Source organism: Brachyhypopomus gauderio, unplaced genomic scaffold, assembly GCF_052324685.1.
Source record: "Brachyhypopomus gauderio isolate BG-103 unplaced genomic scaffold, BGAUD_0.2 sc135, whole genome shotgun sequence".
Lineage (NCBI taxonomy): Eukaryota > Metazoa > Chordata > Actinopteri > Gymnotiformes > Hypopomidae > Brachyhypopomus > Brachyhypopomus gauderio.
This window is the reverse complement of record NW_027506956.1, coordinates 429,698-496,388: the sequence shown is the minus strand read 5'-3', so window position 1 is coordinate 496,388 and position 66,691 is coordinate 429,698. Positions and strand designations below refer to the sequence as shown.

At 43.6% G+C, this 66,691-nt stretch overlaps 9 protein-coding genes across 22 annotated transcripts in view; 5 read left to right on the top strand and 4 right to left on the bottom strand.

The window, feature by feature from the left end:
- The window catches only part of LOC143499443 (putative C-mannosyltransferase DPY19L4), a 9,820-nt gene extending 4,632 nt beyond the window's left edge, over nt 1–5,188 (bottom strand). Inside the window, exons 1-13 of one of the 2 annotated variants that reach the window (XM_076994100.1) lie at nt 4,832–5,188; nt 4,451–4,531; nt 4,117–4,299; nt 3,639–3,763; nt 3,364–3,454; nt 2,881–3,002; nt 2,316–2,461; nt 1,868–1,991; nt 1,501–1,635; nt 1,245–1,376; nt 1,053–1,154; nt 891–964; nt 576–734 (exon numbers count right to left, since the gene is read on the bottom strand). In XM_076994100.1, the coding sequence (XP_076850215.1) occupies nt 576–734; nt 891–964; nt 1,053–1,154; nt 1,245–1,376; nt 1,501–1,635; nt 1,868–1,991; nt 2,316–2,461; nt 2,881–3,002; nt 3,364–3,454; nt 3,639–3,763; nt 4,117–4,299; nt 4,451–4,529 (1,472 nt within the window). In that variant the 5' untranslated portion in view covers nt 4,530–4,531; nt 4,832–5,188. The remainder of the gene's footprint in view (nt 1–575; nt 735–890; nt 965–1,052; nt 1,155–1,244; nt 1,377–1,500; nt 1,636–1,867; nt 1,992–2,315; nt 2,462–2,880; nt 3,003–3,363; nt 3,455–3,638; nt 3,764–4,116; nt 4,300–4,450; nt 4,532–4,831) is intronic. The other variant, XM_076994098.1, reaches the window with a different exon arrangement.
- A 4,944-nt stretch (nt 5,189–10,132) lies between these two features.
- On the bottom strand, nt 10,133–14,521 carry LOC143499442 (uncharacterized). Of its 4 annotated transcripts, none has more exons than XM_076994094.1 (12): nt 14,352–14,521; nt 14,137–14,229; nt 13,842–13,961; nt 13,471–13,578; nt 12,900–12,992; nt 12,687–12,782; nt 12,457–12,558; nt 12,094–12,270; nt 11,717–11,812; nt 11,275–11,379; nt 10,764–10,904; nt 10,133–10,673 (listed from the first exon to the last, which is right to left on the bottom strand). In XM_076994094.1, the coding sequence occupies exons 1-11, from the start codon at nt 14,374–14,376 to the stop codon at nt 10,795–10,797; spliced, it is 1,125 nt and encodes a 374-aa protein (XP_076850209.1). In that variant the 5' UTR covers nt 14,377–14,521; the 3' UTR covers nt 10,133–10,673; nt 10,764–10,794. The 4 variants fall into 4 exon arrangements, with proteins under 4 accessions (XP_076850209.1, XP_076850211.1, XP_076850210.1 ...); XM_076994096.1 differs by having other exon boundaries at nt 13,555–13,578; XM_076994095.1 differs by having other exon boundaries at nt 14,355–14,521.
- Nucleotides 14,522–15,085: 564 nt separating this feature from the next.
- On the bottom strand, nt 15,086–26,146 carry kdm1b (lysine demethylase 1B). The gene is made up of 21 exons (XM_076994093.1): nt 25,978–26,146; nt 25,513–25,676; nt 25,289–25,410; nt 25,119–25,208; nt 24,846–24,957; nt 24,432–24,545; nt 24,214–24,252; nt 23,699–23,879; nt 23,172–23,356; nt 22,031–22,201; nt 21,754–21,828; nt 21,197–21,331; nt 20,802–20,973; nt 20,069–20,196; nt 19,676–19,807; nt 19,452–19,526; nt 19,248–19,364; nt 18,009–18,134; nt 17,437–17,559; nt 17,004–17,156; nt 15,086–16,510 (listed from the first exon to the last, which is right to left on the bottom strand). Exons 1-21 carry the CDS (start codon nt 25,991–25,993, stop codon nt 16,427–16,429), a joined length of 2,514 nt encoding a protein of 837 aa, XP_076850208.1. The 5' UTR covers nt 25,994–26,146; the 3' UTR covers nt 15,086–16,426.
- Nucleotides 26,147–26,605: 459 nt separating this feature from the next.
- cfap69 (cilia and flagella associated protein 69) lies at nt 26,606–36,688 on the top strand. Its single transcript, XM_076994110.1, has 23 exons — nt 26,606–26,919; nt 26,996–27,052; nt 27,228–27,293; nt 27,698–27,807; nt 28,069–28,145; nt 28,384–28,482; nt 28,657–28,809; nt 28,945–29,122; nt 29,316–29,439; nt 29,548–29,596; nt 29,675–29,796; nt 29,943–30,177; nt 30,647–30,811; nt 30,983–31,098; nt 31,350–31,468; nt 31,913–31,994; nt 32,472–32,664; nt 33,241–33,378; nt 33,466–33,542; nt 33,812–34,009; nt 34,228–34,314; nt 34,515–34,619; nt 35,824–36,688. Exons 1-23 carry the CDS (start codon nt 26,827–26,829, stop codon nt 35,995–35,997), a joined length of 2,817 nt encoding a protein of 938 aa, XP_076850225.1. The 5' UTR covers nt 26,606–26,826; the 3' UTR covers nt 35,998–36,688.
- A 228-nt stretch (nt 36,689–36,916) lies between these two features.
- Nucleotides 36,917–45,535, top strand: sfxn1 (sideroflexin 1). Of its 3 annotated transcripts, none has more exons than XM_076994111.1 (11): nt 36,917–37,029; nt 38,882–39,050; nt 39,266–39,436; nt 39,889–39,987; nt 40,061–40,136; nt 40,507–40,592; nt 40,773–40,900; nt 41,541–41,590; nt 41,711–41,760; nt 41,881–41,928; nt 42,292–45,535. In XM_076994111.1, the coding sequence occupies exons 2-11, from the start codon at nt 38,887–38,889 to the stop codon at nt 42,386–42,388; spliced, it is 969 nt and encodes a 322-aa protein (XP_076850226.1). In that variant the 5' UTR covers nt 36,917–37,029; nt 38,882–38,886; the 3' UTR covers nt 42,389–45,535. The 3 variants fall into 3 exon arrangements, with proteins under 3 accessions (XP_076850226.1, XP_076850228.1, XP_076850227.1); XM_076994113.1 differs by having other exon boundaries at nt 36,940–37,029; nt 38,865–39,050; XM_076994112.1 differs by having other exon boundaries at nt 36,959–37,029; nt 38,772–39,050.
- Nucleotides 45,536–46,785: 1,250 nt separating this feature from the next.
- On the top strand, nt 46,786–54,709 carry LOC143499459 (septin-8-A-like). Of its 3 annotated transcripts, XM_076994129.1 has the most exons (12): nt 46,852–46,942; nt 47,218–47,317; nt 47,728–47,950; nt 48,754–48,868; nt 48,967–49,162; nt 49,502–49,688; nt 49,823–49,984; nt 50,211–50,307; nt 50,655–50,823; nt 51,023–51,155; nt 51,478–51,668; nt 53,928–54,703. In XM_076994129.1, the coding sequence occupies exons 5-12, from the start codon at nt 48,996–48,998 to the stop codon at nt 53,980–53,982; spliced, it is 1,161 nt and encodes a 386-aa protein (XP_076850244.1). In that variant the 5' UTR covers nt 46,852–46,942; nt 47,218–47,317; nt 47,728–47,950; nt 48,754–48,868; nt 48,967–48,995; the 3' UTR covers nt 53,983–54,703. The 3 variants fall into 3 exon arrangements, with proteins under 3 accessions (XP_076850242.1, XP_076850243.1, XP_076850244.1); XM_076994127.1 differs by lacking the exons at nt 47,218–47,317; nt 47,728–47,950 and having other exon boundaries at nt 46,786–46,942; XM_076994128.1 differs by lacking the exons at nt 47,218–47,317; nt 47,728–47,950; nt 49,823–49,984 and having other exon boundaries at nt 46,786–46,942; nt 53,928–54,709.
- An 802-nt stretch (nt 54,710–55,511) lies between these two features.
- On the top strand, nt 55,512–59,297 carry ccng1 (cyclin G1). Its single transcript, XM_076994132.1, has 6 exons — nt 55,512–55,700; nt 56,409–56,672; nt 57,107–57,360; nt 57,502–57,580; nt 57,713–57,823; nt 58,333–59,297. Exons 2-6 carry the CDS (start codon nt 56,409–56,411, stop codon nt 58,522–58,524), a joined length of 900 nt encoding a protein of 299 aa, XP_076850247.1. The 5' UTR covers nt 55,512–55,700; the 3' UTR covers nt 58,525–59,297.
- nudcd2 (NudC domain containing 2) lies at nt 58,676–61,127 on the bottom strand. Its single transcript, XM_076994133.1, has 4 exons — nt 60,690–61,127; nt 60,188–60,236; nt 59,918–60,069; nt 58,676–59,681 (listed from the first exon to the last, which is right to left on the bottom strand). Exons 1-4 carry the CDS (start codon nt 60,876–60,878, stop codon nt 59,601–59,603), a joined length of 471 nt encoding a protein of 156 aa, XP_076850248.1. The 5' UTR covers nt 60,879–61,127; the 3' UTR covers nt 58,676–59,600.
- The window catches only part of gabra6a (gamma-aminobutyric acid type A receptor subunit alpha6a), a 6,952-nt gene continuing 1,336 nt past the window's right edge, over nt 61,076–66,691 (top strand). Inside the window, exons 1-10 of one of the 6 annotated variants that reach the window (XM_076994126.1) lie at nt 61,076–61,157; nt 61,728–61,834; nt 61,969–62,036; nt 62,347–62,567; nt 62,763–62,845; nt 62,931–63,074; nt 63,823–63,975; nt 64,706–64,956; nt 66,251–66,396; nt 66,600–66,691. The exon at nt 66,600–66,691 is cut by the window's right edge and continues 1,336 nt beyond it. In XM_076994126.1, the coding sequence (XP_076850241.1) occupies nt 61,105–61,157; nt 61,728–61,834; nt 61,969–62,036; nt 62,347–62,567; nt 62,763–62,845; nt 62,931–63,074; nt 63,823–63,975; nt 64,706–64,956; nt 66,251–66,396; nt 66,600–66,657 (1,284 nt within the window). In that variant the 5' untranslated portion in view covers nt 61,076–61,104 and the 3' untranslated portion in view covers nt 66,658–66,691. Of the gene's footprint in view, nt 61,158–61,302; nt 61,520–61,727; nt 61,835–61,968; nt 62,037–62,346; nt 62,568–62,762; nt 62,846–62,930; nt 63,075–63,822; nt 63,976–64,705; nt 64,957–66,154; nt 66,397–66,595 lie in introns of those variants that run through there. The other 5 variants (XM_076994125.1, XM_076994121.1, XM_076994124.1 and 2 more) reach the window with 5 other exon arrangements.

The following is a 66,691-nucleotide window of genomic DNA, read 5'->3' as shown; positions in this document are numbered from 1 at the left end:
CGTGCGCTACGGTCACTCGCGAAAGTATAATCCATTGAAGTGGGTTCGGTTCCCCTGTTCGGTTCCCCAGCCCAGCTAGGGCTGCCCACCGCTCTGGGCACGTGTGATCCACAGCCCCCTAGTAATCACTAGTGTGTGTGTGTGTGTGTGTTCTGACTGCACAGATGGGTTAAAAGCGGAGGACGAATTTCGATTGGGGAGTAAAAAATCACAATTGACAAAAATATGGCACATTTAACATTACGTCTGACGCTGCAAAACCAAACCAACTCCAGATCACGGAGCTAGTTGCTCTTTTCTTGGGCACAAGCTCCGCCGTCATGTTTATGTGTGTGTGTGTGTGTGTGTGTGTGTGTGTGTTGAGGGTGGATGGGTGGGAGGGGCTAAACTCACTGAACTACGGGAGCCCACAGTGCAGCGTCGGTGGTGAAAATTAAAACTCAGAAAATCGATTTTCATAAAAACACATCGTCCTTAACTGTAAATTCGAATTAATAGATAATATCGATTAGTCGCCCAGCTCTAACTGAACTATACATGCAGAAAGGATTATGTGCCCCCACCCACACACACACCTGAGTCTCCTGTAGATGGTCTGCATGGTGGAGAGAACACACACAAGCATCACCAGTACATAGAAAGGTAGGACAGAGGCCTGGGTGAGACGGAAGAAGAGGTCCTGCCCCGGGGACTGGAAGCCCTCTTCACACAGCAGCAGGTTGGGGATGAACTCCCTGACACACGCACACGCACACACACACACACACACACACACACACGTCCACCATGTGCTACTGATTACTGTTAAGAACCATCTTTACAAATAAAATTAAATTAAAATACTGTGTGTACATGCACGTGTCTGTGTGTTTCCAGCACCTAAAACTTACGTCGTTGAATTTAATCCAAACTTGACTTCCAGAAATTTCAATATGAAATCACTCTGATCCACTGGAAGAATCCTCTACAAAAAGACAAACACACTCAGGAGGGAGAAGTCCAGCACTGTTCTGTGGGCGGAGGCACGCACAGAGCAGCTACCACGGTCTCACCTTCACCAGGTAGTTGAAGGTGATGCCTGTGGTGAAGACCAGATACAGGTGCAGCACGATCTTCATCAATCTCGCCACCAGGGGGCCTATCTTCATGTTTTGCTAGAAAGGTGATTACATGAGATTACAACAAGCATCCGGTCTATTTAGCAGTGGGTGCGTGGGGTTACCTGGAGCGACGAGAAGTGTTACCTGGAGGTACCTGGCCAGCAGGGTGGCTATGAGCAGACTGAGAAGCGGGGAGGACAGCAGACCAGGCCTCTGGTACTGCAGAACATAGGCCAGCAGCAAAGAGCTCAGATACACCTTATGGATGTCTGCCATCTGTCAATCACCCAAATCCAGAGAAAGAGGAGGAGAAACAGATCAGCTGATAAGACGGCACATTTTTTGTGTTTGTTCAGTATCCATACAGAGTGTGTGTGTGTGTGTGTGTGTGTGTGTGTACCTTCCGGGGTGGTATCAGGTCAAAACAGTCCAGCAATAAGAGCACCACGCCCTGTACGAAGAGCACACAGTGGCTGTGCTCCCACATCACGATGAAGCTGAACGTAGTCACACTCATCAGAAGGTAACAAAACATCTAAAACAAACAGGAACAGGCATCCTTACACATGCATAATTAGCAGACAAAACAGAACATAAAAAAATAAAAACCCTCTCCAGTAACCCTACTGAACACCGCAACCTTGAGATTCAAACCCTGAGTGTTTGGAGAGTAATGTCTGTAGTGAGCACACTGCGTGTACCCCTCCGGCACGTTTAAGCCTCGCGGTGGTGCGTGGTGCTCGTGAGAGCTGCTGTAGTGAGCGCACCTCCACGCCGGAGCTGACGTTGTTGCTGAGGAAGCCGGTTAGTGCGGCTACTTGGCAGGAGAAGTATGGCAGGGCCCAGTTGTCCCGCAGGGGGATGGCGTAGTCCACTTTTGTCGTGTCCGGCCTGCACAGACAAATGCAGAGAGAACACAGCTGTCTGTGATGAGCTATGCACTCAGATATGTGTTAGCCATACCAACAAACCAGCACAAAACATGGCCACAGTTAGGAAAACCTGAAGTGCATCTGAAGTTATTACTGCATCCAACCTTCTTCTACAGTACAGTTTGGAAAACATTAATTGAACCTAAAATATCACTGATGGTTTGCACTGGACCCAGTATTGACAGACGAGACAGTTGTGAATTAAAAGTACGAATGAAGCCAGCTCTTCTGGTGAGCCGCTGCAGGTGTGAAGACCTGCATAAGACGTCTGCAACAATCTCACCTGTTGATGACGAACCAGGCTACAGCCAGCATGCCCGCTACCCAGGTGCCACTCATCAACCAGCTGCACACAAACAGCGCTGTGACGTAGACAGCCTGCAGACCAAACACCACCCCTATGTAGAAATACACTGGCTCAATGGCATCCTACAGCATGGAGAGAGAGAGAGAGAGGGAGAGAGAGAGAGAGTGGGAAAGGGGGAGAAGGAGAGTGAGGGAGGAGTGTGAGAGGGAGGGAGGGAGGGATGGAGGGAGAGAGAGGGGGGATAAAGAAAGAGGGATGATAATAGGTGAACAAACACCCCTTTTGTTTAGTGTTATGAATTAAGTGTACTTTGAATGAAAATTTAGACATTATGGGAAAAACTTTTGGAAGGGTTCAGTTTTCCTTTAAAGTTTAAAGAGGTATATTACTTTACACACACACACACACGGTTTTCTGTGTAGAAAGGTGGTCCGGTCTCATGTGTGAACAGCATTAATAGCATGGGAACAGTACTAAGGGAAATGGCCACAATATAACTCTGTGGGACAAGGCTGATAACCATGGTCTGGCAATGGCAGACCTGACTGCCACTGAGTTTGTAGAGCAGACTGCTGAGGAGCTCTGGATAGAGCGAGAGCTGCTCTACTGCATTTATGGTCTGGCCAGACACCGTCCTGTTATCCCGCGTAAGCTCGTACACACCTGCACAGGGGGATAGCACAGTCAGAGATCCATCAGATTCAATTTGATACGAGAACTGCATACCTCCATTCTGACATCAATTTTTTAAAGAACTTTTAAAGGTCCATTAAGCATTATTAACCATGAGAGATGAATATAACAGCAGACAGTGATCTGAACAGAGGACCATTCTTTCCTAGAATTGCACTGGAGTTTACTTGCCAAACACTAAAACACAAAACACCATATAAATATAAAAGCTACACTGGCCAGTGAGCATATAAGAAATTGCCAACAATATTTTACAATGATGTCTACACAATATACTGGGCCATCTGTGTAACTAAATATTCCAGACACATCAAAGCTAAGGTTTCATTACCCTTCTCGAAGGAGGAGGCGAACAGCATGTGTTTATAATAGTAGTAATAGAGACCACTGCCCCCTTGGAAGGTTATCTCCCTCTCCAGTTCCTAAACACACGAGAAAAGCATCAGCATCAGAGCTTCAAAATCATACAGTCTGCGTTTTTACAGCTGCCTTCGGCTACGTACACGAAGAGGATACCGGATGAATGCGAACATGCCCAAACTGTGCGAGCGTAGGAGTAATAAGGTGCTCTCAGTGCCAACACCCAACGTGGTGGTGTAACCTCACCTGTCTGCTGGAGAACCAGAACTTCCTCTCGTGGTAGGTAGACAGATACACCGCATATACCATTCCACAGGTGACTGCTGCTAGGCAACCAATGAACAACTTAACTACACGCTGCAAAAGAACAGCTAGAGAGAGAGAGAGAGAGAGAGTCAATACTGCACTGAGGTACACAATGAGTGAGTTATTTGCAGTTGTTAATTTACATTCAATAACAACTGCAATGCCCTCAAGTGTTGCCACATTAACCCTGATTTTACATTCGAGATTCTGAAAGCAAAGCACAAACATGCTATTGTAATGCGATACCGATTTCTGACACACAATTTTCCACAGTTAAAAATCTGCTTTGCTTGAAATCTAATACCCAAGCACATCTCTATGTGAACAAACAAAAACCTATCAGAGAAAGCTCAGCTAACCCTTAATGGAAAAACGTAGTGTTTTACTACTAAAACGTTGTTGGGGTGGAAATGCTCACATTTACTGCATGTCTGAGCTGCTTTTGCTGAGGCAGTGCTGTTGGCTGAGGTGTGATCTACTTTCTCTTCATCTGTAGGGGGTAAGATGCCATCTGTGCCACCCGCACGACTGTCTCCACCTGCGTTACCCGCCGCTCCAGTATCTGCACCTGCGGTTCTGTTGTCCTCGTCTCTCGTCTCAACTATTGAAAAGTTTCACAAACGTTTACCAAAAGCACCTACGAATGTACTTACACTACCACAAATTAACATAGAAAATGCAATGTGTGTGTGCATGTGTGTGTATAAATGATAAAATGCACACACCAGTAAGTAGAGAAATAACTGCCCTACCTTGGTGGAGCTGGTCCAACAGTCCTTCAGGTGCAGGCTCGTCCTTCTCTCCCGTTTTCCTGCATCGCAGTTCTGCCATTTCTAGATGAGGTTGGGCTAAATGTGATCTACAAAGTCTTCAGGTCACCACCAAATGATATTCACCATCACGAGGCCGCGAATTATGATCTAACGTTACACTTAAGAGTATTCACCGCTTTAAAGCAAGTCGGAATACGATTATTTAATGGCAAAACAGACAGATGAACCGTTAACGTAAGGTTTGAAATGCTGTCTGGGTGGGTTACAGCGGTCAGATGAGTGCGGCCAGCTAACCTGAATGGCCTGAACAGATTTTGGCTAACGAGTCTCGTCAGGTTTGACAGGAGCTTCGTGATTTACCGGACGACGGGGACGGTTGGCTCGTCTACACCGGCTCACATCACACGGCGTTGGGGCCGAGCAGGTCGGTCGTGAGGTTCGGTGTGCGTTTGATGCTGGAGGAGTGAATGTAGCCCGTGTAACCCAGCTAGCTAGTTAGCCAACTAGCTCCGAGCGGGTACAAGCAGGTTTAAGCATTTTGGTGATTTTCATCGTCCTAACAGACATAACGGGTCGTACCTCTGAGGAAAAGCGCTACGTTTAAAACCGCATAGTGAGACACTTTGAATGTAAACTAGCTAGCTAGGGAGCACTTCCTCAAATTTCTGCATAACTAAACTTTCCGGCGCCGCTAGCTACGGATCCCACCATAGGACAAAATTCAGCATCAATGCGAGAATTGCATTTTTCCTGTGGAGATTGCATGCAGCAACTAATATGGATCTTTTTCAGTGTCACCAGAACCTGAACCTGAAACCATTATTACTTGGAAAAAAAGTAATAAGAATTTCATTCAAGTATGCAAAATTCAAGTTAAAATTCAGGTTCGGGTAGATATTCAGGGCAGTCATGGCCTGGTGGTAGGGAACTGGTCTTGTGACCGGAGGGTCGTGGGTTCGATTCCCAGACCTGAGGCCATGACTGAGGTGCCCTTGAGCAAGGCCCTTAACCCTCAATTGCTCACTTGTATAAAAAATGAGATAAAAATGTAAGTCGCTCTGGATAAGGGCGTCTGCCAAATGCCGTAAATGTAAATATTCAGGTTTGGGCAGATATTTGGGTTCGGGTCCAAATTTGGGTTCGGGTCGAAGTTGAAATCCGGGTGTACAATGTACAGTGCTGTTAACGGTCTACCACTGTAATGTAGATTCACGTACCCTCCTATAACCTGAATTCAACATTACTGCCAAACAGTATTCTGAACTAGTAATTTAGAGCTGCCTAGATGGATGTCGGCTAGTATCTTTCACTCAACATGAATGGCGATTCAGGGCTCGTCGGGATGATTTAAGTGAGTGGCCAATACCCAGAGTCTCCAAAAAGTGTCTTTAGATGCCTGTCAGCAGAGACAGGTGGTGTTTCTGGACAGCGGAGGCCACACTAAGTGCCACAATTATGTGGCAGCTGCCACAAGGTGCCATTTCTGGGTGATACAGGTCACTTTCGTACTGCTTACATGCTACTTACACGCCAAACAAGGACAGCACCCTTATTCACGCTATTTTCCATGACAACGCTGGGCAGGGCCATCTTGGTTGACTTTGTGTTAGAACTTCCGGTGCTACGGATACGCTGATACCGATTACAAGCAAAACGACAAAAACACAAAATGACTAGCATAATATGTTCAGTTAGAGCAGAGGTGGCCAACCCGTCAGAGACCAAGAGGGGTGGCGAGTGTAAATTATTAGCGGGGGGGATATAAAATGGACACAAATTAAGTAAAAAAACGAACACAAACTTCGATATAAACATAAGGCGTGATGTGCTTCAGGACTTTGTCACGTTTGGAGCACACTACGAGCTCCGTTATGTATGCAACTGTTGTTTTCTAGGTAAAAAGTGGATAAACTCTTATCAACACTCGTTACAACGCCACTGACCTGCGCTCATCTTTAGGAAGAAGAGAACAGACAGCGTCAGTAGTTTTGAAGCTCCCTCAGTCGTGTGCGGTGCCTTTCCTGCACCTCGTATGTGGTTTATTCCAAAACGTGTGACAGAAGAACCGCGTCTCACCAACGAGACTCAAAGCACAATCACAATATCACAGACACTTCATGCCGCTAGTCTCCCGTTTTCCACTACGCAGGTTTTAAAAGTATTAGCGGGTCGCTAGGCTTGTAAACAAACCGCGCACCACGAAGGTGTAGCGGTGTGTCGCCCTCAGAGCTGATGAGGTAACCGGGCCACGGCACAGACCGTTAGTGCAGGTGAGAGCGGACCGGCTGGGGAGACGCATGAAACCAGGCAAAGAGCCGCAGGTTGGCCACTCCTGAGTTAGAGGGTGTCACAATAATTGGAAGAAGAGGAAAACTTGGCTTGACCAACAGTGTTACGAACACAGCTCGAAAAGATCTGAGTGTTGCGGGGCACCTTATAACTTATATCCACCGCCTTCCAAAGACGAGGACCTGCGTCTAAGGCTGAAGGCGCTAAATTTAAAATATCCACCCAAACGTCCATTAGTCTGCTCTTATCATTTTGTGGAGGGGAAACCAACACCAGATCATCCTTATCCCGAGAAATGGCTCGGTTATGAAGCTCCGATTAAGCAAACGCGTCGGGTGCTTGGGAGGCTATCAGATAAGTAACTATATTATAATCAGTGGCCACATCTTTTCCTTGCATTCATTTTGTAATTTTAAGTAATTAAGTAAAGAAGTAAATAGACAAGAATGCCTATTTTATGAAAAAAATCATTAAAATGTAGTAGTGTACACTAATGCGAATATAGCTGACCGGAAGTTCTAACACAAAGGCGGAAGAAACACACACTTGAAAGTGGGCGTGGCAAAATACGGTGAATAGGAAATTTAGCAGAAAGACGCACCTCCCAATGACCTCGGAGATGTTTTGTGATTGGCCAGATGCAGTTCGATTAGCTCTGAGTTTGTTTGTTCATCCTAAGTATCCCGGATGTTTTCCCGACCTGAATTTCAACTTGAACCTGAGATTCGACCTGAACCTGAATTTTGACTTGAATTTTTGCATACCTGAATGAATTTCAGACATTTTTTTCAAGTAATAATGGGTTCAGGTTCTGGTGACACTGAAAAAGATCCATAAATTAACAATAAATTCACCATAAATTAATCCATAAATTCTTTCTGACCTATGAGGATTTTAATTTCTATAAGCATATAAGGCTTGTAATGTTTACACAATTGTGTATACATTCATCTGCCACTTTATTAGGTGGCTACACCTTGCTAGTACAGGGTTGGACCCCCTTTCACCTTCAGAACTCTCTTAATCCTTCGTGGCATAGATTCAACAAGGTACTGGAAACATTCCTCAGAGTCTGGTCCTTATTAACATGATAGCATCACACAGTTGCTGCAGATTTGTCGGCTGCACATCCATGATGAGAATCTCCCTTTCCACCACATTCCAAAGGTGCTCTATAGGATTGAGATCTGGTGACTGTTGTACTATTGTACAATTTTTGTGAGCCTGCGCAAATTGTAGCCTCAGTTTCCTGTTCTTAGCTGACAGGAGTGGCACCCAGTGTGGTCTTCTGCTGCTGTAGCCCATCCGCTTCAAGGTTCAACATTCAGAGACTGGTTATTTGAGTTACTTGACTTGCCGTTCTATCAGCTCGAACCAGTGTGGCCATTCTCCTCTGACCTTTGGCATCAACAAGGCGTTTGCACCCACAGAAACTGCCGCTCACTGGATAGTTTCTCTTTTTCGGACCATTCTCTATAAACCCTACAGATGGTTGTGTGTGCAAATCCCAGTAGATCAGCAGTTTCTAAAATACTCAGACCAGCCTGTCTGGCACCAACAACTATGCCACATTCAAAGTCATTTAAATCACATTTCTTCCCCATTCTGATGCTGTTTGAACTGCAGCAGATCGTCTTGGCCATGTCTACATGCCTAAATGCATTGAGTTGCTGCCATGTGATGATTCCACAGGTGAACCTAATAAAGTGGCTGGTGAGTGTATATCTATGCATGTGAGCACTCTGTGTATAAAGAAGCAGGCATTCATAATTATAGCACATCACAGGCTGCCTCTGTATACAAAATAATAAAACCACCTGCTCAACCAAGGAGCAGAAGTCTTGACCTGATGACCCAGCGGAGGGAGAGATAGCACCCACCTCATCGGGCAAGGATGGGACCAATGAGGCCTGACAGCCATAATTCTGTCCATAAACAATTCTATAACCAGCAGTAGAGCGTATAAAGGACTATGACTATGAAGAGGGGCAGGTCTCTCTCGCAGACGCTTTGAGTGTATGTAACAGACATCTCAGGATCCATTTTCGTTAAATACTTTTATTAAACGTCTTTTTACTTTGATACCTTACCCAGGCCTCTGAATGTTCTTGCTCACCACTGAGGTTAATTTTTTAACGACAGAATCTAAAGTCTGCTGTTAAGTGTAGTTTGCCTTTGGTTTACATTTATATAAGGTACATTTGATTTCTGGACAGAAAGGTCTGTTATACCAGGACTTCTGTTGGATGGTATCAATTTGGTGGACAAAAAATGCAAAAACTAATTTGCAAGAAACTTAGTATACAGTTGTTTCTTCTCAAGGACTTTTGGAATGTGTTTATTGATGTGACCTGAGAAAAGGCCCGCTAGTTACTTCCTTATAAACACTGTAGTTCTTGCAAGATAAAATAACTTATTTTCAACCTTTTGGGATAAGGTGGACCCTTGAAACTAATTTGTATTTTATTTTATGAATATATCTGAATTGCACTTACTCTGTGAATTAGAGAAGGAAACTATTCAATACTGCAAATATTTCTTCTCTTCAAAATGTAGATTCATGCTCTAAGCGATATATTTATCAGTATTGACCATATGCTGGAACTTCTTCAATCTAATCAATTTTCACTCAATAAAACAAACTAAACAAATTGAGCAAAATTGCTACTAATTTAACCATTTTTGCTGGTTTACATTAACTTTATCCTTAGATCTCAAACTCATTAATAATTCTAAACTCAAGTTCCTAAAATTTTATATTCTGCCATATGTAACCCTGATTTTGTTTATTTTTAATTGTCTATTCATAATAGTTTGTATGCAATTCTGTCTTCAAACTGGAAATAAACGAAGGGCAGCTATAAACATAAATGTTTATAGCATTAAATTATGTCCTATGACCACCTTTTACATTGTCCCAGTTATTTGATTATCACGTTAGGTTTAAAATTAAGTATAAACTAGATTTCAATTAATTACAATTTTGATCCTGACATTAAACAAAACGTTTATGTTTATATATATATATATATATATATAATATATATATATATATATATATATATATATATATATATATATATAAAAACAATATTCAGTCATCCAGATTTAGCTGAAAATGTGGATCATTAACTATTTATGCCCAGACACGTATTATTTGTGATGACCCAATGGTGATGCAGGTAGTGCCACTACTCAGATTCACCATGTCTACAGCTTTTGTTAAAAGTTTGGAGTATGGTATAAAGTGGAGGAAGCGGTGGTCACGGCTTCACATTCTTCGTTATAAATCACAGCCTTCGTTTAAGCTTTTTAGCGTTTTGAATGTTGGAATGTTTGGAATATGCACACCAACAGACCTGTACGACAAGATAACGGCTCAATACTGACATGTATTTCCAATTCCTACAATCGGTTTTCACACTGCTCCATCTTATTAAAAATCACATTAAAAACAAGAAGCACACCATCAAAATAAAGGCAGATTTTAAAAGCATGAAACTAATATCAAAACAACAAATCTGAACTATAACTCTTTCATACGGTCTTGTTTAACTCAGTTTTCACATACTTATCCACAATTATCAAAATCCTTTCGATCTCTATATAACTCTGAATAAAAATGAAGCCCTGGTAGTTGAATTACACCTAGTTTGTTTTCTACAAACACCCCCAAAGCAAAACAATGGCACACACAACATAAGAGGCCAAAAACAGATGAACACCTTAAAAAATATAAAACCATTAAAAAAAAAACTATTTCATGCATTCATGCGCAACATGAGTTATGAGAAACAAATCATTTTGACAGTTTAATACTGTCATTGCTATAAATAAATAAAGCAATGAAAGAGAACTTCTGATCACAGAATGACGCATCTATCTGCTGCCTCGTCCTGCCGTCAGGCTCGGTCTGTAAAAACAACAGATGCTGGTGACTTACAGATAACACGTAAACAAATACCAGAAACAGGCTGGAGTGTGATGGATGGTGAAAACTCACTCGTGTTCATTTGTGCGCACACGTGTGCTGTTCAGCTGTTGCTGGACTCTCGCACAGGAGACGGGGGCACGTTGTCAGAGGTCTTCTCATCAAGACACTGGTCATCCAAGTCTTCTTTTAACTCCTCGCCCATTTTTGACTCTGAACGAGGAGGAGACAATGTGGACACCTTTGCAAGTGAGGTCTTCATCAGAGCCTTCTGCCTGACTGCTGAGTTACTACTGCATATTATTAACCGTACAGCTTAGGATCACATCATTATGTCACATCAGACAGATACTCTGCTGTCAGTGACTTCATTCGTTTTTCAGTATGGAAATTCTGACTACTCAATGCACTTCCTACTTCTGGCCACTCAGGGTAAGACAAACATTTGACTTCTCTCAACAAGTCATTCTCTGCAAAACCTTCACAGACCTTCACAGTCTGGGCTCTCATTCTTAAGTCATCATTAAGCCATGTCAACATACAGGCCGCACATCGCAGTGTCCAACACGCTCTCCTAACTCACCCTGCTCACACGTGTCCTCTTCCCCATTGGTCCTCTCTCTGCACTTATTTTTGCCCTGTGCCGTCTTCACCTGCTTGACCAGGGGCTCGTCGTCTGAGCTGTTATCTGTTTCATAGTGTTAATATCAGTCAGCTCTTTCACCAAGGTTTCCCCACAGCCAGCAAAACACAGAATCAAGGTCCGGTTGGCAGTTTACCAGTTAGTATTTAGGTCTAGCCTTAAACTACACTAAACACTGAATGAGACCCATCTCATGAATTAATGTCTCCTCTGTACTAGTTCTGCCTAACTTTCAACATAGATATTGTCTTAACTGAGAAATAAACTTTGCTCAAACAGATTTATCTAACCAGGAAAGCAAAAAGTAGTTATATCTACAGCATATCTATGACACCAAGAGGCATAAATGGACGATGATGGCCTGCCAGAGGGCACCTCTTACCTGCCCCGGGGCTGCCCCTTGCAGGTTTGCCCTGATGCTTCAGCCTCTTAACATTGTGACTCAGAGGCTCCTCGTCTGAGCTCTCCACAGCGCCCCCTACAGGTCATTGTACATTAACAATATGCTCCGCAAAATTTCAGACCACAGTCAACAGAATTCTGAATTTCTCAGAATTCCACAAGTGTTTTTTCCTGGCATTCGGCGATTTTTTTTAAACAATTCACAAAACGATTATCCAATTCATGGAGTTAATACCCGTTTTATAGAACTGTCAATTAAACGTGCAGATACATTTTCACCTTAATGCTCAAGGGAAGCTCTAGTGTACCAAAAACACTGTCTACTTGCTAGCAGTGCTGGACGTTTGCGGTTCTTACCTGCGCTAGCCGTGCCAGTCTGCTCTCGAATGCGCGCACGTCCCTGTGCAATCACGTCCATAACATCACTTTTAGACATCCTCTTCAGCAACACTACTGCCTTTTTTATTTCTGGCTGACTCTTCTTCCTAACCAGCAAGCTCAAGGGCTCATCATCGGAGGTGTCACTAGAGGGCGCTGTAGGGAGATCGTTTAGAAGTGGAAACGTAAAACATTTTTGAAGTGATGTTTATATTTGTCAAATATATGTCAAATATTAGGATAATGAGTGCATAGATATTTGTATTTTTTATTTGTTAAAATTGCTGTAAAATAAGCCATAACAACTTTAGCCCATGCTGCCTGACAGGTGATCCATCTCACCTTTTGCCTGTGTCTCCGCTTTCTTAGGTCTCCCTCTCCTTTTAAGCTTCTGGTTCTCAGCTGTGGAAGGTGCTGGAGCCATTCTCTTAGCCTCCGCCTTGCCTATGATGGTTTTATCAGGACAAAAACAGGATAAAACCACCACAAAACCACATGCTGGGTGTCTGTGCTACAGATGTACCAGGCAACTAAAGTGCACATCTGCAAAGACTGGGGTTTCCAAAAGTCACCTTTTCGTCCTCTTTTCTGGGTGGTCTTCACTTGAGATGACTGTCTCAGCTTGGAGGCTCTCGCTGTCATTTTACGCCTTTTGGGGGTTTTGGCATCTACAATTGAAAGAAAAAGTAAAATCCTTGTGCCTTTGCCACCTGTTCAAAGTGTCCTCAAAATATCTGGTGTAAAAGTTCTCACTTCAGCCAGATAACATGGTGCTTCAACTTTACCCAGTGCTGCTGACTCTTCTTGTTCTGTCTTCTTCTTCTTGATCAGGGTCATCAGTGGCTGGTCATCCTCCGAGCCCGAGGACTCCTTTACCACTAGCAATGTAGAGGAAACAAATCACCCCCATTCTCTGTTCAGGGCCACAGTCACCAACCTTGCAATAAATACACCCCTAACCTGTCCTAACTACCTACAACACAGCAACCTACAGACATCCCTTATCCTCAAACTCTCTGCAGACTGGAAACTGAAGCCATTTTTCTGTGGTTCACTTTTACACATGTGCACCGCATCGGCGAATACACATTCACCACCTGACAAACATTTTATTACCTAAAATACTAAATGAGCTAGAGTGAGAGTTTTTCAGAGGACTGTCCACTGTAGTGTTAAGGGGTATTGGTTAAGGGGCGCACAGGATGGATGCAATTTCTAAATATCTGCCAGATAAGTTAGCAATTAATAAGAGATGGTGTTTGTTTTAGACAGTATGTCTGTCTTAAATTACAATATCACAAAGGATTCTCCATCGCGAATTCAAAACCATTAACAGAGTTGATAGACAGATCCCACCATGAGTCTCACAAGTCTTCTGTTTTCCCTGTGCAATCCCAGGAACAAGCCCCTTAGATTTAAGCAATGTGCTTAGAGGCTCACTGTCTGAGCTGTGTCCAGGTGACTCTAAAAATCAAAGCACATGATGTAAAACCTACAATATATTTTAAAAATGCAAGGTGAGAAAGGCACCATTCCATTATTTCCCTGGTTCAACTATAAGAGCCAAGAATCACATTTGAGACACTGGTCTACTGATGTTTGGAGACAAAAGTGATACTCCAACGTCCATGTCTCGTTTTGTTCTGTCCACATTTTGCTGGGGCGTCGTTTTTTACAAAACTAAAAGTGAGCACAATGACCTTTTTTAATCAAATACACGAGGTCACCTGCAGCTGACGCACACTCTTTAGGAAGCTCCTTCACTGAAGCGTCTTCAGCAAAGTCAGAGTCTGGCGACGTAGACGAAAGCTTCTTAGTCCCGCCACCCGTGCCGTCCACAGCCGGTGCTGGCGGAGGAGACATTCGTTCAAATTACATAAAGCGATAGATACCCGACTCTTTAGAAATATGTCGTGCCCACCAATACTTTAGCAAGGGGTGCGTATGATATGAAAACGGATTTTTTTAAGGAAAACGAGGTCGTCGTCAGGTCTTGGGTCTGTAACCTGGGCTTTTCCTTACTTGTATCTTCTGAATAGTGCGTCCTCTCCGGCGTCGGTGTGCGTTTAATAAATTTACTCAAGGGTTCATCATCCGAGCCATCTCCCACGGAGTCTAGAAATTGTTAACACAACAGGTTAGCTAGACATAATGTCCAACAAATAAATAAATAAGCAATCTGCTCCGTCAAAAGACACAGCTAGGTGCAAGACCATCAAGAGCTCTGAGGCCATTACCACCTCTGGTCTGGATGCCAGTCATGGTAGCTGCTGCCCTGGGACCCAAACCCAACTGAGAGAATATGGCCAATTAGTTGATTGATGTTAGCTAGCTAGTCAAGTGTTCAGAGACCACCGTGTTATCTTGGTAAAAAAATAATAAAAAAAAAACTGGCAAGAAACAAGGATGAAATCCAGCTAGCCAGATATTTTAATATTACTCAGCTAGCATGCGCAACGATGCGCAGGCCATTCGTGGGGCATCTTTGCATGGCGCAGAAGCGCCTTGTTAAGCAATAGGAGAGGCGGCTAATTCACAGTAAAACACTTCAGAGCTAGTAACGACTGTGAGTAATGTGCTAGCCCAGTTACTCACAATTACTTTAAAAATAAAAATGAAATGATGCCGAATAGTTAGCTAGCTAGCGTCATATTTTTCAATACACTTTCCCCCCAGCTAGGCCTAATACAAGTAAGCAGCTAGCCAGCCAGTTCGTTTGTCAGTTAGCTTCGTACAGTCGATGGATTTTCCACTTAGCTAGCATCCGTATTTTTTAAAAACATCTGCAATTCATAACTAGCTTACTAGCTACACAATCACATTATCTGCCTTCCGAGTCAGAGCGGCAAGGTGATGTATATCCAAACAGTGGCGCCACACATTCAAAGGACGCGTTCGTGTGTTTGAAAAGGCGCACAATTTACGCAGTTTTATTTTTGGTTTTGGGGAGTGGAGGAAAGACAAATTGTTACAAAAAGTTAAAGATATAGTACAGGTCAGATTACAGAATGTATTATAGAATGTATATATTGACGTTTTATGAGGCTGTTTCAGTCGATCATAATAAATACAGTAAATATTTTAAATTAATATGAACTTTTCCTGCCACTCTATGTACAGAACGTTTGTGTCAGAGGCAATTATTTCATTATGCGAAAAGTATTACCTTACTTTGTAGAAATACAAATGTTGAAAACTAAGTTTCATAATGTCACATCCATCGTTTCACTGGATCCTTTAAAGCAAAAAATTGACAGGGTACACATATAAGCTTAATAAAAGCACTTCAAAAGCACTTTGAATTGCCAGTGTGCATCAAAGGTGCTATATAAATAAAATTGACTTGCCTAATATTTCTGGTTGTGTATATTTTTATGGACAAACACTACCCCGGATTACCCTGGGCCACTGAGTAATTCATCCACCACTGTGTGGTAATAAAGTGCATGGTACTGTACCGACGAACTAGATATTGAAGACTACGAAGACCAAACCTTCATGCACTGCAAGTCCAAAATAGTGTGACTACGTCCAATTTTATGTCAAGGAAACGTTAAAATACATGTTTATGCTGAAATAAATATACAAGCAGTTCTGTCTCTTGCTGTATTTGTTTGTGGTTATAATGCTCAAATATAGATGATCAAATCTATGCTTTTAGAAGGAATATTAAAATGTCATTGCTGTGCAATTTTTTCAGTGGTGCTTGTCATAATTATGTTACCATTGTTTTAAACAGGTCTAGTAATTGCATATGTCTGATGAAATGGAACATGTAGAACCAGTCTGTCATTAAGCCATCCATCCCAAATGGTTCAGTGGCAGTGAGCATGGTTTGCAAGAGTTCCGTGCTGAACTGTTTAGGGGGAAATGTGATCTGAAGAGTTCATTAGCTGTACTCAATCATCCAGCCCTAAAGTGGAAAAGGAGACTAGAGAGAGGTTTTCAAGCATGATCTTCTGAGAAGCACCATCACATTAAACAACCATGGTAAAAAATCTTCGAAACAAGCTGGATGCCACTGCATCAAACACCTTAAAGTTCAACCAAGAATGGACATCAGATCATCCTGGCCAGATTCAGAAATGATAAACACCATGGGAAATGCACACATTGTATCTCTCAGGTTCCTAACTCCACCCATCCTCTAACTCCACCCTTGTCGTATTCCAGGATGGAACTGGTAGAGGTAGCAGAAATGGTGCCGGTGTTGGTTGGGTTATTCCTGCTGACTGGAGCTTTCAGCAGCTGCACCTCATAAGCCGAGCTCTGGGGAGATCTCTCCACTCTGGGCGGCTGCTGCCTGGAAGCATCACAGCGCCGCCATTTTGCTGGCCTCTCGCACTCCACTCAGATAAGAACCCGTTACTGTTTGAGGAAAGTGCCGGTTTGTAGCCTGCAAAAAGGGGTAAAGAAGGCATAACTAGTGTTAGTTTACAGTCACCAGGTCGCCCAAGACGTGAAGAATCAGAGACACAGATGTGGATATATATTGCATCCATGCAAGAACAATGCATGTGAATTGTCATTTTCTTGTTTGACCATTATATTTAACAGAATCAAGGTTATGTTTACTTGCTAATTACATTTCTAATTGTTTTTGAATACATTTACTATTTTCACAAAAAAGGGGAACACCTGAAGCTATCCACTTCATCTTTTCTAACAAAGCAGGTTTAAGACCTGCTGGCCAGGTGTGTCTAACTCTGCTCCTCCTATCTAGCAGTTTGGTTACTCACCTGTTTGAACACGCCTGATTTAACTCATTAATCACTTGTTTTAGAGCATTTGTTAAAGCAGGCACCTCACAACACCTGGCGGGTCTTCTAGCCATTCCTGAGTGTGCTGCCAATTTCATGTTTAATGCTATTCAGAAGAGACCATCTCACCTCGCCGGCAAAGAAGACCTTCCCCTGCACATCCTCAGCGATGATGTCGTAGGCCTCCCCGCTGCCCCCTGTCTTCACAAAGCTGTATGACATCTGAGACCACATGTCCTTATTCCAATGTGTAACAAAGTACTTTATTGGATCCGGAACCTCCTGCAGCACAGAACCGAAAATGCTCATTGACTTAGGTTCTGATTCACATTACTGCTCTGTCTGAAACCAGCGCCACAGCGATCCATTCATTTTTGGGGTTTTTTCCCCCTTGCTCATATTCAGTTCTGTATGATCAAAGATTATATACCCTACAGCCAACCATGTTTGCATTCATTTTCATCATCACAGATATCTTTGTGTCCAGAATTATTCTTGCGATTTACACATTCAAGCAATTAATAAACAAACACTAATAATACATTTTGAATGATAAGCTTACCTGTTCCTTGAAGAGTTCCCTCAGCACCCTCATGCAGAGGTCCACCACTTGTCTGTCCTGCAGATCCCGGACCATCTCCAGAGCTTCTCCTGTGATCACCGACATCAACACACACTGGTCTCCCTGCAGGCATGGGTGACAGGCAGGTATTAAGGGCCCAAGCATACCAAGACCTTCACAGGATAATTCACAGGATATTCTTCAACCAATGGGCAGCCCACACTTTTTTTTGGTCATGACACCACAAAATAAATAAATATATAAACCCAACTTCTCATTTTTAGAATAAACATTTTAAAATTCCATGACCTGTGGCAACACTGGTTCATAATGTGATCAGGCAAATATAAATGAAGTTCCATTTCCTTGTTATAAAATGCTACCAATTTGGAGGTGCAAGGTTTTCTTGCAGCAGTTATCAAGATTAGTGGAAGGCCAATACTACCCGCTGAGAAGTATAATTGTTGTGTGGAATTTAGTCTCTCCATAACATTATGGAATCAGCCACAAACGGACAAAAGAAAAATATTTTGTGCAATTAATAAATGAGTCCTAGTGAGATATTGTCTAACCTGAGGAGTCATGTCATAAAACACACTGAACAATCCCCTCTTCTCTGGACTGGGCGGAACATGGCCAAAGTAATCAGCTCCTTGGATCTTACGGTCCCAGAACCTGTGGGGGAACTGCAGAGCTATCTGAAACACAAGGAAACAGCATCTCCAATCACAATCCTTGGACCCTGAATCCACACACACACACCTGGCAACATGCCTACTGGAAGTACAACAACAGAAATACTTCAGTGTTGCGGCATCAGTAGAAATCTGTAGATAAATACCGCCCAGGGTAAGTGACTTACATAATGCATATGACTTACATAAAGAAAATGTTTCTTGTTCCATGAGTTTTTGTTCTAACCCGTTTCTTTCTGTGATTAGAATCTGCTATACTGCTCTGAAATGCATTGAAAACTCATTTTTGATGTGGAGGTAGTTTTAGAGGTTCACTGAACTCCAGCCTTTAGGCCAGTTCTTAAGAAACAGCAGGCAGTGTCAGTGTCCACAAAAATAGCTTCTGTCAGTTCTTAGATTATGCTTCATTTTATAATCGTTGGTTTATTTGTAAGGTCAAACAGCAATGACCCACTGTAAAAATGCAGTGTTCTAAATACCAGAATTTAAATAATCTAAAATGTTGGCATATATAGAAAATAAGGTAAAGATGAGCACTTTAATTTTAAAAAATGCTTGGCTCGACTTGAAACTCCATGCTTAAAGTCTCATGGAAGACAAAGCTCCAGACTATTCTCCATCCTGGCTCCAAGATGGTGGAACGATCTTCCATTAGCTGCTAGGACTGCAGAGTCTATTGCTATCTTCAAGTGTAGACTGAAGACCCACCTGTTTGTTGAGTTCTTACCAGAGCACTAACTCAGCTGATACCACTTGCCGTTGTTCTTAAATTGTATGTCTGTCTATGGTTATTTGTGCTTCTTGGCAAACATCTAACTTGCAAAACACTTGGTAATGACATTGACTCCTGTAGTGTAGTAGTAGTCTGACTCAATGGTTTTTTGAATTCTGGCCTATCCGTACTATTACCTAGGATGTATTCTGTGATCAGAAGCAAAGCCCTTTGTAAGTCGCTCTGGATAAGAGCGTCTGCTAAATGCCGCAAATGTAAAATGTAAATTTAAATGTCACTTTCCAGTTTTCCAAAAGAGATATGCAACTTCCCCATCAAAATGTGTTTGGCTATTGCAACTAAATAGTCCCTGTAAGCAAAAATCCAAGAGCGTTAGTCTTCACCTTTTCTATGACACCTGCTCCAAGGCTGTGGATGGCTTTGACCTTGCGGTCAGGCAGAGGAGGACTGAAGAGCAGGGTGTTCTTCTGCAGGAGAGCTAACGGAACGGTCACCAACACCTGCAACATGAGGCTGGGTTACATCTTCCCACTTCAGATAACATGACACACAGTGCTATGGCTAGTACATTATACAAATCACAGTACCTTATGAGCAGTGTACTGCACTCCATTTGAGGTGGTAACCTTCACAATATCACCGGAGTAATCGATGGACTGTACCTATACAGAGTTACTGCATTTAGTGGTCTAACAGGTTAATTCTTTAATTCTTTTATTCTGTCATATAGCAGAAGTAAGTCTGCTAACTGAATGCAGTTCAATCGCTCAGGAAGGGGCGTGGGGTTTGGTGGTTATCAATTGAAGCATACCGGCCTGTTGAGGTGGATGTCGAGGCCTTGGGCCAGCTGGTGCAGCAAGGTGGAGTAACCCCTCCTCAACAGTGTGTGATCCCCAGTGAACTGCGCAAAAAACTCATTATGGTCCCACGATCTAGCGGACACCTGCAAAACAGACAGAAGGAGCTTCACAATTAACAATTAGTTGGTAGTATCACATCTGCAGTGTATTTTTGGACTGGAATCTGGTAGATCTATGGAATGGACATCTACAGAGAAACAAGAACACTGAGCTGCTAATTGAGCAGCTTTGTTGAGAAAACATTGAAATAATCACAGTAAAACAATAATATAGTGCGTTATGAAAACCTCCTACGCACACATATCCACACCCTCCACCACCCAACCCCACCCAACCCCACCCACCTGGTCCAGGGGGCTGGCGCAGGCGTACTCTAGGTTGCTGAGGTGGAACTGAAGCACTTTTTCTTCCAGATCACTGAACCGAATGCCCGACTCCTGCAGAAATGTCTTGCACACCTCCTGGATCTTCCCTGTTCAACCAGCGACAACCGGTGAAGAGGAGGAAAACATGAGCAATAAATAAGTAAACAAACAAATACTGGTTATGACAGAATGACATTACATGCTGGATCTTGCCAAATTATCAATCTATTTAAATTTGAAAAACATTTTATGTGCAATAAAGACAAGATATCCATTTGAACATCATCCCCATCAAAACTATATGAGTAAAAACACGAGTTCTAAAAATGTTTTTTGAATGAAGCCATATCAGCTGTGATTTGATATGATTCTAACATCTCAGGACTGTCCCATAGGAATCACCCTGACTCTGTCCCGTAGGAATCACCCTGACTCTGTCCCGTAGGAATCACCCTGACTCTGTCCCGTAGGAATCACCCTGACTCTGCCTAAAGAACCCTGAGACATGATGCACGTTTGTTTCTTTCCCATTCGTGTGCAGTCCTGTTCTCAGCCTTGTTTTATAGTTCTGAGTACCTTTAAGCTGAAGACAGGTGCTATATAAATTGAAATGCACTTCTTCATGCCCCCCCCCCCCCCCACCCCCTGCCCCAGTGGGGCTGGCATGTAGCGCTCGCCTAGGTACGTCTCTTCCCTTTGGAACTCCCAGTACCCCCCAGCGGGACGTCCTGGTGCTGCGATTTGTCCTTCCTCCACTCTGAGACAACGTCCAGTATGGCGTTGAAGTGGAAGTCCATGCGCTTGTCTATGGCTGGGTCCGTGGTCTGGCCGCCCTCCTGTATCAGCTCACACCGCTCACTTAGTTTGTGCATCTTCACACTCAGCTGAAGACAACATCAAGGAAGAGATCAGCTAGCGTCATCAGCTAGCGTCATCAGCTATTGTGACGGCGTTAGCTGCAACATCCACCATAGCCACACACACAGAGACTGTAGTTTACAGACATTACAGACTACACATTCAAATACAGACTGTTAGTGAATGAGTGGGGTTTGGTGGCATGGTGATTAAACTGCTAATGCATTATGGGTAGCTGTTCTCTCCCACCTGTTCACACATCAGGGCAATGGGATTGTTGACACAGCCGTTGACGATCTGGGCCCCTCGTCCCACGGCGACGCCCAGCGACGTGTCGTCCCAAACTCTTCCTCCTATTCGCTCCCTCGCCTCTACCACCACCACCTAACAACCAATCACAATGCACAAGAGGTGATTTCAATTTTTTTGGACTGCAGTCTCACAGAACCTCAAAGGCCAGTTTGCACAGACCCAGATGAAATCAAAGCCTAGTCTAAAAAGAGTTTCCAGCTGGCACTGCAATTTAGTCCAAGACTTTTTTTTTATTTTGGTCCCAAGAATGCAATATTGTTCCAATCTTTGAATAACAGGTCGAAAAGTTATGCTACCAGGGGAACCACAGAATAATGCTAACAAAGACAATATCTCACTCTAGTCAGTGATTCACAGTGCACATCTCACACAACCAAATGTCCATGAGGCTCACCGATAAAAAAAAAATATGAATCTATTTCAAGACTGGATCCATGTGCACCAAATGACACAAGCACATAGCGTGTGGGCGTGTCTGGTGAGACCCGTCCCACCTGCAGCCCGAAGTTCTGAAGCTGTCTGGCCGCAGCAAGGCCTGAAGCTCCTGCTCCAATCACGAGGACCTTCTTCTGCACGAGACAAGAGAAGCACCACGCTAGCAAAGGCAAAGCTTCATGAACCATCACTGTTACCGTCATCAACCCTGCTCAGTGTGCTGAGCAAAGACCAGCGCTTCTGCGAGTACGCAGGCGTTTGTGGGAGCGTGAGGTGGTGGAGGTGGAGGTGATGGTGGTGGAGGTGGTGGTGGAGGTGGTGGCTGCTCACACTCACGCTGTGGTAGGGCTCGGGTAGCAGAGGCTGTTTGACCAGCAGTGCTCCGGTGTTGACCAAACCCTTGCGGGTCATGAAGTGCAGAACCTTGTCCAGCTCCTGCACGCAACGCACGCGGACCAAGCCCCGCACCACCACGTGGGGCGCACACTTCTGTGCCGTCAGAGGCTCCTGGACAGGACACGGAAGAACATTTGATCTTTGTCATGAAGGCACCACTGCCTTTACAAACATTCAGAAAAAATGTAATAAATCTAGGAATATTTCATCATTTGCAAAGTAAACATACAACGAGCCAATGTTTGGGAGTTTAAAGTCATTTACCAATTTCATTACTTTACAACAACTGACTTTCAGTCTAAAATTAATAATACGCTACCACTACCAAGCCACCCAACTTTAGAGTAACGCCGACATTACTCTATACCAATAGGCAGATAATGAACACGTATGTTGCTTATAATCTGAATCAGCAGCTACAGAACGTGCTGGGGCAGCAGACTGGTTTAAAGAGACGGACGAGGAGTCTCAGGAGCTTGTGTCCTCTGCTCCACCGATACGAGCCCAGTCCTGTGCCAGGCTCTGGGGGGACGGGACGTCGCAGGACGGCTTCGGCAACACCTGCGTGCGTGCCGCTGTCTGGGGAGCACTGGGCAGACGCCTTCGGAAACATCGGCGTCTGCACTTTCCGTTCAGGGCTCAGGGGACGACGGTTGGAGAAAAGCACAGCCGCTTCCGTCAGAGGCCTGCGTAGGAACCCCTCCCACAGCGAGCCTGAAGAGCAGCGGTGGAAAGGGTGTCGCTCCAGTGGACGCAAACACAACGCTCTTGGCAGTGTAAGATCCAGTAAGCACACACCAACGTCACTCCAACTCTGATCGACGGTCGAAGTATCAACCTTGCAACGTTAGTGCACCACAAATAGTGCGACATGGCCAGAGCTGCAGGGAGTGTTTGCAGCTTTTGGTAGAAGCAGTGAGCAGACTGAGTGGACCTGCTGATTGCATGCATGACGTCCTGCAACTGCTGCACACCATGGAAGAAGACAACTACGCTCACATCTCAAGGCCCCTCCCCCCATGTCCCCCAGCCTCACCAGGCGTCTGGACAACCCGGTCACTGAGTGCAGGGTCGGCGGTACCTTGCAGTTCCTGTGCCAGACAGCCAGGATGAGGTTACGAAGGGCCAGGTACATGGTGGGGTCCCGGGAGAACTCGGGGAACTCATACAGTTCATCCAGCTCCATCATATCCGGCCGCACACACAGAGCCTTGCCACACTCGTTGGGCTGGTAGAAGGGTTGAAAGTATGGGTTCAGACCCGGGACTGAACATAGACACACACACACACACACACAGACAAAAAGTCATTCTGTACTAATGATAAAGTCTTTACATTGCTGATTTCATAATCTAGTGGTCCCTTGGACAAGTAATGTAATGGCATAGAGGTAACGGGAGATGATGTGAGTGACAAGGACCAGTGCACGCAGAGTGTAGGAGTACCCGCCCCCACCCGTGTCCTACCTGGCCCCACCGACCCGGCCCCTACCGGCCCCCATCCGCCCACGCCCATCCCCTAGCTGCCCCCACCCGTCCCCTACTTGCCCCCGCCCGTCTCCCAGCCGCCCCTAACGGCCCCGCCCAGCTGCTCCTGTCGTGCACTCACCCTGCGGCTTGATGGTGCGCCGCTGCTCTGGGCGCAGGTCGCTAGGGGCGGAGCCAGACGGGCTCATGCCCACACAGTCAGGGTAGTAGGCGCTGAGGAAAGGGCTGGCTGGGCTCTCCTTCAACAGCGGAGGAAGGATTAGCATAGAGTACCACCAACTGTCCAACACCCCGGCCACTCTCTGAGAGAGAGAGAGAGAGAGAGAGAGAGAGAGAGAGAGAGAGAGAGAGAGAGAGAGAGAGAGAGAGAGAGATAGAGAGACTGTCTGTCTTCACTATTCTGCTGTTGGTGTCCTTCAAAGAAACCTTTTAGCGTTGTTCTTATAGCATTTGCCTGAAGCTTTTATGCAGAGCAACTTATTTATCAGTATGACTGCTTTGTTGGGAATCAAACCCATAACCATTGTATTGCTAGCCTATGTTCTACCAACTGAGATCCAATAATTAAATAATAAATCTTCTTAATCATAAAATCTGTCCATCGCTGAAATAAAGAAGGTTTATCTAGACACTCACCATATCTTCAGGCTGAGAACACTGATCCTGTCCTTCACTCTTCAAAGAGACAAACACCACAAATCACTTACATCACACATACAGTGCCAACCGGTACGTGTAACAATGAAAATTACAACACACAAACACAGAAAAAACGATTCAGCTGACACTGTGGAAGATGGAGTGAAAGTGACTAACGGGTGAAGGTTCGGCCAAACTGTGTCTCTGTTTCTTACATTAACACTGTTGAGCTTCATACCGCAGCAGTAGGCTGCAGCCAGGGATGGGCTCAACTGGACCTCTCTGGTGAGCTGTCTCCATTTCCCACAGTCTGGTTTCGTACACTGAGCCTAAAGAAAGAGACGAATTATGTGAGGTGGAGAAATGCCAAAAGCACAAACGAAAAGACAAGCAAGACGGGGAGAGAAAGAGGTCAATCAAAGCTTTCAAAATAATTTCTAGGACCCTTAGTGAAGGTTTAATCTTTCTGCCAGCTTTTAACTAAGGATACATTTTTATGATCTCTTTTAGGTTAAGTAGGTTCACAGTGGAATGTTTCAGTGTGAGCAGAGCACTTTGGATCACCACGACAATCAGGTGAGGGGCTGAACTGAATGTGAGGACAGAGGTCAGGAGGTCAGGAAACTCACCCAATAAGGAAGCAGCTGGTCGGCCATGAAGGCCTTCAGACTGGGTTCACTCTTCCCATTTGCTGTCCACAGCCTCTTCCATGAGGAATACTTCTCATAACCATCCTTATGGCTTACATATCACACACACAAGATTATTTTTTGTATCTCTTAATTTCTGCACCTTATAGACTGCGTTGGTGGGGATGGGGTGTTTGTGCTTGGAGGAGGGCAGAGAGGAACCAGCCCCGTTCACAGTATTGGCTGAGGGTATCCACAATTTCCCAAACTCACCTTCTGTAATAATGGTCGAAGCATTCGTTACAAAAGTGTTCTCCACAGGATAAGTGGTACCATCGGGATGTATAACCATTTTTAGCACACCTTTGGAGAATGAGAATAGGCGAGGTCACCCAGAGGCATCAGCCCAACGTCAAACTAAAGCCGTGAGCTGACGGGCCCACCTTTCTGACGCACTGGCGAAACACACGGGGTATGTGGCCAGACAGCCAGCCTTCTCACACTTTCTGAACTTCTTCTCCGTCTGTTCCTCCTCTTCTTCTGTGTCCGTGGTTTTTCTTTTGATCTAGAATTTCGCAGGAGAGAAACAAGCTCTCTCGTCAAACTGAAGTGCGAACGCGTCAATAAATCATACAATAAAAGCTCAAAACTTTATTTGTATACGTACATTCACCTGCGATGTGGGGGTGCTACTACTTCTCTTGCCCCTGACATTAGCCCCCTGTCTTGATGAACGCACTGAATTATTGTCCCCAGCCGGAGCGTCCGCGACCGCCGATGAAGTGCGCTTCTTCCCCCGCGACCGACCGCAAGACGCCGTGCCCCCATAATCTGTCAACAGAGCAGATTATAGAGACATGTCACCTCTCAATCTGGGTCCAGATTACAGAGACATGTCACCTCTCAATCTAGGTCCAGATTATAGAGACATGTCACTTCTCAATTTGGGTCCAGATTATAGAGACATGTCACTTCTCAATTTGGGTCCAGATTATAGAGACATGTCACTTCTCAATCTGGGTCCAGATTATAGAGACATGTCACTTCTCAATCTGGGTCCAGGTTCGTTCACAGGCGTACGGACGATAAGACAACAGCTGTAGCTAGCTGCGAACAAAACCAGCCCACCGACCTGTGTCCGACAGCATAGTAGGAGCAGGTGCTTTTTTTAAAATGAATCTACAAGCTCCTGAAAATAGACGCAAGAATAATACGCCAGATGTTAATTTCCACAATGCAATCCCTGATTTTTGAACGTGAAGAAAATCAGACCAGTCGAAGCATTTAATGGAACTTCCTGTTTCGCAAGCTGTAAAAAAGTCGTCAAAATAAAAGTCCACTTTGAGTTTTCGTGTAGTATACTGGTTTGGTCTAGGTATTTTGAATTCCATGTAACTTCGCACAAAGTACTAAATAAAACGGATTGCTCTTTTCAGTGAGTTTTCAGTTTACAGAGACCTTCTTTTTGATCAACAAAAACCAACAAATATATTCCTCAATATTACCTCACCCCTAAGGTTAGGTAAATTCTCGTGAAGTGTCTAAGGCAGGGTCCTCAGACTATTATACTTCACACTATGTAGTGTTGTATTAACGCTATTAAGTATGACCAGTTAAAATAATGAAACATTCATTCATATTAAGTACAAGTGAACAACATTCATAAAATGTTATGAAACCAATCTGCTGTTGCATTACTTCACGTGGGAAAGTTTGGACTGGTCGACACTCCGTCGGTCTTACCTGTTACTATAGTGATTGTTGCGCGTTCCTTGCAGGGCGGGTTTCCAAGTACAGTTGTCCTCATAAACACATCACGTTAACATAAACAGCTGGACATGGATGCGAACACGGATATTTTTCTAAACATTTAAATAGAGAGGCAACATCTTTGTATCCCCCCCCCCCGTTTTTATTTGTATTTTTATTCGAGTGTTTCATTAATGTCATTTCCCAAAGCAGACGAAGTTGTCTTTCCAGTATGTTTTCTACTGAGGCACGGAAGACAGCTCATGTGCTAAATCGAACCAAACTGCAGAAAAAGGTTACAAAGGTTCCTGCAATTAAAGACGAGGTGGGTATGCTTTAGTCTATAGTAGATATATATTTTCAAAGGAAAGCCATCGATGACTTACGTCTGTATTTTACAGGCTGTCAGGTATCCCGACCTTTCCCGTGTGATCCACCTCCTTGAAGATCCACTTTCGGTATGTACTGTGGCGAATTAATCTGTAACTGTGTGGCATCCTTTAATTGTCGCATCTTAAATGATCACCTAAAATGTTTTATTTATTTATTATTTTGTACCTATTTGTCTGTTTGTTGAAATGTTTGACAGAGAAGCATTAATATTGCTATTTCGTATATGATAATTTTTTTCAGTGTTCCCTGAAAGAGAAACATATTTTGGCATTAAAAAAAGTTGTGAAGAGATGTCAGAAAGGATATGTATCCTCACCGAATAATGATATTCAGCTCAAATACTGCTCAAGTACTTCCAAGTGGAGATAACAATTTTGATAAACATGTTTGCTTCTTTCACCAATCTTTGGAAGTTATGATGTCAGCTGTGATTTTGGCACGTGCACTGTGCCCAAAGGAGAGGCGAAACTGCTTTGCTGATTCTCCTGAGACCAATTACAGCAAATTTGCCTTGCTTTGTCACCACATTTTCATTCTGTCTAGTAAGATAGAAAAACCAACACTGCCTTAGTGAAAAGCAGCCTCTGACTGACAGAGGCAATTGTTTATTATCATTCACATCTCGTTTTTAATTTCTAAACTGACAGTAGTCATGAACATGACAGTGAAGGTGACTTATAAAATTATTTCCTTAATGTGAGCTGCCCAAGTTTCTGAGAGAGCTTGCAGATGTCTTTAAGATTCTAAACATCTGTGCAGTAAAAGCTGAAGACCATCCTGAGTATGCTTCAGTGTTGTGTGATCTGTTACACATATGCAGGTAAGTCTTTCCTTGCAAAATCAGTGTAAATCTTGGTGTTTACCAGTGATAGCTTGTGTAGCTCACTTGGTAGAACAGAAGACAATGGTAATAACACAGTATTTGTGGTATTGATTCCCAGGGTATACTGACACATATGTAAGTTGCTGTAGATAGACTCTGCCAGTAGTAGAGTAGTAAATACTCATAATAAATGATGTAATGATGATGCACATAATGATGTAATGATGATGTACATAGTGATGTAATCTTCTCTTCAAGGCTTCCTTTCCTAAAGGAGAAGGACTCTGATGAGACAAGTTACAGCAGCATTGTGGCAGACTCTTTGTCTCATATGGGTAAGTGGTGGTGGTGGTAGTGGTGTGTGTGTGTGTGTGTGTGTGTGTGTGTGTGTGTGTGTGTGTGTGTGTCTTATGTACATCCTGCTTGGGTAAAGATATTATTATGACATTTTGTGAGGGGATGCTGAAGAAATTATTATTGTTTGTTTGCTTGTGTATTTATTGGGTGAGAATCTTGTGTATATGGTGTACGGGTATCTGATTCTCCTGGAATATCTTGTTCACATTATGGCAGGTTATTTGATGCGGGTGCCAATCGCAAAGGTCAGAGAGCAAATCTGTGCTTCCATCATATCATTCTACAGCCTTGACAAACCAACACACTATGAATCTGGTGAGTGCTCACACCCAATTTAAGTTTTGCTTTATAATTTATAATGCATTGGTACATGAATTTCTGAATTGCGACACAAAAGTAAACTCAACTTATTTTCTCTTTCCTACAGTTGTATTTCTCATTCTGTAGCATGACTTGGCAAATGTAGGCATTCCTTTTACTGTGTGCTAGGTGTGTGTCCCACAAGCCTGGAGACCAGGCAGGAGCAGATGGAGCACAGCGGTGTGGCTGAGACTCTGGTCATGTCGTTGGCTCTCCTGGAGAACCAGCTGCCAGCCAAACTGCAGTTGCTCCACACCTTGCAGGTCCTCTCCAGCTCTTCTGGTGAGCTCTGCCTTCAGACATGTGATGCAATTGTATTGCATTTTCTTCTGAAAGTTTGCAGATTGTTTTTCCTAATTGTCAGAACTGAGATGAAGCTGCTCTGTCCTACCATTATCATGCCTTTGGCCTATCCAGCGGTGAACTGTGGCATGATGCTGAAAGCAGAAGGAGCCCAGAAGGTCTGCATCCACATGAACGAGCCGGATCCGTCCGGACAAGTGCTGTTCCGCTCCTCTGAGATCCTGTGGAACCTTCTGGAGAACGGCTCCTGGGATGAGGCCACCGGCCAGCTCAGCAGCACGGACTGCATCATGTGAGTTTATGTCCTCATATGTCCTAAGTTTTTGTATAAAATTACAGTGTAATACCTTTGCATGTGTTACTCTATGTGTCTGCTTTATAAAATTGTACAGAAGAATAACCACTTCAACTGTTGAATCTGTGAATTTATAAATAGTCGTTGGACTTGGAATTGCTTCTTGACTGAGTGTGTGTTTTGAGCACAGGGTCCTGAAAGAGGCTTTTTTGCATCAGCTCCTCCGAGGGTACCGACATTATGACCAGCAGCTCCGTAATGACCTCCTGGTGATAGCAACCCTGATTGCAGAAAACCCCAAAGCCTCACTAATCGTAAGTGCAGAGGACTGAATTCCTTTTTTCCTCATTCATTCACACACGATCCTTGAACCCACGTATTTTTCGTTATTACAAAACCAACCTTAACACTCTTTCCAACAGGAGAGTGGGTTTGCCAAGCAGCTTGTCCTGTTGGCCACTATTCCAGAATGTAAGTTGTCATATGTGTACTGTTTGTATTAGACTCTCTGCTCTATAAGTGGTGAGGTTTGTACTCTGTGCTATACAGTGAGGAGCCATAACCCTCTCATCCGAGACCTCAAATTCACCTTCACTGATGAGGACTTTGAGATGAAGAAACTGCTCTTGAACATGGTGGCTGTCCTCTCCAGAGACCTGGCAGCTGTTCAGGTGAGACTCGTGCTGTCCTTAACATTGCAAGTCAGATATATATATAGTTTTTGTTTATCCACATTTGTCTGTGTGCCATGCTTGTATGCCTGTGCATGGGTGTGCTTCTTCTCTTCATGTATATGCGTGTGTGTGTGTGTGTGTAGCTGTTCAAAGAAAACCATGTCATGCTGGCACTGGTGCTGCTAGTGCGACCCAGTTCACCCGACAGCCGGCCTGAGCGGAAGGGCAAGCGCATTTGGACTCCCGCCCAGCAGGAGGCGCTGCAGCTGCAGGCTCTGGCCACCTTGGCCACGGTGGCGCCGCTCATGCTGGACGAGTACATGTCATGCCAGGCCAACACCTGCCTGCTCATGCTCCTGGAGTGGTGTGTTCAACAAGGTAACCAAGGCCACGCCCCCTGTGGCCACGCCCCCCGTGCTGAGAAACCTCTAGTCAACCTCTAATCAGAGATTACTGAGTGTTGTATCTGTATGCCACAGTCCAACAGTACTGTTGTCATGAAACAGTGCAGCATTAAGGGTTCCTCTCTCCAGTACTGAGGGGCTCAGGACAACTACTGAAAAACAACCCTGCTCTGGAGGGACGAGATTTCAAAACTAACGTTTTGCCCCGGCAGCATCTTACAGTATCACCCTAGAACGCAGTGAGCTCGTTAGAATGACCTGCCCTTTCACAAATGTTAGTAAAGGCAGACTGCACAGCTAGGTGCTTGATTTTATACTCCCATGGCAACAGAACTGAATGAGACAGCTGAATTCAATCATTAAAAGGTGCGTCCCAGTGTCTTTGTCCATATAGTGTGTGTGTATGTTTATCATCACTATTTCCCCTCCCGTGCCTGGGACAGACTCGTATTTCGGTCAGGGTCATTGTTTCCATGGTACTGGAGGTCGTGGTGGCAAGAAGGCTCATCTGAGGTACTGCATCCGCCTCCTTCGGTCCATGACCTCAATTACCAACAGCCTTATCAACCAGGACCTCTGTGACCAGGGAGCCATCGGGCAGCTTCTTGGTGAGTATTATGGGATGTGGTCTATGCCTCATAGGTAATGTATTTTGAGATCTAATGTTTTACAGTGCATGTGAATGATACTGCTGTGGATGTAAGTGTAGATTAGCAGACGTGCTACTCGGACCTTCAGGCTGGGACTGCTGTTAATTCAAGGCTTTCTGTGAGTTTTAGGAGTTCTTCACCAATTCCAGAAGCAAGATGTCGAGGAGGACAAAGTGTCCGTGGAGATCCAGACAGATACACTGCTCACACTGTCTGACCTCTGTGACAGGGACGCACACAGGATGGTGAGATGCTCCGGGTGGATAGGGGGAATCTGCACATATCCCAGAGATGTGTACGTTATAAGAATGGGCAAATTAGCAATAATGAGCAAATCCAAGTGAACTTTGGAGAGGACCTTTACTTTCTGAACTTGATCTCTCCAGCATTCATCATTCAGCAGTGAGAAGAAACACAAACCAGTGAAAAATAAGACCAAACAGAGATACAGGTGTGTACATGGGCTCTTATGTGTGTGTCTCTGCTCTGGTCACAGGAACTGTTCGGTGTCGAGGGCGTAGAGCTGGTGGTTCGGTACCTGAAAATGGATCCAACTCGGCTGTACAGCGGTCTGGGCCACAACATCCTCTTCATCTCTGCCGTGGACTGTGTGTGGTGAGCATTCTTTATATATATTGGTTATCTCTGTATCACTGACACCTGTGGCTCAGGAGACTGGGTTAGGTACGGGTCACAGGTCGCACCACATGGTTGAAACCATTCAGGAAAACGTTGATGATGAAGGACCACTGCTATAATCAGACAATCCACTATGTATATAACATTTTGTAAAATATTATGATGTAACATCATTGTTTCCATGGTGCATAAGGGTGGGGTGGGAAGATGGATCAGACGAGATGCGTCCACATGCTTGGGTGCACTGCCTCCCCTTAGCAACAAGAAATATTATGGGATATACTCCTGTTATATACTACTGTATGCATTTGGTGACGAGCATCCATTTTAATGAAGCCATTATTACTCATTTACATTCATATTTATAATATGCTGTAATGCCTATAATAGTTTTGATTGTGTTCATTTGAAAATACGCAGGTCTTGCATTGCTGGCTGTTACACAACAGAGGGATTTTTCCTGGAGAAGGAAGGAGCGTTCCTCCTACTGGACCTCCTCCATGTAGGTCACACCTGTTCCCTTAGCAGTTACTCAAAGCAGCCCAGTGCAATCTTTAATTTTCCCAGCAGGTGGTGCTATAGCTCTGAAGAAATCCGTCCGGTATATTTGCGTATTTTAATTCCTCTGAAGGACAAGCGGTCATTTTCTGGTCACTACACATGCAGGTGTTTGGGATATTCTTTATCCAGCTCTGCAGGAGTAGTGTGATTGGGCTGGTGATGGACTGGCCCTTTCAAACCCCCCGTCAGCAATGTAATAATACAATTAATCAGCAATGGTGACCGATGTCTATAGCAACCAGACCGCACCAGGTGCTGTTATATTGATCACCGCACGGGCTGTGAGAACAGTAGGTTCTATGACCTGCCACAAACGAGGCCGTGACAGCTGGCGGAAGCAGCTGTAACCGACGGTACTGACGCCTGGGCGGGCGGGGAGACGCTCACTCACACAGGCCCGGTTCCGTTTGGTCCCCAGACGATCCCCAGGAGCATGCAGAGCGTGGTGCTGGCCACCTTGCTGGAGCTGTGCGACAACCCCAAGACGCTGGCACACGTCGGGGCCTGGAGAGGCGCGGCTGAGCTCTCCGCCCCCGCCCTGCTGCTCCGGCTCTGGAGACTGGAGGAGGCTGAGATCGGCGTCAGGAGAGACGAGCACGGCAGAATCGCCGGTACCCGCCTCACACACTTAAGGAACGACTTTTATTCATCTCGTTCTCATTCTCATGTCTTGATGTAATTTTTGCTAAAATGTATTAAATAGGGAGTATGGGTGCATACTTTATAAAATATATACTCAGGTTTGTCTGATAGTGAAGCTGAGCTTTTTATTTCTGACATAGACCATGATTTATTTTTACACAAGAATCATAGTCACCATTATACACAGCATGTGTGTATAAAAGACCTCAAACACACAACCCGTTAGTTATGGAGTTGGAGAATCAGCACTATCAAAGTGTATACAAATGCTAACCTCCTACTATTATAGATGCAGACTAACTCATTTTTAATGGAGTTAATGAACCTTTCCTTATTAGTCAATGTCCTTTGTATAATACACACACACACACACACACACACACACACACACACACACACACACACACACACACACACACACACTCCTTCATCCAGTGTGGTGAAATTCTGCCCACTCCCCACCTGGTCCCATGCCATAACTGCTCCATGTACCTACATATGGGGATGCCCAGCTCAACACAGGTTTTTATTGGTTTAATTGGTAGACGTGAAGAAGCCCCTTCTGTCTCGGTATCAGGAGGTGGAGTCACAGGAGTCGGTGCCTGCAAACAGACCTAGCGCTGCTGTCTTGGACGTAGCGGAAAACCTGCGGGCAAAAATCTACGCCCTGTTCTGCAGGCTCGGTGGGTGTTAGAGACAGTGAGAGTGAAACAGAGCAAACAGAGTAGATATCCGTTTCTTTTTCTAAGGAGAAATGAACGCACCCACAGGTTTTACAGACTTGCCAGGCTTGACGACTGAAGACTTGGTCACCCTGAGTGTTGTGCACAGGTACCTGGACTTCAAGGTAAGTTTTTTGTCGCAGCTGTACAGTGACACATTACAGAGTCCTGGATGCTCTAGTGTCATCTGGTCAGTGTCTGCTCATCTAACAACAACTGTAAATTAAAATTAAGGTCAGATTAAGTGTATCTGAACAATGAATATAGAGAGTGACATTCCTCATGCATGTGTGTGTGCACGCATTTGTGTGTGTGTGTGTGTGTGTGTGTGTGTGTGTGTGTGTGTGTGTGTGTGTGTGTGTGTGTGTGTGTGTGTGTGTGTGTGTGTGTGCAGATAGGAGAAGTATGGAGTGAAGTTTCAGCGGAGCTGGAGTTGGAGGGTGTGAGGCCCATCACTCCAGACGCGGAGGCTCTTGGCACCATCGCCAAGACCAGTGAAGACACCGCCAGACATGTCCTCGCACAGCAGCAAAGCATTCTGGACCAGAAGGAGCAGGAGGACCTCCAGGAAGAGAAGCTAGCATACAGAGAGGTGAACATCTGGTGCTTTTACTCACAGTATTTATCATGGGTCCACTACACTGGACAAACCCAGACTGAATTTGGCTGTAGTGATTCATAAGAACATGGTGGCTGTATCTTAGACAGCTTCTGTCTGCTTAACTTCTTCAGGCATCAACTATTCCCTTAGCCACTAATTGTTTGTGACTGCAGTTTTAATGTACTATTTTGTTGACTTTCATCACACAGATGAGCTCAAACCGCAAACAGCAAGAGCTAACAGCAAAGTCACGGAAGCATCATATAGCAAAGACATCAGACTACAAAACCTTAAAGGTATGCATCTGTACTTGTCACCTTAAGTATTGTTGTAATGGTCTGTCAAAGTCAGCGGCCCCCAACCTTTTTTGCGCCACGGACCGGTTACATGTCAGACAATATTTAACAATAAAATCTGTGGTTTGTGACCACTGGTCTAAAGGAATATTCGTCAGTGCAGCTGGTTCATTTTGATCTTTCTGTCTGGTTTCCCTCAGGAGTCAAAGCGACTGCAGGAGATGTCTATCGAGTCATCGCGGCCGACGGACAAACCAGACGGGTTCACTTTCCACTCTACTCAGATCCCCGGCCTGCAGACCACTGTAAGAGCTGTGTGTGTGTGTGTGTGTGTGTGTGTGTGTGTGTGTGTGTGTGTTTATCTGCTGAATGCCAGAAATGTAAATTTAATTAGCTCTTAACCCTTGTCTTAATCAGAGCAAGTTTCTATAGGCTCTGCTGCAGTGTGTGTGTGTGTGTGTGTGTGTGTGTGTGTGTGTGTGTGTGTGTGTGTGTGTGTGTGTGTGTGTGTGTGTGTGTGTGTGTGTGTGAGTGTGTGTGTGTGTGTAAGTGAGCAGCTTGTGCTCAGTCAGATCTGCATAATTGTGGTGATATTATAAGAATTAATTATCACACAAACATAGATAGTGTGTCTATACTAAAAATACACCCAGCTTGTAGTTTGGGTGAGATTAATGAAGAGCAATGGGTCTCATGCAAAAAAATCTGTATGTTTATATAAGTGACATTCATAATACGTTGGTCAAACAAAAGCATTCATGCATGGCAACAATGGATTAGTTATTTATCCTTTGACTGAAAGTCTGTACTGTCACAGGAATAAACAAGTTATGGTTTGATATTAAACCAGACTGAAAAACCCCCACCAAATCAAGGTGATATGTGACTAAAGTGGGAGGAGGGACTCAGACTGGAGAGAGACTATGAGTCATGATGGGGGTGGGGCACTCATAGGTACTGCTAAGATGGTTATGATCAACTCCATGAAATGTTACACAATGTAAATGAGTTTTAAATAAAAGTAAATTTTTTACTATTTTTACATTCAGTGAAGAATATCATAGGTCATCAGATTTAAAAAGTTTCAATTAAATATCTAAAAAAATTTAATATTATACAGGGTAATCACATGTTTAATTACACCATTATTATGCATGTTTATTTTTATATTCAAACTCAATTTTTTTCAAGTTAATGAAACAGATAAAATAAAAATATTTCATTAATCCATACAATTTTACACTTTTACAGTTTTACACTTTTTCTTTGGGGAACAGCTGTACATGGTTTGTACAACAGGTGTGGACCAAATGTTTTTCATCCCTGAAAGAAAACTCTAAATACAAGAAATTGTTTAATCATGTGAGCTGTTCAAGAATGAATCATTATGCATGAGATTTTTTTGTGAGACCCAGTGTCTTAGGGTCATACACCACATACTGTATCTTCACTAAGGGGTGATTTATTATGAAACATCTGTTGTGCAATGTCTGCATGTGTGTGCAACAGAATTTCTGTGGCCGTGTGTTGACCGTTGAGAGCACCCCTGCTCAGCTGACGGGGGGACCCCTAGCAAGCACAGATCTAGCCCTGGAGAGAGTCCCTGTCAAGGGAGGAGCGCTGAGAAAGGTCACACATTCAAATCAAGACATGGATCTCCCTACCATCGTCACTGTGAAATAAACATCTTCCTGAGGCCCGTCACCCTGTCAGGATTACAGCCCCGGGGCCTTCAGGGCCTGGAGCTGCACTGCTTCTGGACAGCTTCTGTTTTCACAGACGTATAAAATATTTTGAAAAAAACCTACAGAAGTAATGTAGAGTCCTGCAGTTAAATGAGAACCACACAGATCTTCAAAGACGTGCTACAGTGTTGTCATTTTGGGCTCAGTGTTGGGCCTGAAACTTATTTGTTGGTCTGTGCTGTTGCTGTATGTAATGTATTCATTTTGTTTCATTTTGCTACAGCTGCACATTATGGATTAAATATATAGCTGTTATATTGCAACATATCATGGCTGCAGTGTGTCTTACAGTATGTTAAAATGTATTGCTGAATCCTTCATGTGGGATGGTTAAAGATTGAACTATTATTTGTACCAAAATGTCTTAAGGTAAATCATGCAAACACATTTGTTTATTGACTCCCTCATCATGATTACCTGAAGTTAGTTAGGATAGCTATGTCACCTAGTATAATGTTTTTTTTTTGTCAGTGGAATCATTTTTATATTGTGAACATATTGTGCAGCTATAATTTGAACCCCTCCTCACAACCCCTCTTTCATGTTATTAGAGGACTGTTGAGTGTGATTGCTAGAATGTCTTATCATGCAGTCAGAAGGGATTTGCTGAAACCTTCTTTTGTTTTTTTCTTTAGGAGAAACCAGTCTGTGTTTAATGACCTGTCACATTTGCAATCTGTTCTGAAAAGGGCATAAATAACAATACCACTGACAACACCTTTTAGTATTAAATAAATACTTATTATTTATAATATAATAATTTTAGGAATATAATATATACCCTAGTAGTAGTAAGAAATAATTTCAGGTAAATTGTAAACTTTTACTTTGAAATCACGTTTAACGCTGGGCTCGAGGGGTTGGAAACGGGAGCGACTCGTGGCATGCTTGAATATTAAATGAACTTCACACCGCGAGACGGTGGCATCTGTGCACTGCCGTGATTTTGACTGTCATCTAGCGTAGAGCTGTAAGTAACTGGATATTTATTATATAAAATATGCCGGTTTCCTCGAGTGCAATAGTTACTATGTCCAGTGTGTTGGTGGGTTAAACGAGAACATCAGATAGCGCTCAGGTTCGCGTGGATGCGCTTGTGATGTGGCACACAGCGGTTATAGACGCGCAGCTGGTGTCGCGCCTCGGATTTGTGTTATTATTAACGTCTAGCCTTTTTGTGCGTTCCTGTAATCTGCAACATTTGTCGACACTGTTTCTTCTGGGGAAGCGACATATTTGTCCATTCATTCAGAAACATCGACGGAACCTCTATAACCAGTACAGACTGGTTGCACCTCACCACCATCTTCATGGTCCAAATGATGCAATTTTAAGACGTGGAAACCAAACATACGTCAACACGGCGATTCGTTTTGTCGTGTGCATCATATATGTTCGTATTTCCGTATAAGAAACGTGGCGTTAATCCAGCACATTTCCAGACAAAAAAAACATATATTGTGCCAAAACGTAGAATATGTATTGTCAGTGAATATGAGTCCGTATATTGGACTAATATCGAGGTAAATGTGTGGAATAGGCGAGTGTGGGGCAGCGCGGAAAATCGGCTAACATCATTATGACCAAAGTTCATTTTAGCCACGAGCCGACCTGCCCTGGTCATAGTTTCTCCCTAAAGCTTCAGAAACGTTAACTATTAAGGTGTTACCATGTTATAATAAACGTACAAACTACAAAACATACAACTTTATGACAAAATACACGCATGTGAAGCGGGAACCGTGATTAATTCTGTTTCAAAGACAGGGGCCCTCACTCTCATCACAGTGATGTATATATGTTGGTTTCTTCAGCCATCTTTGGCGCACTGTCAGGGAAATGTAGTCGTGCTGCAGATTACATGCGTGATTTTACTTTGGGACTTTGTCAGGAAGATAGTTTGCATGACAACAAATGATTAAAATACCGTCCTTTTTTCATACACACGAAAAACACCTGCCACGGAAATCTTATTTAAATTCAGTGTTTCAAAGAGATTTGCCGAGAACTTGTATTTTATATTCTTGCACCAATGCTAGATAAGACATTTTTTATCTGAGAATTGATTACAGTCACACATAAATGGTATTTGTATACATACCCAAAATACTGGACACAGACACTAGATTTTGTGGACACATTTCAGTGTTCCATATTACCAGTGTTATTCATACAAATGTTACTTTTATGGATAACAACAAACAAAATAGCAGTCCAAGAGAAACTTACTAATGTAAGAACTCTTTTCATTCCTAGTTCCTGGTTTATTAGTCTATTCCCATCCTATAGTGTTTTTATAATCTGTATTGCATTGCAGTGTAGGGTCACTGTGTTTGTACAGAAGCTCACGTGAGAACACCGGTTAAAAACGAAGCTGTCCAAGTCAAGCCTCCATGCAATTCAGAGGAGGCGACTCTGAATCTCCTGTGATTGGCTGGTCAGCTGTTTCCATAGCAACTCATGGCTGATTCAGCAATGGCCTAATCCAGGGAAGAATGTTATGTGAAGCATTTTTCTGCAGGAGAGAGGAAGCATGATGGTGTAGCGCTCTCCCAGTGGTGTACAGGACCCAATTAATGGATGTCGCCGGCAAAAGAGCTAAAAACCAGAGGAGTGAGGTTGCTAGACAGTGAGAGCTGTCAGAGCTGTCATAGCAGGGGAATAAAGCAGGCAGGCACATGTGCAGCTTTGTTTTCGCATTATGACCCTCAGGGCTTTGGAGGATTTTCCGCATGGTGCTCTGGAACACGTCTGACTTGCTGAGCTTCTCCGACGTTTGAGCGCAGTCGAACGTTTTCCTCACAGTGTCTGTCTGGCTGTAGTTGTCATGGCGGCCGAGTTGTCTACCTCCATCAACATCAAAGAACCTCGTTGGGACCAGGGCACGTTTGTGGGCAGAGCCAAGCACTTCTTCACCGTCACAGACCCTCGCAACATCCTGCTGTCCAACGAGCAGCTGGAAAAGGCACACAGGATTATTCAGGATTACAGGTACCGGTGCTCAGACTTGCCCAGTAGAGCATCGTTCCTTGATTGTCCCAGTGCTCTGTGTATGGGTGTTATCAAAAATGACTAAAGACTGGCAAACAACCACAATTACTTTTGTCATGTGACCTTAATTCACGGCTGGCATGAGCATGTGCAGCTAATTGTCTTCACCATCAAATATGTCAATGGTTGTTTTGTTTGTTTTGTTTTTTCCCCAGAAAGGGGGTGGTGGCCCCTGGCCTGACAGAAGATGAACTCTGGAGGGCAAAGTACATTTTTGACTCTGCGTTCCATCCTGACACGGGCGAGAAGATGCTGTTGATCGGCCGAATGTCTGCTCAGGTCCCCATGAACATGACCATTACCGGGTGCATGATGACCTTCTACAGGTGAGACATCACGTCCTGCCTCTGCAGAGAAAACCTACGATGTGCACACAGCCCTGCTGAGGTTCTGGGTTCAGTTCCCAGGTAGCATGCTTTGTGTGATTCTGGAAAATATGCCAGTCACTCTGGATTAGAGTACCAGCCAAATGCGAGTGTTTGGTGGTGGTTGGACTGGTGTGTCTGTGCCACAGTTGTGTAACTGTGTAATTTGTTTTCGCAGTGTGAACACTGCTGTCAATGAATCAGTACATGGTGACTGTTTACCCCCCACACCTATAGGACAACCCCAGCAGTGCTGTTCTGTTTATCCCCCACACCTATAGGACAACCCCAGCAGTGCTGTTCTGTTTATCCCCCACACCTATAGGACAACCCCAGCAGTGCTGTTCTGTTTATCCCCCACACCTATAGGACAACCCCAGCAGTGCTGTTCTGTTTATCCCCCACACCTATAGGACAACCCCAGCAGTGCTGTTCTGGCAGTGGATCAATCAGTCCTTTAATGCAATAGTCAACTACACCAACCGCAGTGGCGACGCCCCAATCACAGTAAAGTAAGTGGCCAGTTCACCGGATCCTTTCTGCTGTGCTTTGTCACGTTGTGTGTTGAAACTGTGCTCTGTTCAGTCAGCTCGGCGTTGCGTACGTGTCTGCCACTACCGGAGCTGTCGTCACGGCGTTGGGCCTCAACTCGCTAGCAAAGGTATCGACCGCCTCATTCCCTGCAGACCCAGACAGAAACATGAAATGCGCATGGCTGGTTTCATACAGGCAGATGGAAGGCTATTCCCTTGCTACGTATGTGCGTGCAGGCCACGGTTTCTTTCCTTTCTGTCTCTCTGTGTCTGTCTCTGTCATGCACTCCTACCCAGAAGAAGATGCTACCCAGTTTTTAATGCTCTGTAAAATACAAGTGGTAGTTTCACATCGTGTATTATGTCTGAGGGCATTGTAAACACACATTACCATGTTTTACAATTAAAGCCTAGTGAAACTTTAATGGCTGAGAGATAATTACAGAGGGTCCTGTTTCTGATGTGCGGGGTAATTCTGTCCTGCTGCCCCCTCCCCAGCACGTCTCCCCTCTGATTGGACGCTTTGTACCATTTGCTGCTGTGGCTGCTGCAAACTGTATCAACATTCCACTGATGAGGCAAAGGTAAAATGTCAAATGTATCAAACAACAAAATTCAACCCGTGCCGCTCGTCAAAGGTTGCTTTTGGTCTCTGAGGGATGTGGCACTGTTTTGTAGTTGACTCCACCCTTTCAGCATTCTTCTATAGCATTTGTGGTCGTCCGTACATGAAGGGACACTGAGTTTTCACCTGTGATGTTCAGGGAGCTGAAGTTCGGCATCCCAGTGACGGACGAGAATGATAACCGGTTAGGGGAGTCGACCAGGGCAGCACAGCAGGCCATCTCCCAAGTGGTGATCTCAAGAATCCTTATGGCCTCCCCAGGAATGGGTGCGTCTTCATGCTTATTACACCTTTTTAAAACTTGGGTTCACTGGTGGGGTTCAGGAGTGGGGTTCAGTGGTGGGGTTCAGTAGTGGGGTTCAGTGGTGGGATTCAGTGGTGGGGTTCAGGAGTGGGGTTCAGTGGTGGGGTTCAGGGGTGGGGTTCAGTGGTGGGGTTCAGGAGTGGGGTTCAGTGGTGGGGTTCAGGAGTGGGGTTCAGGGGTGGGGTTCAGTGGTGGGGTTCAGGAGTGGGGTTCAGTGGTGGGGTTCAGGGGTGGGGTTCAGGAGTGGGGTTCAGTGGTGGGGTTCAGGAGTGGGGCTCAGTGGTGGTTCCTTGCCTTTGGGAACAGATCAGCGGCCTCCCCGCTATAACATGCCTGATTCATCTCTTCAGCTAACAGGTTCTTTGTGAACTGTATCTGGTGAGTAAACCTAAGCAGAGACTAAAATAACACTGAAGGAGCACCTGTGTTAAAGGGACCAGTCACCCAGGCAGGTTCAGAGTAAACACCTAAACAAGAGGAGCACACTGAAGAGTGTGTGCTGGCTTTGAGTAATGCTGGAATTGTGTGTAATGCATTAAAGTAAAACTGATAAAGACAGAAACTTGTTAAAGCCTTGTGTAATTATTTTTTCTTTTCTTCTAGCAATTCCACCATTTTTAATGAACTCGCTGGAGAAGAAGGCATTTCTTAAGGTATTAAGTCCTTTTTTTGCATTAGCAGCATTCATAACTGTCCATAATAGTTCACAGCAGACCAAACCGAGCATGCTCAGTGAGGGCCAACGTTGATTTCTTTTTTTCTCATGGTTGCAGAGGTTCCCATGGATGAGTGCGCCTATTCAGGTTGGCTTGGTGGGATTTTGGTGAGTTGCCAAAGATAGATTGGCGGCGTAATAACTGCCTATTTACAGTGTTTTGAAAAGCCATTCTGTGAAAAATTGTGATGTTTGTGACATCCTTTGTAAATGTTTTTGTCCTCTCAGCCTGGTGTTTGCCACTCCTTTGTGCTGCGCACTCTTCCCACAGAAGAGGTGAGAAAACTTTGTACTCAGCATTTCGTACTTAAAACTCCAAAATGGAGATTGCACAGTGAAGCATGAAAACGTGAGGCTGGGCTGTAGTTTAGACCTGATGTGCAGAGAATCATATCACTTCAGCTCAACACCCCTAATACTTCAAATAGAGTTTAAACAAGGTCGTCACCTTCGGTGTCCCACAATTCAGTTGGGCTTTACTGATCTCACTTAAAAGGTTAAGACGATACAATCTATGGCCAGCTTTTAAGTCAAAACGTCTCGTGGCCAGCTGTGGTTGGCTTTGAACCCGTAACCTTTTGCTGTGAGCGTCGTCGTTCCTGGCGTTCTTGACGTGTCCCTGTGCTCACCTGTCCACAGCTCCATGGCGCTGACTCGCCTGGAGCCAGAACTGCAAGAGAAGATCCGGGCGAGCCACCCGGGCGTGGAGCGGGTCTACTTCAACAAAGGACTCTGAGAGGAAGGACGGGCGCCCATGGTACTGCCACAGCTCGCGACCTCAGCGTGACCTCCAGGGCCACCCTCCCTGTGCCAAAGTTAAGTTCCTCCGTCTCACCTCGAGGACATTCCCCACGTTTTTGTATTCCTAGTGACTGTCGGGTTTATAATAAAAAATTGCAGGTCTCTAGTGTTAGGAAAAGACTTGTCTAAAGGGTGCTCCTTTGGTTTAGTTTGTTTCTCCCACCTAGTACGTATATGTAATTGGTTGAATGCAAGTGTGGTCCATTAGTAATTGGAAATTTACAATTATTGTTGCTTTGGCTGTCTATAAATTTTGTTTTTAAATGAAACAAGGGATCTGAGTTTCAAGGGCAGAATTTCTGTTGGAATTCTACAGGGGAATCACATTCCTTCTTAATTTCAAGGAAGGTGTCATCTTTGTGCAAATAAAAAGTAATTAAACTGTTTAACATGATCTTAAATATCTTTTTGGGTTTAGTACGTCTGGCAGCTCATTTGCAGTCATTGGCTGCATTTTGTTGCCAAACAATGACATTTCATACCATTCAGAGTCAGTGTTGAGGGAGGAACCAAGATGGCAGACAGTGGTCCTGTTTGTTCTCTTACTGTTTTTCACAGGATAGCTGTAACTAGTGGTCAGTGGTAGTGCGTATGTTAAGGCTGCTCTTGACAGAAACTGCCAAATATTTCAGCTTAACTTTCAAGGTACATTAAGCAGGATTTTTTTGTTTATCTTGGCAATATGTTGAGAAAAATAAATATTTTGTGGGAATTGCTACGTGGTAAAATCTGTGATGAATGAATTCTCAGTGAATACAACACCATCAAATTTAACTGTGAATGTGTATAGATTCTGTTAGATTATATTGATTGATCACAAGCTAGAAAAGAACACAGAAAGGTGATTTTTATGGAATGTAAACATATGTAAACTAAATAAATAAATGTGGAGATTCTCCAAAGAAGATTTATCCGTTTGCCACACTGAAGTCATTAATTTTTTTTTTAAATATGTGAAACATGTTTCTGTTTCAATATGAGCATTTAATTCCACTCATTATATACCATTTGTGTTCAGAACGAGATTAAATGGTGTTATAGATGCACAGACCTTTCATTGGTGCTGTAGTCTGGAGTATTGTGAAGGATCTGGTGTGTCATTAAAACAGGGAAACGCCTTCCCCACTTTGCACTGTACTTGGATAACACAAAGTAGTCACCTCAGAGCCCAGGGAATATCTCCATACATGTAATATAGGCAATAATGAATGATTTACAACTCATATGGCAAGACTAATCCTTAGTGTACCTTTAATGACCTTTAATCATGAGACCTCTATATAAGAACAGTGCAACGGATTTTAAATGCTGAAAAAAATTAAATTATTTCTTCATTACAAAATAGACTTTTATGAAACACATAAACTGCACCTTAGAGAGTCCAGCTTACAGAGCAGAATATGTTGTCCTCAGTATTTTAATTACAAACTATGTACCTATCACTTTGCTTGCCCAGCGTGCATGAACAAACTGCTTTGTTAGCGTCAGGTCAGGTCCCCCATGTCCCCATTGAGTGTGACAAAGTCCGTTCAACCAGCAGAGTAAGTGATAATCGCTGATAGCTTGCTGCTCTGTCAAACCAGGGCTAAACCATGGACTTCACCAATGGGTTTTGTTTGTTTTTGCATTTGTTTACTGTGTTTTAATGAAACCCCCTAACACTGTTTTATTGAACCTCCCTAACTGTGTTTTGGGGGTTTAAGTTCACCTGGTCTTTTTTTCTGATTTGCCATATTGTGAAACTTGGTATGAAATAAAGACTTGTGTTAGCAAAAGGCTGATGAGGTCCAGTGAGAAGTGTGTTGTAAAGCATGAATTATTACCTCAGCTACAGCACTATGGTTCCAGACAAGCTTAGCTGTGATGGTTAATAGTTAATGACTAAGTACGGCCATTCTTTGCTCTTTCTCTCCTCTCTCCTCACACTCAAATCCTAAAATTACTACAACAGTACTCTCAGCAGACTAGTATAATCAAAACTACTATAGTGTTATACTAGTATATTGTTATACTAGTGTACTGTTTCACCAGCGTTAAACTTGGCTAAAATGTTATATTGGTATATAGACTTCTGTTGAAGTGGGTTTTATTTGCTGCTAGTGTCAAGACTTTCACTTTGGTTCAGTTCTACATGGGCCTTTGTTTTGTAACCTATCCCTAGTGTTTTACAAGCTGTATCTATGTATGAATGATTTTGTTGCAGTGTTCATTTTTATGATCGTTCCATTTGATTGAGTTTGTGTTTTTCTTTCTTATGTGTCATCAGGTGTTCAGGTTTACTTGTACTTCTGTCAGTATCTGTGATTTCATATATAGCATGTGTGAAGTTTGTGCTTTGATACCTCTCTCTGCCCGTGATTAGATAGCCACAGGGGCGGCACTACAGGACCGTTAGCCTGTTCTGGGCCAATCCATGAATGTAGCCTGGGCAGTTTATCAACGTGAATCAAGTTGAAATGTTGGTTTTAGTTTCTGTTGAATGCAGTGTTACACTCTGCTCTAATGTGCTTTTAATCTGAATGAAAACATTAAGTCTTACATAGGAATTTTCTGAAAGTGAAAAATTTGTTGAACCGAATGATGAATTAACTCCCACTGAAATGGTTAGTGGTGTGTTTTCACCCTGGAGCTGTACACATTCAGCCTAGACGAGAACTAGAGGAAACGTCTCAGCAAATGTGAATTGAAAACATTTGAGTTGCTGCATCCAACTGACAAGAAAAAGTACACTGGGTTTTTGTGTGCCTCTGTTTTTATGTTACTTTGAATAAATGCAATTTGTTTTGTTCTTTTTGTAACTGTGGATTTCGTGATCAATATTCAAAGATAAGCATATTACAGAACAACAATAACAACAAAAAAACCCACGTAGTTAGACGTTGTTCATCAGCCTGTTCAAATTACACATCAGCACAATAGACTGCCCAGAGAGATGCAAAAACATTCATAATAAATTGCTATAATTGCAGTTTACATAAGTGAAAATCGTCAGATTTTTTGAGAAGGGTATTTTCTGAATGGTGCTGTTATTTTTACATTTAATTGGGACGTTGTAAAGTGTAGTTTACCTGGAAGAAATAAAGAATGCTAAAAAAATTAAATTTGTTTCTGATTTCCTTGTTAACGTTACCGTTGTAACTGTTATAGTACAATAATTACACAGATCATAATTCAATCCATGCTATTATTTTTGAGATTTGAGGTATTTCAACCATGTAGGGGGTAATAATAACAACAGTCCTTTTATCCTCAAGTAAAACTACCATAATTATTTTGGTTCACCTTAATATTTACTGGAAATCTGGTGGGAAACATAGGAGCATTGTCAGAGGACATCAAAGTGAAAGTCAAACATGTGGGCTAGGTGTTATTCCTGACCTAAGATTTGATCTACAAATCAACTTTCACTGGGAGATGTTTTCTACAAACTCAAGAGGATTCATTAAAATCAAACCATTTCTCTTGTGCCTGGAACAGACGACCCACTGTTAGATAACAGTGTTTCCTTGTTAAATATAAATTGTTCTGATTATAGTAGGTAGAAAATGCAGAGGCTAATCTACCCACTGGCTCTAGAAAAAGGAACCTTATCACCCTTGTTTCAATGTCACTTCACTGTTTGGCCGTTTTGTATGTTATCTATGAAAAACTTTATTTACTATCATTTTTTTGACAGACCACATTGTATATTTTATTGACCTTGCTTTCGAGTATGAACTTGCTGTCTGATGATAAAGCAACCTTGAACTTTATAAGCTTCACCAAATGGAAGCGTGCGATCTATTATACAGCGAGGTGAGACGCCTAGTGGTTTAATTTGATATTTGACGTGTTTACCGTCTTTAATGTACACGAAGGAGCGAGGCTGAAAGGGATTTCAGACTGAAAACACTGAGATAATGCAATGTGAAACAAATGACAGAATCCACTCTATTCACCAAAATCAGTCTATCAAGATCTCTCTATCCGTCTGTATTCCGAGTACTGAACACTACCCTTAACACCGACTCATTCTTTAGATAGTCAGATATAATTCACCCGTGACAGGATTACTAGATCATCAATTGAAGGCGGGAAAAGATATTGACCTGGTCTGCTGTATTTGTACGGTTATATGTACGTTTTCTCTGGTCCTGCCTAGTGAACAAATCCCAACAAATCTCTACTAATAACTGTCCTACGTATATACTTTAATGATTACAATCGTTTATAATTGTCAAACGATTAATTTCAACAGCATTTTAAAGAAAAACTGTAATAACCAGGCTTGCTCCATGAAATACGATCTATGGTCCGGCGGAAAGTCAACGAGAGCCCAGCGCTCGCGCTGGCATTAAGGAGCGCGAGCTGCATTTTAATTCGAAGGGGGCGTTTCCGTCAAGTAGCAGGATTTACGAAATAGTGCGCTTCGTTTGAGCGGAACTGTCAGGATCAAATCACACCCTGTCTCACACATGTCATGGCAGCTGCAGATGCAGACATATACACTGTAAGTGGTCATTCAGTTTTATTTAATCTATTTTGTGTTAGTCACATGTGTATCCGACATACCGCACGTTTTAGAGTAGATTTAAGATTATTTTATGAGTCTAGTAAGTGCACGTTACGGTAAAAAGAGTATTCTGCTCCTGTTATTTTAATCCATTAACGTCTTATACGTGTAGTGTTTGTAATCCATCCTGTTCTGGGTGTATTTCTTTTTTCTGTTGATTCAAATGTAATTTAACTTTATTTAGATAAAATTTTAAATGTAATTTATAACAGGCGATGCTGAAGGCACATGAGAGAGTGACATCATAGGACGTAGCTGGGGTTAATGGAACGTTGATGTACCTGGGGTTAATGGAACGTCGAGGTCATCTGAGTGAGCATCAGCTGATTCAGTAGCTGTGCTAAAGTCATCATGCACTCCAATTATGGTTTTGTGCTCTCAGTGTTAATTTATTAACCATCAAGGATGGCTATTTCATAACTGTATGCTATTTACTGTTTTATATGTAGACATAATTGTATAATTTACATGTTTATAATATAACCCATTGCCATTGACTACATGGTTGCCATGGCCTTTTGATGACATGGTAGTAACATTCCTTCTTGCAAAAGGACAGGGTGATTGATGGGCTTCTTTTTCACCAGGCAAGGGCAGTAGAACTGTGGGCTATGCAAAGAGGCTTTTATGTCCATTGTGTTTGTGTTTAAGCTGTGGGGCAGTGGAACAGGCAACTGCGTGCCATGTGAAACTCTCTCTTGTGTTTCTATGGAATGCCACAGTGTGCTGCTGGTTGTGCTGGGGGTGTCTGCCATGCATGTGAACTCTGCCAACCCAATACGCCCTGGGGGAGCTGCAGCTAGCCTCAACACACCAGTGTGTCCTTCAGAGCTCCAACGTTGAGCGCTTGACCATTCCAAGCTCTTTACACTCCAGCCCCCCATTAACTTCCTGTCTGCTTTCATGAAGATCATAAAGATGTTGCTCTTTTGGCGGAGATGACTGGTCAGTGTGCTGTGATGGGAAAATGCTTCATGCAGCTGTGATTTCAGTGATCCTGACATTATCTGCAGTCAAAGTCATTTGTGTTGATGCCTCCTGGCTTCTAAAAAGAATAAAGTTCTTTTTAGACTTATTCTGCAAAAATATTTTACAGAATAAAGTAAAGAATCGTGTGAAGATTAGGATTAGTGCTACAGAAGCCACACTGCTGGAGTCCCCCAGAGCTGTAAAATAGGCCCATGCTAAGATCCATACAGAGTTTGCTGGTGTGCTAAGATTTGTAGCAAACCTTCATAAGAACCAGAAAGGCCAGGCCAACTCTAAAGTCACTGCTGGTAACTAAGGTTAGACAAGGCAGGTGTGGATAGCACTTTTCATACACAATTGCAGTTTTGGATATACATAGAAGCTTACATTACCAATAAAGCTTACATTACCACCTTGGGAAGGTTACCATAACAACAAATGAAAAAGAAAATACAACAAAACCAATTTATTTACAATAAAGTTAAATATAGTTTGCTTAAATTGTAAAGAAATAAAATATTTAAAAATGAATTAAAAGAGGAAAAATCTACTAAAAGATAATTAAAATGAAAATTGAAATAAATAGGTAAAAGTTGAATTAATTAATAAAATTTTGATAAAAATTTTTTGATAAAAATAAAAATAAATTAATAACAAGGATGGTCATTTGAGGTCAGCCTTTGACACCATGTCTTGAAAATGCTTGTCTGGGATAAGAGTGGTAGATTTTGCTAAAGGTTTTAGTGTAAATTGGCTCCTTCATTATTCTTGCCACTAAGAGTGAAGAACAGAGGACTCTGACTCTTGGAGGTCATGTCGGTTTCGACAGCCTTCCAGACCAGCTGGTCAGCAAATCAGTGTCCCAGGGGTTCAGCTTCAATGTGCTTTGTGTAGGTGAGTGAAGGCCTCCCACTTCCCGCTTTGCTGCCATGATTTTTAACATGAACAATAATTGGCAGTTTCGTAGGCAGACGTGCTGGGTTTCTCCACAGGTGAAACAGGGATTGGGAAGTCCACGTTAATGAACACCCTCTTCAGTACAACATTTGAGAAGGAGGAGGCCAGCCACTATCAGAATGTCGTGCATCTACGCTCCAGGGCCTATGACCTGCGGGAGAGCAACGTGGCCCTGAGGCTGACCATTGTGGACACGGTGGGCTTCGGGGACCAGGTCAATAAAGAGGAGAGGTAGGGGCGAGTGAGCGGTCGGTTTCTCTGGGCCGTGTGCTTGAGTGGTGTTGTGATGAAGCCAGGTCAGTTGGTCTTCTCCACTGAGACCCCTTCACACACTGCCATCACACTAATGTATCACTCCCAACATTTCAAAGAGATGGTGGTTTAAACCATAACACAGAATCAAATGAAGTTGAGTTCTTAAGGGAGTGATTCTTCATGTGAAAGTGGGCGGCTTCTATTTGAGGTCAGGACTGTTAACCTGGTGCTATGTGTATAACAGCCTCTGAGATATCAGCAAACGATGCAACAGATAGATAATATAAATGTAATTGAGTGATTATTTGTTTTTAGCTATAAACCCATTGAGGACTACATTGATAACCAGTTTGAAAACTTCCTCCAAGAGGAGCTGAAGATTAAACGGTCCCTCCATGACTACTCTGACACACGGATCCATGTCTGCCTCTTCTTCATCACCCCGACGGGACATTCTCTCAAATCCCTCGACCTCCTCACCATGAAGAAGCTCGACACCAAGGTAATGTTGGCCTAGATGTGCCTTCCATCCTTTAATATACTTTACATGTTTTAAAAGTGCAGCTCCACGGTGCTTTGTGTTAATATGTGTATTAATAAAAACTCCTGATTCTCTCCTGGATTTTTTTCTGATAGGTGAACATTATACCCATTATTGCAAAGGCAGATACAATCTCCAGGTGTGATCTTCATAAGTTTAAGACTAAAATCATGAGTGAACTAGTCAACAACGGCATTCAGATTTACCAGTTTCCCACAGATGATGAAGCAGTTACAGAAATCAACTCTTCCATGAATGTGAGTCAAACTCATTGTACATTGTAAAGGAAATGCTTCTTTGACCTTTGATCAATTGTGCACACACATGGCAGCATATAATAGTAAGAATATTGTTGTTCTCTATGCAGCAACAAATAAGTAGATCTGGATGATGAGCTGAGTGCTTGATTTCAAAATGTGCAATAGTGTGAATTTCATAAAGACCAGCAGGTGGCACTGTTGAGTCTGTGGCGGTGTGTTCCAGGCACATTTGCCGTTCGCGGTGGTGGGCAGCAGTGAGGAGGTTAAAATTGAAAACAAGCTTGTGCGAGCTAGGCAGTACCCGTGGGGAACGGTGCACGGTGGGTATTTACTACCATTCCAGCTTGAGAAGCACTAAACAGCCATATGTTCTATCCACAGACAACACTCAAGACAGGTCAAGTAAAATGCAGTAATGCTAATTGCATAAAAAGACCTAATTTGTGCACCATTCTGAGTAATGTTGTAGTGTTATGTGAACTACACCACAACCATGAGAACTTTTATATTAATTCAATTAACTGAATTAAAAATGAGTGCTTTTTTAAATTAGGCACATGAGGCTCAGGTGTGTGTTGAAGTCTTGGGTAGAACAAACACTGAGAATGGTGCAAAAGGACTGTAATATGCTAACCACTTTTTTGTGTGTGCGTGTGTGCGAGCGCAGTGGAGAATGAGAGTCACTGTGACTTTGTGAAGCTGCGTGAGATGCTGGTGCGTGTGAACATGGAGGACCTGCGGGAGCAGACCCACACACGCCACTACGAGCTGTACCGCCGCTGCAGGCTGGAGACCCTGGGCTTCCGAGACACCGGCCCAGACGGCCAGACGTTCAGGTGGCGCAGCCGGCTCGCAACATCCAGAACCGTTTCCATCTGCCACTCCTGTCCACTGGGCTAACACCGCTTTGCTTGAATACAGTTCCATTATGCAGTTATTGGGTTGAGTCCTGTGTCTAATTGCACTGGCCAGAGGAACTGAAGAGAATGTCCAGTGTCCATCTGAGTCTCTCGCTGTGTCTCGTGTCCCCCTCAGTCTGCAGGACACCTACATGACGAAGAGGAGGGAGCTCCTCTCCGAACTCCAGCACAGAGAGGAGGCCATGCGGCAAACGTTTGTCAGCAGGGTGAAGGACACCGAGGCTGAGCTGAAGGAAAGAGAGAGAGAGGTCAGAGGTCAGAAGTGGCTGGAGGCCAGGCCGCATAAATTAAGACAAAGTAAATGTGCATGTGTGTATGCAAGATTCTCTAGAGCACCAGAGACTAGTATCTTGTTCTAAGTCTAGTGAAAAGGAGAGGGCTCCAGTGTGTGTGTGTGTGTGTGTGTGTGTGTGTGTGTGTGTGTGTGTATGTGAGAGAGAGAGAGAGAGAGAGAGTAAAATAACTGAAGTGATGAGGACTGTGCCCTTGAGTGCATTCTAGTGTTTATGACTTTGAATGAAGAGGAGTGTTTCTCTGTCTTTGTGTGTGTGTGTGTGTGTGTGTGTGCAGCTGCACGAGCGATTCGAGCTGCTAAAGCGCAGGCATCAGGATGAGAAGAGAAGTCTGGAGGAGAGGTGTCAGGAGCTGGAGGAGGAGATGATCTCCTTCAGTGCGAGGAAGGCCACGGCCGGCACTCTGCAGTTCCACACCCTGCAGAGTTCCCTCACGCTGCCTGTCAAGAAGGACAAAGACAAGAAGAAGTGAGATGTCCCTTAATGTCCCTCCCTGCCTGTGTCACGCTCTGTCTGCCTCTCTGTTGTGGATGTGTGTATCTGAGTCTTAGTGTCCATGGTCTTTGTGTGTGAGTCTGTGTGTGTGTGTGTGTGTGTGTGTGTGTGTGTGTGTGTGTGTGTGTGTGTGTGTGTGTGTGTGTGTGTGTGTGTGTGTGCTTGTAGGTGGGTGAATCTGTGCATGTATGTGAGACTTACACCACTCCCACCCTAACGTAGCCACTACCACACCACTGCCTTGTGCACCCTGGCACAGTGATGGCCACAGAGCGAGACACACACCAGCACATTGTACCCTGACACTGTACTGTGCCACCGTCCTGCGCTCTAAGTGATGCGTGGGTGCAGGGGACACAGCTCCTGCTGTCCCATTGTTGTGTCAGGTCAGGTTTCAGAGCCAGTGGTGAGTGTAGGGCGGAGGGAGCAAGGACGGGCAGGACATCACTCCAGGTATTCTGTGTAGCTTAAAGCACAGAGTGGCTGCACGTGGGACTCTCTGTGTACAGGAAACCCCATTTAACCTCAGTAGTTCTTTGTTTCTGGTGTATGGCGCCCTCTACTGGACAATTAATACAAATACAGCACTCAAATTTTAAAAAATGACAGCTGTATTTCCAAAGACCTGAATTAGTTTTGGTACTGGTGGGTACTGTATTACTGCCAAGGACCTGCACCATTGCTAAACCATTACTACACAGTGTTTCATGTAGCAGCAGATCTCATTTAGATATAACGTCCAGCCATGTCCAAACTCATGTCCAAACTAGTCCCCTGGTGGTAGGGAACTGGTCTTGTGACCGGAGGGTTGTGGGTTCAATTCCCAGACCTGAGGCCATGACTGAGGTGCCCTTGAGCAAGGCACCTAACCCCAACTGCTCCCCAGGCACCGGGCTAGGGCTGCCCATCGCTCTGGGCACGTGTGATCCACAGCCCCCTAGTAATCACTAGTGTGTGTGTGTGTGTGTTCTAACTGCAGAGAAGGGTTAAAAGCAGAGGACAATATATGTATATATGGCACATTTACAAATTTTTTACACATTTACTCAAGAATGTCCAGTCCCTGCTGTACAGTTGTACTGATATGTTGTCCACATCAGTCACTATGTCATGTTATCTTAATTTCTCTTTATGTTTGAGTTGTTATTTGGCCATACACTTAAGCTGAGCTTTTAGCCATCCTCTAAGTTCCCACCTTGAACTGGATCAGCTTTTCTGGACCATCTTTTCATCAGTAATGCAACAGACAGGCCTGGGCAGATGCCCCCTTTCACCACAGACTACGTTACCATCCCGGCCAGGTCTGTGGTGACTAAAGGACTACATCACTGAGCCAGTGTTTTTCTGGAATCATCTTAAGAGACTACATTAACAGCATAAGTAGTTATTTTAGAACCTTTATTAGTAGTTATTTTAGAACCTGTATGTTAAACCTTAATATGGTAGTGGAATGTAGACAGTGCTGATTACATGTGACAGTACTATCAAAGCCAGACCAGGATAATTCCAATTAAACTGCTATAAATTAAAATAAACTGCTTTTAATCACTTAATTCTGTGTGATGTGATTAAAGGATGTGATCCGATGCGGTTCAGTTTGCCATCAAATGCAGAACTATCAGCAACATAGTTCATAAGTCCATGATACATTTGTGCATGGTTAACTTTCTAAATATTTTAGCAGTTTGTTTGCTGGCTTTGACCTAGATACTGTGCAGCTGGACATGTTTCTAACCAATTTCACAAATTCAAAAAACCTAATACAGCAAGGAGCTTTAGAGTTTAAAGGGCAGGAGTCAACCTATATCATTTCATGTATAAGTATATGAGTGACTTGTTATTTGATTAAAGAACGTTTATTTCATTTTTAGGAAACAAGTGAGTAATTCCAATTTAAGTAGTTTTTTTTCTCCATCGCAGTATGCATGGAAAGATCTGGAAATGTCTAGAATCACAGATTACACTTCTGCATGGTTCCCTGGGTTTGGCAATGTGACAGGTCTTAGACTATAGTTCAGAAAACTAAGATGTATCTGTACTGTAAACCATGGCATCACTCAGAAGGTTCCAGAATAAGAGAGAATGTGTTTTCAGTTTTCCATTCTCTTAATGTAAATGTTTTCAAGATGAGCAGCTGCAGCAAAGTATTGTGGGTACAATGGAGTTTATTGTCTGTGTGTCCTCTAATTCCGTCTCTGTTTTTTCTGTCTGCCTGTCTTTCCTTATTTTTAGCTTCTTTACTCTGCCGTCAGAATGCTCCTTAACTGCAGGACGGAGTCTGAATTAGGATCTGGGTTTTCCTGACTTGATTGGAGTACTATTCATTTGCTTGTTATATATAACAAACATTTACTGACGTATTGTCTGGCAGTAAATGTGAGTTTATGGTCTAACTAGTTAACACTTGCTTACAGAAAATATAAGTCTTAGGGAAAATGAATAAAACTGCTTTTAATCATTTAATTTGTATAATGTCAAAACATATTCAAATGAGCTGTGTTCATATATAACTGACAGATGTGAGTAGAAATAGCTCGTGTGTGTGTGTGTGTGTGTGTGTGTGTGTGTGTGTGTGTGTGTGTGTGTGTGTGTGTGTGTGTGTGTGTGTGTGTGTGTGTGTGTGTGTGTGTGGTGTTTTATGAGTAATGCTATTATTAATTTATAGTATGAGTTACAATCCCTGGGAAACATCGATATTTACTGCCGACCACAAAGTGGTGCTACAGCTTGGAAACGGTGGTGTTGACTGTCTACCACGGGTTGCATCTTGACTTTCTCCAGAAGTTGCTTTCTGATGTTGACTAATTATCCTTAGTTGAATCCTCACGTTTTAACATTCAATATGAACAATATGTCATTTTAAACATTCTCTTCAACAACAGGTCTGTAGTAGTAGCTACTTTGGTAATAAGGCCTGCTCTTGGAAATTAGCATTCAAAGTGACTGCCACTATTTAATTTTGATTTGGGATGGTTTCCTTTAATAAAATATAATTCTAAAGATGTATGCATTATATGTGTCTAATTCACAATTCAGGTGTGGGTGTATAATAAAAACAAACACTGTTTTTAATAAATACAGAAATAAATAAATAACATGCATTGCGATGTTCCACTGACAGCAGCTGACTCGCCGAAGCACGCGGAGACTGAAATCCTCGGGGAAAACAGTTTGTTGTTGCTTGGAAACTGAGCCCAACAGATAATTGGCTAACCGAACGGTCAAAAGGTTTGTGTTCTAACCAGTAGAGTTCCGAGACAATTTTGTAAATATGAGAAATGTTCGGTGTGTTAATTTAACAATTCTAAAACTATTTTGCTACGAGTTAGGTTTTACTTAGCCCTAATATAAGAAAAACAATTTTGCAAGCCTACGTTACTTTTATTTTTGCATTTTTTTTCCATAAAATAAAATGAATAAAGCAGAAAACTCGAAAACTATCCATCAGAGTAATTAACATACCTATAAAACAGACCACACTTCACATCTTAGTGGAGATCAATCTAACGTTCTCACAGCCATGTCCCAATTATAAAACCTTGAGCATGTATTGTTATAATATGTATATTATATGTATGGTGTCGCTCCACAGTGAGCAGCACACGCGTTATTTGCTGGTTTCACACACAAAAAGGAGACTTTTATTCTTGCCGAGGCCCACACATGAGCTGAGCGGCGAGGGGCGGTGTATGTGGAGCCGTCAGCACACTCTCCTCCAGTGAGACCGCGCACAGGCGGGCCGCCCTCTCGCCTCTGCCCGGCTAAGCCCGCCTATGTTTGGGCAGAGATCTCTCTCAGTATATAAGGCAGAACATGAGTCTGCGCCATTGCACGCCAAGGGTTAGGGGTGTGCAGGGCGGACGTGTTACACTTGCTTTAAACCTACATACGTACTTGGGTTAATTTCTTTTTAAGCTTTTCTTGTAGTTTTCTTTCCCCCTCGCAGCATTTAGGTACTATATTATTTTATTTTCTAGCTACTAATTAAGCCTAACTCACTTAAAGGTACGTATCAATCTCTAGAACATTAATCGGACTTTTTGTTAGCTGGCAGGTTGAAATTTGGGGTCTAGTGCTGGTTTGTTTGTAGTCGTTACAGCTTATTTGATTTATCAAAAATGGTCTTCGAGTGTGTGTAAGTGATCAGTTATTACAGAACCGTAGCTGGCTAACGTTATGGATAACGTAACGTGTGCCTTAGCTACCTCGCTAACTATACTTTTACGTTCATGTACATTTAATTAGCTTAAAAGATGATTAAAAGTTAATTAGACGTATTAATGTAGACCTGTTTTCTGTGTGAATGAAGTGTAGCTCTGGCTAGCCAGCTAACAATTTGCTCCCGAGTAGATAAGGTCGTTCCTCCAGTACAAAAACATGCCTCGACATGACTAACTTAGCTGTGGGGACTTCCTTGGGCTTTAGAAGTCAATGAATATAAGTTTTTAACAGCGCTCCTTCGGTGTTTTACGAACTATATTTAGGTTATTTAACTATTTGTCCAGCGTTGTAGGGAGCTGCCTGGCTCCGTGTTCGTCGCGCAGGTCATCGACATGCCCGGACATGTCCGCCCACACGACCGTCTCATGAATTACTTTACAAAATCATGAATAAGACGCACACGCGAAAATTTGTTGTTTTGAAGTTCAGTTGTACATGTTGTGTTTATTGTATTTATAACTATTTAACTTGTTTTCCTTTTTTCTCCCCTAGATGATTGACAAGGTAAACGGAACTGAAGCTTTGCCTTTTGAGGCCCAGCTCAAGGCCCTTTTGGAGCAGGAGGTCCGGTATCAGCCTAATCTTTGCGGCCTCCGTATCATCGAGTCCTCTCACGATAACGGCCTGAGAATGACTGTCAAGTTGAGGGATTTTGCCGTAAAAGATCTGCTCTCTCTGGCCCGCTTCTTCGGTTTCACCGCTGAGACGTTTTCCCTTGCTGTCAGCCTTCTGGACCGTTTTATTGCTGTGGTGAAGGTAGGAGTTATGGTCTGTGATACTTGCATGAAGCACTAATGGTATGGTTCATCTTGGTTGACCAGAACACCCACAGAATTCATTATGAACATTCAAGGGAGGCCAGAATGCTCATTAGCACTTAACAAAGCAGATAAAATAATTTCTACATTAAAGGGTCCATTTGAGTATGTTGCCACTATCTGTATTACAAAGGAATATAGGCTATTAAAATGTCATCCAGTTAAGATGAGCCAAGTCTCACAAACATGTTTGCCTTGTCTCTGCATGGTTTGGAATGTTTTGGCGGTTGGACTATCCCACTTAAACCTGACCATTTCCTGACCAGTCTGTTTCAAATCTGCTGCAATAAATTTGTCCCAGATTGAAATGCAAGTACCAGAGCTTTGCTGGCATGTCTCGTAAGACTTCAGTCAGCCTTCTCTTGTTTCCAGATACAGCCCAAGCACCTGTCCTGTGTCAGCCTGTGCTGCTTCTACATTGCTGTGAAGGCCTCGGAAGAAGAGAAGAACGTCCCTCTGGCAAACGACCTGATCAGGATCAGCCAGAACCGCTTCACAGTATCCGACATGATGAGGATGGAGAAGATTGTTCTACAGAAACTCTTCTGGATGGTCCGAGCGCCCACTGCACTGCAGTTCCTCAGGCTGTTTCACTGCCACGTTCTTGAGAAGATGGATGCTGACAGGTGACCATCATGAATGTTAAACCTTTAGTGCACTTCTCATTACAAATGGATCATTTATGTGGACCAAAAGCTTTGGATTAGTACTCAATATGGTGCATAGTCAATACACTTTAATTACTATATTTTGGGGCATCGTTTCAGTAAGAAGATGAAGAGCATGGAGAGGCTAGAGGCTCAGCTAAAGGCGTGCCACTGCTCCTTTACATTCACGAAATTAAGGGTGAGCCGCTTCTTTCCTCTACCTTTTTGGCCATGGATCAGTTTCCATTGTGGCTCTGTAGTACATTTTCACAGTGCTGTTTGTGCTAGTTGTTGCAATTCTGGGTTTTTAATAAATGTCTGTCTGCATCAGCCTTCCTTGCTAGGCCTGGCTCTGCTGGCCCTTGAAGTTGAGGAACATCATGGGTTTGAGTCGACTGGAGCCGCCAGAGAGGCCATGCGAGACCTACAGGAGCAGCTTTCTGTAAGTTCTGGCACCGCACTGTATGGACCAACCACTGTACTTGGTGTTGGCACTGATCTGACCTGCTGTAATTTGGGAATAAATATTCCAACATTTGGAGACTTTTCTGAGTCTTTATATGAACATGGTGGATTACTGAAGAGTTGGTGTTAAAGGGTCAAAGGGGTAAAGGTATTTGCATTGATTTAAAAGGGCCAATATTGTTTGCGTGTTTGCTGAAACTTATAGTCGTGTAATTTGTTAAAGGCCTCATGCAGTGTTCTGAGATCAGTACTGCAAGGACTAATGATTGATCAGCTAATTTTTTTAGCCATAGTGTAGTTTCTATTTTCTTTTGAGTTGCTCATGGCTGTTGCATAACCAACTGCATAATGCATGTTCATGGAAAATTCCAGAAAGGGGACCAGTTAGGCCATTACTTTAATTCCACTGTTTGGAACAAAATGGTAGTGCTTAAGTTTTCATTAAACTAGAAAGATTACTAAATCTTGCATGCATTCTTATTTCAGATTAAAGACGGAGACTTGGTTGGTGTGCGGGAGCTTGTTGCCAAGTGTCTGGCTGAATATTCTACCACCAAGTGCTTGAAGCCCCACAATCAGCGGCTACGCTGGATCATCTCTGGTAGAACAGCTCGGCAGCTGAAGCACAGCTACTACAAGATTGCCCATCTACCCACCATTCCTGAATCTGCTTGTTAAATCTTTGATGTTGGCTGAGCCTCATTCAGAATGAGGCTTTAAGCCCCGTCTTGCCCAGAGATTATTTTTGTTTTGTTTTAGGCTTCACTTGTAAAAGCTTTGCAAAAACTGGAACCCTCCCCCAAATCCCCTGCATTTTTCTAGCATACAAACCTTTACTTTATCTGCTGTGACTTTGGATATTCCTAGTCACGGGTAGGTTTGAGAGCAGGCCAGCCAGGCCAGGTCATACCTGCCTGTTTGGACTAGCTCGCGCACATGTACAGTATGTTCATTTGAATCGGCACCATCGTCTGTGCTGGTTGTTTAAAGCAATTTAAGTATAGAACCACCTAGGTCCTCAGTCCACTATGTGGAAGAGGAGGGAGAAGGGTTTTGTGATTAGACAAACAATGGAACCAAGATATCGGGCCCAAAACTCTTAACTCCCACCCTAGGTTGCTGAACTGTCCTAAGGCACACTCCTACCCAAGGTGATTACATGAAGTTCCTTCTCTTACCAGATCCATTAAGGTATTGCTCTGAACATTGAGGTGACTGGTGCTGAACTGCATCTTCTCTGAAACAAGCCTATAGTCACTGAGGTTTTGAGCAATTGTTAGATGGCTGTTAAATATTAAACAGGGTCTAGATTGCAAAAAACTATAAATTGATAAATTAATATTGGACATGGCAAGCATGGATTTTCATTTGTACTCAATTCCTGCAATAATTAAAAATGTGTACCCTGTGAACACAAGCTAAACCTTTCAATAAAATATTGAAATGTTAAACTGGCACCTGTCATCAAAACACTGGACACTTTTTTTTTTTTTTTCGATTAAATGATTTATAAACAATTTGTACAAGTGAAATTATCAGCCCTGACAGCACAGGATGTAGATCACTGACAAACTAAATGATGAAGGCTCCTTGTGATGATTTAGGATATGGCTTTAACACTGACGAGCTACACATTTGGTTTTGAACATTTGGGTGTAGATTTGTCTCTTGATCGCACATTTGAGAGAATTGCATCCTTGAGTCAACATCAGGCCAACATGTCTGTCAGTTTAGGTTCTTCTTAATTAGTGCAGTTATTTCAAATTTGAGAAATCTGGACCCCCTCCATGGAAGTTTCCAGAGATTTCTGCACCACTGAAATCAAATCCAGGATTCTGAAACCAGAAAAGGTATAGGGGTCAGATTGCTTTTCTCGACACACATGCCCATTTTCCTAATGGATATAGCTGGTTAACTTGAACCAGTGAAGACTGACCAAAACAGACCATTACTTCCTATTAGTGGCTGACTCAGATAGCAGAAAAATCTTAACACATCAAGTCCTTAATGTTGAACTAATATAGGTGTGTTGGGCAAGAATCTTGGCATCCGTATGGGTGTGAGCACTTGCCTCTCTCTGGAACCTCTCCAGTGTAAGCTTCCGCTGCATCTGGTCCTGGATCCATGGATCAGCTGCGTATTCGTCTTCCAGCAGTGAGGTCCAGCAGTTCCCAGCCTCCCTGTTCGTCTTCATCAGAATAATCCGGATCAGCTTTTTGTCCTCTTCATGGTATTACAAGAAAAGTCAGAACAAGAACTGCATTAGCTCAGCGAGTCCCCCACCAAGAGTTGATTATGTTCAATGGTGTGGCAACAGGGCCTGTGGTCAGGAAAACCTCACCCAGTGTCCATGTCGCCTCATCTCCCACTGTTGTTCCAAATAACTTTCCCTGTGGGGAAAAAAACTAATTGGTAAGTATTGTCACTGTCTGACAAATCTTGTATCTCCAAAAATTACTTTACAGAAGGAGAACCACTCTAAAATGAGGCCTTTTAGAAAACAATGTTTCATTCATGTTGTTTATATATTGTAACAGCTCAAACGTGGCTAACTATCTACCTACATAAGATATCTCTTGTGGTCAGCTGCTGACCCTGAGATGTTCAAATACAAAACCTTTTAGAATTCACATATTTTTTTTAATCTCGGGAAATTTGACTTGCAAACTAACCAGCGGAGAAGTAACGGTATACGTTATGTAACTTTCTCCTGAAACACATACTCTTACCAGTCATTGTAGACTGTATACATACCATACACTTGTATATAGACTATACAACATAGAAATAATACTACTAGTTATGTTAGCTGTGTTTATGGAGTTGTAGCTTAGGTAACTTACCTTGAATATTTGCTTTCCTCTTACGTTAAGTTCTATTTGTTTGCTTCCAAGAATACATTTAACATCTTTACTTGATGTTCCAGGAAGGACGTTAACTTCAATGAAAATCTCCTCCATGGTCTGATACCACGAACCCCACGGTGTTTGACACGGAATAACACCACTTCTCTCTTCAAAATGGACCGACATGCTTAGCTGGCCAATACTTTACTTAATACTTAACACCACACAGGGCAGACCAGCATATGCTATGTAAAATTCTAACAGTAAATTACGTACGTGGGCGACGCATTTCAAAATAGTCCAATTCATTAAATAAACGAAGACAAGAACATGTCATGCACATTCTTGCTTTTCTCTGTCAACTCTTCTACGTACAGAATCTGTGGCGTGTGCAGGATTACAGCGCCCCCTAATGCATCGGAGTGGGATTTACTTGTCTAGATGTCTGACTTTGAAGTATGCTAGGTAAGCTCTTTGGTGGGTCATATAAATGACAAATACTTAACATCATTGTGATCAGCAACTAATTATACATGTGCTTCAAAATATTTTTAACCTTTCTTTTTTCGGGTAGGGGGAGGGTATTCCTAATTAGGATTAATCCCTTAACTCGATTATTAAAGATCTAAAAGATCTCACCTTACACAAGTTCACGTATTCTGAAAGTCGCACAACAAGAAACAGCATCTAAAACACAAGTTTGTGAATATCTCCTGATCTCCTGAACCTACGATACAGTGCCAGGTACATAGGCTACGTACCTACTGGCAAGTGAGAGTTGTACTGATAGGAATGGACACTCTTTTAGTATTTCTACTTTTGATCAGGTGAGTAGAGGAAATTTTATGAAACAAGCGATACTAATGTCGAAACATTGAAAGCTTACACTATCCATGACCAACCCTATCTGGCCTGATTCAATTATAGGTTTTGTGTGTTTGTTTTGTTTTTATTTTATTTTATTTGTACAGATTTATTATTGTGGTAATCATGTATAAACAGTTATAATGTTGATATGAAAATCAATTCTTCCAGTGTCAGCAATATAACGGGAAACCAACGGATAAATTCAGAAAATATTACGCGAATCCTGGACAGACTTCTTGAGGGTTACGACAACCGGCTCCGCCCCGGATCGGGAGGTGAGGCTAAAATTGTGATAAAACATCCTTGCTAATTAAGTATTTAAAAGTCATCACAAGTCTACCAATGGCAAGTGTACACTGAGTTTTTTTTTACTATTATTACACTTAACGGTCAGTGCCACTCTCTGTAGGTTCTGCCACTGAAATAAAAACGGACATATTTGTGACCAGTTTTGGACCCGTGTCGGATGTTGAAATGGTACGAAAAAAATTGTATTTGCTCACCTGTCTCCATTTCCTTTGACCTAATATTACCTAGCTGTGTAACATAGCTGAGCAAGAAATGATGAAATGTGACATCGCCGTGATGCTATCTCCTAAAATATACCTATTTTGTGGACAATATCACAATAGCTCTATATTTTCTTACACAGTTGTCTTAGTGTGTGAAAAACACATTGTTCAAGTGGGAGCCCAAAGTATTCAGCCAACACCAGAATGTAATTTTTATGAGTTTTGACCTGAATTGAAAATCCAACCTCACGTTCAGTCTGTGTTCTGACACACAGGAGTTCACCATGGATATGTTTTTTCGTCAAATGTGGGTGGACGAGAGGCTGATATTTGAGGGCCCCATCGACGTGCTACGCCTGAACAACCGCATGGTAGAGAAGATCTGGACCCCTGACACCTTTTTCCGCAATGCCAAGAAGTCTTTGGCGCACAACATGACCACACCCAACAAGATGTTTCGCATCATGCAAAATGGCACAGTGTTGTACACAATGAGGTACCTTTAGGATTCTTGGACCGCCTCCACGGACAAAATATAATCAAGAAACTAATTAAGAGTCAGCAGGCACATGGAGACCATGTGTTTGCAGATGCTTTTTTTTGCACACACTTCATTCACGTTTGCTTGCCTTGCCGGGTTTTTCTGTCGAGAACCGTCCTTTGTGCGGGTCGTTTCTTGTGTCTGCTCCAGGCTGACGGTGCGTGCTGAATGCCCCATGAACCTGATGGATTTCCCCATGGATGGCCATGTTTGTCCGCTCCGCTTTGGAAGCTGTAGGTACCCGTGTCTCTGTCGTCACCGCCACCATGGTGCCGTGTTCGACATTGACCTCTCCGCCTCTTCGCCCCCCACCTGTAGATGCCTACACAGACTGCGAGATGGTTTACACGTGGAGGAAGGGCCCGGAGAAGTCTCTGGATGTTCCACCAGAGTCCTCCAATTTACTGCAGTACGATCTGATGGGACAGTCTTTGTCCAGTGAGACACTACAGATTAATACAGGTGCACACTGTTTCTCATTTTGTTCCAAGGTAATGGCTCGATCCAATATAAAGACTGTGCTTCTGTGATGCCAATTAGGAGTGGCATAAGAGACTATTCTGAGTAAAGCGCATGACGTAGCAGTCACAGAGCAGACGTATTGCGGGCCGTCTGTTGCTCCCAGAGGCAGCTTAAGACGCTTAACTGGTCAGGGCTGATTTGTAAAGTCGCTTGTCTTTTAAAAGACCTGTAGGAGGGTGACGTGGGCTGTGAGAGTGGAGGGAGGAGCGTGTCTGGGAGAGAGATGGAGATTTATAGACGGGCACAGAGCAACGACCTCCTGCTGAGGACCCATCAGATCACTCAACCACACAGAGAGAGTGGATGAGGCCCAGAGACGGCAGCCTGGACTGTGCCCCAGTTAGCTTGCGAGCACAGATGCCCTTCTTCTCAAGCTCATCATCATTATCCCCAGAGCAGTACGATAAAGATTCAAACAGGTTCAGATTTTTTACTGCATCATCAAGTGGTGCAGGATGGATTCATACATTCCATTAAATTAAGATTCCAACTCCGGCCTCTTGCTCAGTACAAGTACAAGGCAACGAAATGCAGTCTTCCCAAATCTGGTGGGACTGGGCTTTTGTTTTGCTAAGCGGAAACGTCCTGTAGTATGTTTATGGACAGGAAGATGTGTTGTCTCCCGAGCTCCTCCCCTTCTGCCTGCTAGGTGAAGTTTCTGAGTGTTTTTCCACCTGCTCCATTTCAGGCCGCTACTCTGTTCAGGTGGTCCATTTTGTCCTGCAGCGGAAGCTGGGGTATCACCTGATCCAAACATACATCCCCCTAATCATGGTGGTTGTGCTATCCCAGGTGGCCTTCTGGATCAACAAGGAGTCGGTTCCCGCACGCACGGTGGCAGGTAGCAGAACGCAGTCTGAGCGTCTACACCACAGAACCAGGCAGAGTCCACATTAATCCACTGGGTGCTATTAGCTGTGCGATCATGCTTAGTTGTGATTTAATGCACTTGTAGATGTCTGACAAGCGTGCTGTGCAATCGTTGACTTTTTGATCTCTACATCATCACATCATCATCCCCTTTACCTCAGTGGCCATGTCTGAGATAATAAAGATATGATATGATACTACAGTGCTTATAAACCTTCATCATTTCCACTCTGTCCTCCTGTCCTGCAGAGGGCGCCAGCCACCCCTATTATACTATATGGCTCTGAATGCATTGAACATCATGTGCACAGATTAAGCACAACCTAAGCTGGTTGTTCCTATGGTTGCAGAATGTATTTCTTTCTCTGTTCAGCACTCATTACTGAGTTCATGTGAAGTGCACATTGCTGTGGCTCATGTGAAATGGCTTAAATGAATAAAAAGGGCAGGACACACGTGTATGCTAGGTTTTTTAGTCATTAATAAAATGGCTCCATGAGGTCTCAGTATTGCAGTATTGTTCTTTGCAGGGTTTAGTGAAGTTTAAGGTTCTAATCGGGGGTTTCACTTACTGTGGTTGGCCAAGAGAAACGTGTACATTGATATGCGCTCATTGTAATAATTTAGGAAAGCAGAAAAAAGACATTGGGTGGCCACTGTGATGTTCACATCTGTCCCTTGTGATTGGTTTACATGCACAGGTGTCACCACGGTCCTCACCATGACGACCCTGAGCCTCAGTGCCCGGTCCTCTCTACCCAAGGTCTCGTACGCCACGGCCATGGACTGGTTCATCGCCATCTGCTTCGCCTTCGTGGCCTCCGCCCTGGTGGAGTTCGCCGCGGTCAACTACTCCACCACTCTGGTGACCAACAGGAGGAAGCGCGGCGTGGTCTCCGGAGGCTCTGCGCTGGAGTTCGTAGCCGTGGGGAGCGATGACGAGGACGACTCGGTAACTCCCGCACAACACTGCCCCCGGCTGCCCATTAAGCCCTCGCACGCACAGCTAGGTTGGTCGGGGGGGGGTTTATTTTTTGGTCATCATGCCATGCTGACGAACACGGGCCTGCCGGAGCTGCAGCAGCATGTGCACACGCACCAGTCCCTCGTGTGCCATGTGATTCCTGTGGCAGTCATTAATTATTCAGGCGCATGTGCGGCATGTGGCTATACACACTTCTTCTTTACAGCTATTCTCACTGCAGATGTTGTCAGAGAGCTGCACGATAATCATTTGGGCCCAAACCCCATTCAGCAGTCCCAAGGTTACCATGGCAGGGAAAACCTTCTGGCATATGCTAAGGAAGCAGTTTGTGACCCACATCGCACGTGAGTGGCCCGAGCCCTGTCAATCACGTTACGTATTTAGAAGACCAGGAGAGATTAGTATGTGGAACACAGGCAACGTTCGTCTGTTATGCGGCCAAGTCTGCGTGTTGTGGACTAGATGTGGTGTGGCATGTGGTGTGCATGCGTATGCTAATGGAACTCTCATGCTGGGCCTCCAGGGGGCGCTCCCGTGTGGCCAGATCACGCCTACTGTTATAAAAATAGCCTGGGCATTAGAGCTACGCTCCACGACTCCCTGTAATCTTGACTACCTGCGCTGCGTATCGGGGTCCTGCTGTCTAGTGCTCGCCCCCCGTCCCATGCTAGCAGAGTGGAAGAGCAGGGAGGGTGTATTTACATCACCGTCCTCACCTTTTAGCAGATGTTCTGGTCCAAAACCCACATGCGCTGGCTGCCTTAGACACGGACACTTTATTTAAAACAGCAACATTGCTCAACACTTCACGCATTTGTGTTACTTTGATTTTGTAATTTTGCCAAATGGTGTAAACACAGCTTGAATCAGTGTGGTGACAACGGCACTCCCAGTGTGTGTCTGTTCATAAGTGTGGCCTATACATGTATGTAGAGGTATGACCTCTGCACCTCAGAGGTCATTGTGGGCAGGCTTAATTCTGCATGTCCTAGTTTTTAAACATCACCTGTAATGGAGAATAGAGCTGTATGGATGCAACTTTCCCACAAGCTTTCCATGGCAACAGGTTTGTTAAGCGTTTTCCCAGATAAACACTTAAAAGGATAAAAACACGGCTCCAAACATTTTCATAACGTCACCCAAACATTTCCTCCCTGTGGCTTAGCCGACGTCTGACGTCAACATCGGGGCTGGCCCGAGGAAGAGGTTCGGCTCGGTCTCCGATGACCCCCAAACATGGCAGCCTCTCTTGCTCCAGCAGGGCTCAGCCGTCCCACCCGACAGGATGGTGGCGTGTCCCAGTCCCATCGACCAGTATGCCCGTGTGCTCTTCCCACTGGCTTTTGGCTTCTTCAACCTCACCTACTGGTACATCTACCTGAGCAAGGACACCATGGAGAAGCCCAGGTGTGTGTTACACATTTCCCAACATTATTAGTAACACCTTACACTGTAGAAAATTTTGGCTTGTCAGTTTTTATTTAAAAAAAGGTTCCTTTTGATTACTGAGGTCAACATTGTGTGTGTGTGTGTGTGTGTGTGTGTGTGTGTGTGTGTGTGTGTGTGTGTGTGTGTGTGTGTGTGTGTGGTGCCTGTTGGTACCTAGGTAGCTTCATGAGTCATACAACAGAAGAAACACTCATAGCTTTTGTATACAGGTTAACTTGAATAGGTCTGAGAGGCAACTGGGCGGCTTATTCTA

What these genes read in the sequence shown, in the direction of transcription:
- LOC143499442 (XM_076994094.1), bottom strand. Translation starts at nt 14,376, where the DNA reads ATGACTGGCATCCAGACCAGAGGTG. An exon ending in AGAGTGTGCGTCAGCTGCAG is followed by an intron (nt 13,579 to 13,841) that starts GTGACCTCGTGT and finishes TTTGATTTTTAG; the next exon opens with AGTCACCTGGACACAGCTCA. An exon ending in AGCGGAGACACAGGCAAAAG is followed by an intron (nt 12,271 to 12,456) that starts GTGAGATGGATC and finishes ATCTCCCTACAG; the next exon opens with CGCCCTCTAGTGACACCTCC.
- kdm1b (XM_076994093.1), bottom strand. An exon ending in TTCGCCAGTGCGTCAGAAAG is followed by an intron (nt 25,209 to 25,288) that starts GTGGGCCCGTCA and finishes CATTCTCCAAAG; the next exon opens with GTGTGCTAAAAATGGTTATA. An exon ending in TTGCCCTGATGTGTGAACAG is followed by an intron (nt 20,974 to 21,196) that starts GTGGGAGAGAAC and finishes TGTTGTCTTCAG; the next exon opens with CTGAGTGTGAAGATGCACAA.
- cfap69 (XM_076994110.1), top strand. Translation starts at nt 26,827, where the DNA reads ATGTTTTCTACTGAGGCACGGAAGACAGCTCATGTGCTAAATCGAACC. An exon ending in GGTCCTCTCCAGCTCTTCTG is followed by an intron (nt 28,810 to 28,944) that starts GTGAGCTCTGCC and finishes TGGCCTATCCAG; the next exon opens with CGGTGAACTGTGGCATGATG. An exon ending in AGCCATCGGGCAGCTTCTTG is followed by an intron (nt 30,812 to 30,982) that starts GTGAGTATTATG and finishes TGTGAGTTTTAG; the next exon opens with GAGTTCTTCACCAATTCCAG.
- sfxn1 (XM_076994111.1), top strand. Translation starts at nt 38,887, where the DNA reads ATGGCGGCCGAGTTGTCTACCTCCATCAACATCAAAGAACCTCGTTGG. An exon ending in GTTGGCTTGGTGGGATTTTG is followed by an intron (nt 41,761 to 41,880) that starts GTGAGTTGCCAA and finishes TTGTCCTCTCAG; the next exon opens with CCTGGTGTTTGCCACTCCTT. An exon ending in GCACTCTTCCCACAGAAGAG is followed by an intron (nt 41,929 to 42,291) that starts GTGAGAAAACTT and finishes ACCTGTCCACAG; the next exon opens with CTCCATGGCGCTGACTCGCC.
- LOC143499459 (XM_076994127.1), top strand. Translation starts at nt 46,913, where the DNA reads ATGGCAGCTGCAGATGCAGACATATACACT. An exon ending in CAGATGCAGACATATACACT is followed by an intron (nt 46,943 to 48,753) that starts GTAAGTGGTCAT and finishes CTTGCCACTAAG; the next exon opens with AGTGAAGAACAGAGGACTCT. An exon ending in CCAGACGGCCAGACGTTCAG is followed by an intron (nt 50,824 to 51,022) that starts GTGGCGCAGCCG and finishes TGTCCCCCTCAG; the next exon opens with TCTGCAGGACACCTACATGA.
- ccng1 (XM_076994132.1), top strand. Translation starts at nt 56,409, where the DNA reads ATGATTGACAAGGTAAACGGAACTGAAGCTTTGCCTTTTGAGGCCCAG. An exon ending in GTTTTATTGCTGTGGTGAAG is followed by an intron (nt 56,673 to 57,106) that starts GTAGGAGTTATG and finishes TCTTGTTTCCAG; the next exon opens with ATACAGCCCAAGCACCTGTC. An exon ending in ACCTACAGGAGCAGCTTTCT is followed by an intron (nt 57,824 to 58,332) that starts GTAAGTTCTGGC and finishes TTCTTATTTCAG; the next exon opens with ATTAAAGACGGAGACTTGGT.
- nudcd2 (XM_076994133.1), bottom strand. Translation starts at nt 60,878, where the DNA reads ATGTCGGTCCATTTTGAAGAGAGAAGTGGTGTTATTCCGTGTCAAACA. An exon ending in GAGGAAAGCAAATATTCAAG is followed by an intron (nt 60,237 to 60,689) that starts GTAAGTTACCTA and finishes TTTTCCCCACAG; the next exon opens with GGAAAGTTATTTGGAACAAC. An exon ending in TGGAGAGGTTCCAGAGAGAG is followed by an intron (nt 59,682 to 59,917) that starts GCAAGTGCTCAC and finishes TTCTGGTTTCAG; the next exon opens with AATCCTGGATTTGATTTCAG.